Source organism: Mytilus edulis, chromosome 13 (assembly GCF_963676685.1).
Source record: "Mytilus edulis chromosome 13, xbMytEdul2.2, whole genome shotgun sequence".
Taxonomy (NCBI): Eukaryota; Metazoa; Mollusca; class Bivalvia; order Mytilida; family Mytilidae; genus Mytilus; species Mytilus edulis.
Window position 1 is genome coordinate 373,149 of NC_092356.1, and position 72,089 is coordinate 445,237.

General features: G+C 34.1%; 2 protein-coding genes across 3 annotated transcripts; both read left to right on the forward strand.

Moving 5' to 3' along the window:
* Positions 1-12,826: 12,826 nt before the first annotated feature.
* LOC139501471 (uncharacterized) lies at positions 12,827-17,471 on the forward strand. The gene is made up of 3 exons (XM_071290546.1): positions 12,827-13,056; positions 14,433-14,588; positions 17,089-17,471. Exons 1-3 carry the CDS (start codon positions 12,966-12,968, stop codon positions 17,367-17,369), a joined length of 528 nt encoding a protein of 175 aa, XP_071146647.1. The 5' UTR covers positions 12,827-12,965; the 3' UTR covers positions 17,370-17,471.
* A 3,410-nt stretch (positions 17,472-20,881) lies between these two features.
* On the forward strand, positions 20,882-49,608 carry LOC139500668 (E3 ubiquitin-protein ligase MIB2-like). 2 transcript variants are annotated; one of them, XM_071289452.1, is made up of 20 exons: positions 20,882-21,007; positions 23,430-23,647; positions 24,536-24,707; positions 25,631-25,737; positions 29,185-29,382; positions 29,868-29,897; positions 31,859-32,046; positions 32,605-32,709; positions 33,237-33,341; positions 33,840-34,017; positions 35,194-35,363; positions 35,903-36,051; positions 36,947-37,103; positions 37,662-37,816; positions 39,597-39,723; positions 40,473-40,575; positions 42,920-43,005; positions 46,352-46,530; positions 47,233-47,456; positions 49,102-49,608. In XM_071289452.1, the coding sequence occupies exons 2-20, from the start codon at positions 23,446-23,448 to the stop codon at positions 49,143-49,145; spliced, it is 2,679 nt and encodes an 892-aa protein (XP_071145553.1). In that variant the 5' UTR covers positions 20,882-21,007; positions 23,430-23,445; the 3' UTR covers positions 49,146-49,608. The 2 variants fall into 2 exon arrangements, with proteins under 2 accessions (XP_071145553.1, XP_071145554.1); XM_071289453.1 differs by lacking the exon at positions 29,868-29,897 and having other exon boundaries at positions 20,894-21,007.
* Positions 49,609-72,089: the final 22,481 nt, after the last annotated feature.

Consider the following 72,089-nt stretch of genomic DNA (forward strand, 5'->3'; position numbering starts at 1 on the left):
CATTTGTGAAACGGTTATTCCATAACGGTCAACCAACTTGTGATGGCGTCCGTAAAATTTACGAAGGGAATGTTGCTACTTAGAAATGGAAAGTTCACTTCGAAAGCTGAAATCATCTCTTTTGTCGTAATTTTTTGTTTTCAACCGACCCTCATTGTCAATTTCTAGATGTTACAGTTGGGGAAAATCAAGCACATAGTTGGTGAATGGGAAAAAATCTTTAACTATTTTTTATACTGCTAATGTTCCCCATCTGCACCTACAACTCGCATGCATGTTTACTTTTTACTTTTCTACATTGGCTAGAGGTATAGGGGGAGGGTTGAATTCTCACAAACATGTATAACCCCGCCGCATTTTTGCACCTGTCCCAAGTCAGGAGCCTCTGGCCTTTGTTAGTCTTGTATTATTTTAATTTTAGTTTCTTGTGTACAATTTGGAAATTAGTATGGCGTTCATTATCACTCAACTAGTATATATTTGTTTAGGGGCCAGCTGAAGGACGGCTCCGGGTGCGGGAATTTCTCGCTACATTGAAGACCTGTTGGTGACCTTCTGCTGTTGTTTTTTTCTATGGTCGGGTTGTTGTCTCTTTGGCACATTCCCCATTTCCATTCTCAATTTGATGTGTCATCTGTTTGTAGTAGTGAACACACAGAACAGTCACACCCGTATCAGAGGTCCGTATGATTATTCTGTCGCTCTTTCCCATTTCTGTTAACTTCATGTCAAAGTATAAGGCATTAATTATCATACGAGTATTGGCCCTTGTTGAGTGCTAACCAAGTTACGACAGTCATTTACAATAAACATTTATATTGTCTGAAATAACTTCTACAATTTCTGATTTACAAACGTTCCGGCTAAGTAAAACCCACTATAAGGTAGACAGAGATTTGTCATAGTTTTGAAGAAGAAAACCTACCAAAGAAATTACGGAGAGCCTGTTGATTTTCTTTAACAGAAAAAAACTTCTTCCAGTCAGGAATCCTTCTCCCTTCAATAATCTGATACAATTTGGTGGAAGTTGTAGTCTGTGTGCGGCTTTCCTTTTCAGAAGACAACTTTATTGAGTTTTTCATATCGTAGCGATAAAAAAATGTCTGCCACTGTGTGTGCTAGAGAAAAGCATAGGGTCACATTTTTATAATAGTCAGCTGCAAGGTCACCAATTTGTTTACTTTTTTGTTATCATCAATACATTTTTAAAAAGCAATCTGATACCACCTCTCAGACTGGTGTAAGTTGTGAGTGATGGGCCAAAGGGTGGTAGGGAAAGTGAAAAAAGACATCAGAATCGAATTGGTTAACCAAATCATGAATTTCAACAAAAGAACCATACGCTTCAACATATTGCTGGCAGATTCCATCATTAAGTCTTTCAACAGAACTTAAGAAGCAACGTTCACTCTTCACAGTAAAGGAAGTGATTTGGGCATGTGCTTGACAGCTATGGACGTGTAAAACATCTCTAACCACAAATGGGATATTATGCTGGATAACATAAAAGTTAGATGACGAAACTTGTTACATAGCTAACAGTCTGTATATGTAATGTAAAAACTTTGTAATACTTCACAAAATAATTTTATTAGAGAACTTTTTGAAGCGTCTTAAAATCAAAACAATAGCAACAACAATGGCGACCTCCATGACCAGAGAAAGTGAACACAGTTCTGACCATTTGTTAACAAATACACAATCACAATCTAATATTAGTTCACCATCTCTGAATATCAACAAAAGGTCTAATCCTGATAGTCCAGATAATCTCCCTGCAACCCAAAAACAAAATACTCGACAGATTAGGCGTCGCAACTCGCAAGGTGACCTTCGAGATATTGAAAAAAAGACTCCAGCGACACGTAAAAACATTACAGATAAGGTCATTGAAGCACTCACTAGTCCAGATGTACTTAATACTATAATTCCAGTATTGGCTGAAAAAATAAGCGAAACATTAACTCCTCTGATTGAAGAGCAGGTGAAAAAATGTATCGCAGCACACGTTGAACCTATTCAAAAGTCTATAGATGAACATGATTTTTCCATAAGGGATCACACAGTAAAAATATGCAAGCTAAGCATACGAATGGAACAAGTAGATAAACGGTTAAAAGATGATAATAAAATGTTGGACGTTTGGGATTCTGAACTGGATGCACTTCACAAAAAAACAAAGGATATGGAAAGTAGGTTAGAAAGCCAAGAGCAGTATTCTCGTCGGACCAGTCTCCGTTTTCACAACATCCAAGTACCAGTTGATGGACACGGTAAAATTCTTCACCCGGTCAATACAGATGACAAAATCCTTAGTATTTGCAACGGCCAACTTGGCCTCAACTTGTCTATTGATGATATCAGTAGGAGTCACGTCATTGGTAAAGCTAAATATGGCAAGTGTCAAGTCATTGTTAGATTTATGTCATATCGTACTAGAGAAATGGTATATACAAACAAAAAATATTTGAAACACAATGAAGATGGTGTTTTCATCACTGAGAATCTTACCAAATTTCGAACAGACCTGACAAAAAAACTATCCCAGATGAAATATAAAAACCAAATACACGCGTACTGGACCGCAGACGGTCGCATATTTGTAAAAAGGGCTGAAAATAGTCGAAAGGAACAGATCAATAGCTTTGAAGACATCTCTGACATGGAACGAGACATTACTTCACCAACCAACCAACAACAATCAGAAGCTGAGAAATAAAATTAATAACTCACAATAATCTAATAAATGGAGAGTTAACTCTTAGAACAAAATTAATAAATTGTGTTTCTGGTTTTCTTTTCTGGTTCAAGCTGTTGAAATAATTGAAATACAATGCATATTGACAATTTTTTTTTTTAATTATTATATATCACAATCATTTTTTTTTTTTCATAATATCAGAGACATATAATACATATTATATGTATCTGATAATATTATAATAGTAAAAAGATTGTATAATCCAAAGAAAAATGTATGTATGTATGTTGGTTTTGATTTTTTTTCTTTTTAAATTTTTTTCGGTTCTTTTTTTTTTTTCGTATATGTTTCTGTTTAATTTATCTAAATAATTGTATTCACCTACATATTACACCATTTATCTTAAACACTCTTTGTTTTCGCTTGTCAAATTGACTTTCCTTTGTACCTTATTTCGTATATCAAAACATATAAAAAAGCCAGGGCTTAAAAGTTCAAGTATTATGAAAAGCGTATTCCCCTTTTTTAAACTAAACCATACAATGTAACAGTAAATATGTTGACCCTCTAAAATAAAAAAGGATAACGTAATCCATGTTTTAAATGCCTTTTTCACACCTAAATGAAATCAATATGTATGAACCACAAAATAATCCAAAGTTAATGATCAATTGTTCGTAAACTAGTTTGTCCGTGTTGATAAATGTACTAAGACTTCCTTTTCTTGTAAATCTTTAGATGCCTCCAGCTTTAAAGATCTATGTAAACAAATTCTTATATACCACACAAAACATACAGTTTACTAATATATACTTGGGGTTCAGACTTGGGGTCTATTTTTTATGTATGATTATAAAAAATATTATTAACAACTATATAATATTAAACATAATCGAAACATATTGATATTTTTTTTTTTTAAACATAATTATCAAAGTAAGAACTGCGTTAATATAAAATATTAAACAATTAATAACATTGTAATCCCTAACGGCCTCACTTGACTATAATTGACATAAGAATTAAGTTATCGTTAAGTAAATTAGGGTGCGTTCGAATAGAAAGTCCTAAACATTGGCGACTTATTGTAGAATTAGAGAAATTTGAATAAAAAAGAATGTCAAAGAGGTAGTAAGTAAATAATGTATATAATGTATATATAGATGTATTTTCGAATTTAGATATTTCGCTGTTATTATATTTATTCTTATTTTTACACTATAGAATATTTTTTTTTTATTGGCTATTCTAAATGCTTCATAAAATATCTGTGATGTTTTCTGTTGTATTGATGTATGATTGATGTCACCCGTTGTATTTGCTATCCGTTGTGCATTGTTAAATTCTAAAATTCTTTTAAATTTTTAAGTTTGTAAAGTTCTATCATCTTATTAATATACATGCAATAACGTGAGTATAACAAAACAAAATTTATATTTTTTTTTTTATTATTTTTGCTATTCTAAAGTTTCAAGTATTCAAATATTTAATAATTTCCCATTTCAGTAACAAATGATTTCTCTCATATCTCAAACCTTGTTTGTTTTGTTTTATATATTTTTATTTTTTTCGTCTTTTTTGGACTTTTCGTCAGTTAAGTGTGATGATGTGTGTGGTTTTGGTGGTGTATATATCTCGTTTTGCTGCCTGATTTTACGTAGTATGATTTCCATGTTAAAACCCAATGGGTAATTGTATAGAACAGTATAGGGCAGCTATCGGGTTATTTAACTTATGTAGTTGCACATTTGGTCTCGGTAGTTTAAACTCACAAACAATTGATAGCTCTATAATAGAAATATTACTTACCAATTTCAGATGTTCGTTTCTCGTCGTCTCTCTGTCACTACTCCAGAGCTTAAATCCGAATATAAATATTGTTTTCCTGCTATATGTTTTAAATTTCATTCTTATTATTGGAAATATTGAAACTAATCCAGGTCCTAGTTCAGATATTATTAATGAGTCTACCTCAAGTATAAAAGAAACTGCCTCACTATCCATATGTAACATAAACATACGCAGTCTAAGACATAAGCTAAATTTTATCCAAAACTTTGCTGATGAATTTGATATAGTAACTATAACTGAAACTCATTTAGATCCAAGTGTTAACATTGACGATTTGCAACTTTGCTCATTTTCGAAGAATATAATCCGAAAGGATCGTAACAGTGCAGGCGGAGGTATTATAATCTATGTAAAAGATGATATATCCATTGCACGAAAAGGTGAACTCGAAAACCATATTGATGAGACAATATGGGTCGAGATTAAAGGTAAAGGTCAATCATTTCTTCTTTGTTGTACATATAGACCTGAGTGGACGGACAATGACTATTGGACACGACTTAATTATTCACTGGGATTAAGTTACCAGCTAAGCGAGAATATTGTTATAACAGGAGATTTGAACTCTGATTTATTTTCCATTCATAATAATAAATTATATGATACATTGAATCTTTTTAATCTAGAAAATGTTATAAATAAACCAACAAGGGTGACTGCACATAGTAGCACATTACTTGACCCGATTATAATCAGCGATACAATTAAATATTCAATTGCCGACGTTCTTAAATTACCGTCTGAAATAAGTGATCACGATGCTTCTGTAATATTTTTAGAATGTCCGATATTTGCAACCAAATCATACAAAAGAGAAATTTGGTTGTACGATAAAGCAGATCTAAATAAATTTTCTTTAGACCTTGATTCTGTCAGTTGGGATGAACTTTTTTCTGATGTTGAGGATGTTGACGAGATGTGCAATATATTTACTCAAAAACTCCTAGACATAGCCAGGCAAAACATTCCAACTCGACATGTTTATATACGAAACAATGACCGACCATGGTTTGACAATGAATTAAGAAGAGAAATTCGTAGAAGAGACCGTTTTCGTAAAAAAGCCTTAAAAACTCAAAAAGATTGCGATATCAATAAATACAAAAAGCAGAGGAACAAAGTAAATAATATGAAAAAAGCTGCAAAAGAAAAATTTGAAAGAAGTTTGGAAAATCTTATATTAAATAACGTGGCTAACCCTAAAACTTATTGGAAAATAATGAAAATGCTTATAAAATCAAATAAAGGTTCTGGTGATTTACCCCCACTTAATAATATTATTCACGATGAAAGCATGGACGATGTAGTGTACGGAGACGACGAGAAATGTAATCTGCTAAATAAATATTTTAGTCTGATTTCTTCCCTAGAGGAGGAAGGTGTTCCTATACCCGAAATTAAGCCAAGAACAAATATTTTTTTAAAAGACTTGGTAATTGAAATAGATGAAATAGTCGATATAATTAAAACTTTAGATCCTAATAAGGCATCTGGTCCAGATGTCATAAGCCATAAAATGTTGAAAATGTGTCCTGAAAAAATAGCAATTCCCTTAAAAATAATATTTAATAAATCCCTACAACAATGCAAATACCCCACCAGCTGGAAGATTGCTAATGTAATAGCATTTTTTAAAAAGGGGGATAGTTCGTTACCATCTAACTATAGGCCAATATCGCTTATAAGTTGTGTAGGGAAAATAATGGAGCGAGTTGTTTATAAACATGTCTTCAATCACCTACACAGAAATAAGTTAATATATGAATACCAGTCTGGTTTTCTGCCAAAATATTCGACAGTTCATCAACTTTTAGAAATTTATAATTCTATATTAAATTCATTAGAAAATAAAGAAATTAGCTGTTTTGTTTTTTGTGACTTTTCTAGAGCATTCGATAAAGTTTGGCATAAAGGATTGATACATAAAATGAAGTCATACGGTGTTGACGGAAATTTATTAAATTGGTTTCAAAGTTACTTAAACAACAGACAACAGCGAGTTGTTATTAAACAATCTTCCTCTGAACTTTGCAGTATTTCAGCTGGTGTCCCACAGGGTTCTGTTTTGGGACCGCTGTTATTTATTATCTATATTAACGATATTGCTGAACACTTGATTTCTTTATGTAGATTATTTGCAGATGATACATCTCTGGGCTACTCTAGTCGTGACACGACACAAATACAATCAGTGATCAGTCACGACCTGAGTGAGCTCAGCGAATGGTCTAAGAAATGGCTGATGTCCTTTAACCCAGCAAAAACAGAAATAATGTTGTTTTCATACATTGAAACTCCAGAAATGAATTTCACTTTCAATGATAAGAGGATTGAAGTTACAGACTTCCACAAACACTTGGGTGTTACATTTAGTAAAGATGCTAAATGGAACACCCATGTGGATAATATCATAAAAAATGTATCTAAACATTTAAATGTACTTAGAAAATTAAAGTACAGGATAAGTAGGAGCAACTTAGAAAAGCTTTACTTGACTTTTATTAGACCGCTTCTCGAATATGCATGTGAAGTTTGGGATAATATGGGTGTGGGTTATTGTAAAAAATTAGAACAGCTTCAGCTTGAGGCAGCCAGAATTGTAACAGGTCTTCCTATTTTTACAAGTAATAGAATTATTTATGATGAGATTGGTTGGGAAACTCTAGCTGAACGAAGAGAAAGAAGGAAATTACAATTATTCTATAATATTCAGCATAATAATGCACCAGCCTATCTTTGCAATTTAATTCCACCAACAATCCAAAGTACAGCTGTTTATCCATTACGTAATGGGAATGATTTAATATACCCTTTTTGTAGACTTTCATTAACCCAAGAGTCCTTCATACCTTCAACAATACGACTGTGGAATAACCTTAATGTGGTGACACGTAACATTGACTCTTTAGGTAAATTTAAAACCGAACTAAAAAATCTTAAATTAAATTCAAAAGCCCAAGTACCAAAACATTATGACTTTGGCAATCGTAAACTCAATATTATATTGACACAACTTAGGTGCTCAGCTTCTTTTTTGAACTATGATCTTAACAGAGTCAACATTATTTCAGATCCGTCTTGTAGTTGTGGTGCTAAGTTCGAAGATTCACGTCACTTCTTTTTTTATTGTCCTAAATATTCGAATATAAGAACCAAATTATTTAATAATCTAAATTGGTTACCAGACAACTCTCTACTAAATTTGAACACCTTAACCTCCGGCGATAAGTCTTTAACTAATGTTGAAAATGAAAGAATTATAAAGAATGTATATGAATTTATTAAAGAGTCTAAGAGGTTTCTAATTGTGTAATGTAACATATTATAAAGTGCAAATACATGCATACTGTGTATTACCACTCACATCACCACACACCACCTTTTCAGAGTTCAAATAATTTATATATATATACATAATGTATTGTTTGTATGCATGCTTTGTAAATATTCTAATGTTATAAATTGTTATGGGAGAAGACTTTATAAGTTTGATTAACTTGTGTCTCATCCCTTTTGCACATTTACGCAAATAAAATATGTTTAAACTAAGTGATTCAGTACTTCTTCTCTTGCACACGATACACTTTTCAAAATTAAAACACATGTGTTGCCTTTTTTATATGGTCATTTTTATAAATTTCCTGTTACAAAACTTTGAAATATTAAAAAAAATAAGGATTTTCCTATCCCAGGAATAGATTACCTTAGTCGTATTTGGCACAACTTTTTGGAATTTTGGTCCTCAATACTCTTCAACTTTGTACTTGTTTGGCTTTATAACTATTTTGATCTGAGCATCACTGATGATTCTTATGTAGACGAAACGAGCGTCTGGCGTAGTGAATTATAATCCTTTGATAACTATTAACTACTAGGATCTAATCGTACAGGACTTCCTAATTCAAACATTTTCCAGATAACCACATGTCCAAATTCTGACTTGGTTCTTAATTTTTGAAATAAATTAAAAGAAAAAAAAAACCATATCAAATAAACATACGAAAATAAGAAATCTTTTAAAAAATACATAAAAACACGACAACCAACACGAAATGGGACCATGAACTAACAAAAAAGATAGAATTAAACAAATTTTAGACATGAAAAATCTATGTGATACGAAATATCATTTATTATAATAGATTAAAATAATAGTATCGGTCCGGTTCAATATTTTTCGAAAGTCAAATTTCAAGAGGAAAACCTGTATCTTTATTTTGTAGTGTATATTTTGTTTCAATGCAAAAGTCAAAATAATGCTTCTGAGATGAAGGATTTTGAAATTGTTGTTTAATACAGGTTTGAAATATCATATAAATGTTGATTATTTTACATTTTGCGAAAAAAATAAATGATGAAATGAATTGAAACGTACTCTATTAATTAAGTGAAAAATACTCGTAGTGTTCAATATTTACAAAAACTCTTCAATAACGGATTAATTTTGCTAAACTTTGTTTGAAATTGTTAAAATAAGGTGTAACAACAATGTTTATAACAACAAAAAGCATATCACGAATGTACTTTAAGAATGTAGGCTTAAAATCTTTTCAAAGTATTTTTTTCTTTAAAATAAGGGAACGAACTTCAAAGTCCATTTTACAAAAATTGCACCGTACGATTTTTTGACGACAAGTCAAAATGTGAAGTGAAACCTTTGAACTACCAATACTGTGATTTACAGCCGTATAGTTCGAATGACGATTAAACTCCTTAAATAAACGACTTTTCCTTACTTGGTCACCGTACTATATGTACAAACATAGCATTAAAGTTCAAATAAGTGTTATAAAAGCAACATAATATAGCATATCGATTTTTGAAAGCGATCCATTTTAACTATAGATGCGATGAATTATCACTGTTAGTGCAGTCATTTCTGATGTGGAATTTTCGAAGATGCGAGGAATTTTTATTGTAGAATTATGTGATAAATGCACTTGAAACAAATGAAAAAACTTAGTTGATGACTTTAGAATTTATGATAAATGTATTTTCAAATTGAAATACAAACTCCTCATTCATTCTTTATCAAATATATAGCTTTTCAAACTTGTAACAAAAACGCTTCTCAAAATGTCATATTGTATTCTTCAAATTACGTTTTTCCTTAATTTAAAAAAAAAATTAAAAGATATTTCTGTATTTTTTTGAAGTCAAAGATTGATATTGCGGAGTTTAAGTGCAGTTTGTGTAAAATAGAGACGAGTACATTTGAGGACGTTATCATCCACGCAATAAATACACTTGCGAACAGAGAAATATGCATCTTGAAACGCAATGGTGACAGAAAAGCTTATAAAAGATTAACTTTCCCCAGTTGTACCCTCAACTGCTTCAATTTCCATATTCTGAAATAGACAGTTTTGGTAGAACAAATGTTCTTGACTCGATTGTTGCTTGCATGATTTTAACTGTATAAGGTGAAACGGTATGTGACATAAATTATCCGCAGTCATTAAAACATGAAATGTAAGGTGTGGGCGAACTTTGTTTGCATTGGTACGTGAAGTAGAGCACCCTTTGATACAAAAAAAATATCCGTAATGAACAGCTCGATACCAGAGGAGGATTTAGGGGGACAGGGGGTTGCCCCCTTTTTGGGAAAACATTTGGTTACTTTTATATGGAATCACTGGAGCGGGCCCCCTCTTAGGTAGTCATTTGACCCCTACTTATATAAAAATTTCTAGATCCGCGATTGGATACTACCACAGAGGTCAAACAATGCACATTTGGGTAATTGTACACAACATGCATGCTACAATTCATGTTTGATGATCTTAGACCCTTTGGACCTCTATGTGGGCTATTTCGGTAACTTGGTAAAAATCCCCAAACTGGATACAAGGTTAGATTCAGCATGTCAAAGAACCCCAAATATCCATAAGGTCTCTTTTGTCTATAAAAATGCATGCATGGGATACATTTGTTATTGAAGGCATGACTGTAACAATAGGATGAAGATAAAAAAATATCTTATTCTAGGGTCTCATTGGGGGGGGGGGGGGGGTTGATCCCTGATCCCGCTTACTGCTTTATCAAATTCCCGTATCCCGCTTATACTATGCAGTTCTCATTTTTTAAAATTTTCCGTGTCCCGCTATACTTTATTTCTCGTTTTCACGACACAATCATTTGACTTTCACGCGTCACGCTTATACCCCAACGCGACCCACTATTCTACTCTTTTCTGACTCATATTAAGCCCATTATAAATATATTAAAAAAGTGTGGTTTTTTTATCCCTTTTTATCCCGTCTCGTTTCGGGTTGAGCCACAGATAGATAAGATGTCATATGTGACAATGAGACAACTTTCAAAACGAGTCACAATTTATAAAAGTATACCTTTATACGTCAAAATACGGTCTTCAACATGGAGTCTTGGATCACACCGAACAGCAAGTTATAAAGGGCCCCAGTGTAAAACCTTTTAAACGGGAAAACCAACGATTCAATCTTTATCAAGATGTACGTAATTAGTGGTGAAGTGTCATGGAAATGGATAAAAAAAAACCAAGAATATGGAAATGGATAAAAAAAACATGGATAAAGATCCCTATACGATTCATAAGAAATTTTAAAAATGGAATACATTTGAAATAAATGTTATTTCTATTGAATTCCTCCGTAAGTTAAATTTTATCAAATCCGTCTCTTACTTTATCTATTGTTTGAGCAAGTCGGCTAAATTAAGGCTTTACAGCTAATTTCCTACTGCATGTAAAGCAAAACTTTGGTTGACTTGATTGCTTAGTTTGTGTAATTGTTTATACAAACTTTGTAAATAAGATTGACATCTTTAAACAATACGTATCGGCATAGTTTAACCTGTATTTATATAATTATTATATTTGAATTAAATTGGGTGTTATCATAATGATTGTACAAAAAAAAAAAAAAAAAGCAAGCACGCTAACTAAAGTCTTGCTTACATGCTTAAAAAAATACGCTGTAATAGATAAGAAAATAAATATATCATACAGTGAAAATGCGCCGCATATACAATACTAATGAATCGCTCTACAGTGAAAATGAAAGAATAGTATCATTATTCGACAGTAAACATGACTCGCATAAAGAAAGCATCATAGTGGAATTCAGTTCAATATGAAGAAACTGAATGACAAAACCTATTCTACGTTATACAACTTTAATAATTGTGTTGAAATGAATATTTTTTCTGCAACAACATCTTACCTGTTAGTTATAAAACACCTGCACGATCTGTTCGTGAAATGTCCTAAATATTCACCTATTTTGGTATATATTTCACAGCTATTTGGATTTAGGCGCGAAAAAAAAAACCCGTTCGCATCTCTTACTTTGTTTTATTAGTATTATGTGTTTCTTAACATATACTTTTTAACTAATTTTCTTCATTTTCTTCAAAAATAAAAAAAAAGTCGTCTGTTTATTCTACATAAAAAATTTCTGGCATATACAGTGAAAATGATATTTTAGGATCCGCACTTTACATACACTGATAAGGATGTACATAGTTCAGGTTAAGGAAATTTTGTCAGATTTGCGGTTTTTGTCCTATGATACAGGGTACACATTTGCCCCATAACTCCGATGTTTCTGTTCATATAATACTGTGCAATAGCCCATAAAATATTTTTTTACTAAAATTCAAACATATTCAAGATTTCCTTTCTATCGTTATGAGATCTAAATAATACCAATGCAACTATAAGGTAAAAGTCCTTTATGTTCTATATGTTGTTCAATTTAAGTTTTAAAGACTGAACAAACGAAAAACAAAAGGTTTTTTGCGACTTGGAGAAAAGTGCAAACTTGAAATGAGTTATCTTAATAAAAATGCCAATTATTAAATAAAAGGGGATGGTAAAATAGCTTTGCACTGACGTTCTCAGGCGTACTAAACATCACCGCACCTATCGAGTTTAATTCAACGTTAGAATAAAGAAATATTCTCGGGATTTTGTAAACATAATCAAAGCAAATATGGACAATACCGTTATTTTTTCTAAACACATGAAGCTGACATCAACATTTTCAGTAAGGGTCTGCAGTTTGAAGTCGTTAATCATCTGATAGGAATAAAAATAATGCACGCTGTACATATTTCATTGGAGTGCTTTTTAACACAAATGCATGTGCAGCAACTCATCCTATAGATGAATGAAAAACTATTTCAGACGGCCAAACAAAAGACAAAAATACAAACTCCACCTTAATTGTGTTTATTGTCTGAAAATATGATATTTTCTATTTTGAAATGAAAGACTGGTTATAAATTCTATTGTACTGTGTCTAGTATCCTAGTCTTTAGTGACGCCAACGGATTACATAAACCAAAAAAAAATTGAAAACGCTCCATTATATATAATGATGAAGACTAAACATTGTCCACGGGAGACAGTTGAACATAGGAAGAGCTAACCATGGAATGTGTAAAGATGATTCTCACTTTAACTCTACTGGTACTGTTAAAGGAAAGCAAGGGAACACCACGATGGACAGATTTATATCCATGTAAGTAATTTACATATTTTTTGTTTACTTTTTACAAATTGTGACTTGGATGGAATATTATCACTCATGCCGCTTCTTCTATTATCGGACTAATTAATGTTTTATTATTGAAATAAGTAGTTTACAATTGATTTAAATGTGAAATAAGTAGTTTACAATTGATTTAAATGTGAAATAAGTAGTTTACAATTGATTTAAATGTCAAATAAGTAGTTTACAATTGATTTAAATGTGAAATAAGTAGTTTACAATTGATTTAAATGTCAAATATTAAGTAGTTTACAATTGATTTAAATGTGAAATAAGTAGTTTACAATTGATTTAAATGTCAAATAAGTAGTTTACAATTGATTTAAATGTGAAATAAGTAGTTTACAATTGATTTAAATGTGAAATAAGTAGTTTACAATTGATTTAAATGTGAAATACTTAAATTTTCAAATATTTTAATTTCATATATTAGTTCTCTTTCAATTTGGGTTCTCAATGCTCTTCGATTTCGTACATAATTCGTCTTTTGGTTCTCAATGCTCTTCGATTTCGTACCTAATTCGTCTGTTGGTTCTCAATGCTCTTCGATTTCGTACATAATTCGTCTTTTGGTTCTCAATGCTCTTCGATTTCGTACATAATTCGTCTTTTGGTTCTCAATGCTCTTCGATTTCGTACATAATTCGTCTTTTTTAATTTTTTTTTTAATTTGGAGATCAGACGTGTATCTGGCGTACAATTCAACCTTTACAATGAGTTATTTTATACTACTATTTGTATGCAAGGATTTGTAAGATATTGATGAATCATGATTTGTGGGTTTGTAATAATGTTGATGTTGATGTACTATTCCTGTTAACTTTTCATTCATAAGAATTAACGTTCTATCTCCTTTATCTAATGACGTTTGTGTGTCTCAGTTGATAAGATTATGTCCCACGTATAAGCAACAAACAATACATCAGTAGGTTTGTGTTGGTGATTACACCAGTTTTTGTATCAAGTTGTTTCTGGACATTTGTTGGTTGTTGGTTAATATTTTTGTCGGATGTTGGATCTTGATGATTTCCAGTTTGTTTGTTTGCATTACTCTATACTGGATCTAGCATGTGATTCCTGGTAACAAAAAAAAAACCACAAAATCAAAAAAATCCGTATGTCAATTGATAACTTACAATAGAATATTAAGATTGATCTAAAAGAGGGACGAAATATACCACAGGGACAGTCAAACTCATAAATCGAAATAAACTGACAACGCCATGGCTAGAAATGAAAAAGACAAACAGACAAACAATAGTACACTTGATACAACATAGAAAAGTAAAGAATACGCAACACGAACCCACAAATCTAATTGTGCAACACGAATCTAATTGTTTTAGCTTGGAATTGGCAACATATAAAAAGAAGTGAAACAGTACAGGGCATTAGAGAGGACAGTTACCAAGGACAGCATACCTTCTCACTGTGTTTAATTAAGTTGGCCATTGAGCTACACCAAATCGGGGAAGCCCAAAGACTTCTTGTTGTAGATCAAAGTAAGTACTACATTCTTACATAATTTACAAATTTAACGAGGCTAGCGTCGCTTTACATCGAGGCAACAGTAGTTCGACCAATCGGGAGTAAGTACTACATTCTTATATAATTTACAAGTTTAACGAGGCTAGCGTCGCTTAACATCGAGACAACAGTAGTTCGACCAATCGGGGAATGTTTATTTGGGGTATGCGACCTTATTTAACTGCAGGTTTTATAATATTTTAATCGATATTGAAGAAAAATGGAATGTTGTTAGCACATATAAAACAGAAAAAGGTGAATACTTTTATTAAAGATAAATTGGATCGGGGTTCTGTGTATTCACATCATTTTGTACAACTCTCTTTATTTATGCCATTTTTGGATTTTCTGTGACCTAAATGGTTCGCGAAAATTAATACTTTATTATATAGTATAGTAATTAATCAATTCTTTAGATAGAAAAAACAACCAATAGCAAAGCATATGCACGTATTTCATAAAATCTAACAAACAAACAAAAACGAATCAGAATTGCAAAGGGCTTTTATGTGAACGGCCGTCTTGTCCACATATGATTTGTTTGTTGCGATTGAATAAATGAAGTTGAAATTAAAACAAAATTATTCAGGAAGGTTGAGACAATGAAAACAAACACCGAAATCTAGTTTCAAATATGGCTGATCAGTCTGTACCTACGTGTAGGAAAGGACATATAGTTTAATCGAACAGAAATTGTATAATTTTTATTTTAGAAAATGATAACGGATCTTAACATCCAATTTCAAGTTTAGGCAAATAAATTCAAACCCTAATTAATACCGTACAAAGATTTAAAATCTTGGTTTTTGAGATTTTGGTTGACAAATCAATAAATGAAATTGATAATTTGCTTGTTTGTCTTTACTGATCATAACATCTCTGTAAACATTAAACCGATATTTATATTTGATTAAGCTTGTATGAAATAAAATACAGAAATATTGTTTGAAAATTTCTTGAGAATTCATATAAGCATGATAAGGCAAAGATTGTCCTGATAAAGAACATGGTAGTTGTTTTTCTTCATTTACATTTGTCATTTCGGGGCTTTTTAAAGCTGGCTATGCGATATTGGTTTTGGTCATTGTGAAGGCTGTACGGTGACCTATAGTTGTTCATTCCGGTGTCATTTGGTCTTTTGTAGACATTTCATAAGCATTTATTTCACACCCTCTTCAATGCGGCCATTTTATTTGCCTTCTTACGTGTGAAAAATTAAAAAGAATTCTTATACGGCAATGGTTGTCCTAAATAAATAAAAAAAAAATAATTAATATCAGTTCATTATTTTTCTGGTATAGATACATGTATTAGTTTTCAAATGAAAGATGTTAGTAAAAAAAGTATAACAAAAAACAAATTCATGCAAACTGACAATAAAAGGCTGTCAATTGGTTTAATTTAAGATTTAAATTATTTAATTAGCAAAACAGTGAAATTTATATTTTACACCTCAGTAATCACACTGGTTCAAACTAGATTTTCATTAGTATAAACTCTTGCATTAAATTTACTCACTATATTATTTCGCTCTTTTTATTGGATATAAACTTTTCCTTTGTTGTTAATTGTTTATTTATACTATTGCAAAGTGTTTTCTTTACATTTTTGAATTTGATATAACGTTGAAATTATCCACCCTCCCTCCCTTGTTAATTTTTTTTTTTTTTTCCTTTTATAAATTCATAGTGGCGGATGTTTGCCAAAAAAATTGGTTATATATCTATGTTTATGTATTTTCATTTGTGTATTTAATTGTTTAGGATATATTGTATTTTGTAATATATTGAAAAAATATTTATATCAGGCAATACAAATTATACCTATTGACTTCCTTTTATTTCACCCACTTGATAATTATCGAAACAAGTTAAAACCACTGCCATGTAACTGACTTGGTACGGACAATTTCAGAAGAAAACGGTATATCCGGTTTATTGATCATTTGTCTAATATACTTCATATGCATCCTCAATTCTAAACTGTTGTTAAGGTAATGATCGTCTTTTGGGTGCTTTTCTATGACCCCGCCCGGGCGTTAAGGGTTACTCTTGACCATGTGTCCGTCTGTTTTTCCGTCCAATTTTTGTATCTGAACTTGGATTTGCGTCATAAAAATTTAAAAACAAATCATACCCAATGACAAAACCCATCACAAGAAGACAGAGATATCATTTGTGAGTCATTTACCGTTCTAGAAATATGCTCCTTTATTATAGCTTGGACACATCAAAGCTTGCTCCAGAAGGGTATTTAGTCGTATCCTCAAAATTCTTCGTCTTGTTTTCAGATTTATTTTTAAATCAAGGCATGTATCCTTTGATATTCATTCGTTTGAACAGTTATATAAATATTGCTAGAGTATTTTGGGACTACAGATATATATATATTCAATGCCAATATCCCAAGAAATAAATGATTAAAAATAGAAGTAAAATAATCTTAAATAACTGAAGTATTATTTCCTTTTTTCAGACGGCATTTTGAATAAAGAATCTGAGACTACAGGAAACCCAATTACTGTAGTGGTTTCCGGAATAGATCATAGTACTCCTGTAACAATCACAGGACTGGGTGCCTTTTCTACATCTCGACTCACAAAACAAGTTGTGATGATACCAGGTAGTGAAACGTGTGCCAAAGCCACCATTACGTCACCCGAACTGTTGCTGCTTGGTTTTAATATAACTAAACAGATCAAAGTAACAGTACCGACACCCTACGAGCAGATTGATATGGCTCAAGCGGTGATGTAACTGGTGAACCATAAAAGGAGAAACATTCAGATAAAGACTAAAAGAAAGATAAGACAACTGGAAGTTAGCCTATTTCAACAATATAATTAATAAAAAATAAAGTTCAGCAAATAAAATTATATCTTGTTGGTTTATTTGTGTTAAAATATTCAAAGTTGAACAAAAAGCGATACTTGTCTATCATGAGGCTTTGAATGTGGGGTTATTCAATAAGAGTAATCTTAAATTTTTAATGCCATTTTTCTCTATTCTTAATGAATTCCGCCTATTTTTCTCTATTCTTTACTTGTTTTGACCCTTAATTCTGCACATTATTCTGTATTATGTAAACTCCATCCAGACCCTCAATTATTCAGTTCGATTGTCATATCTATGCACATTGATGTGCAATGCTACAGTGGTCCATCAAAACTAACATTGAAAAACAAATTTCATACAACAACATTACACATACATAATTGTAGACAGACATGAATGATATATACCTTAACAAAGACGACTCAGTATTTATTAAAATGAAACCAACCAAAACCATATTAAAATCAGAACCATCAGCAGTAAAGATTTCGGTTCCAATTCTCTAAATTAGAGGGCATACTAATTTATATATCCTTCCGTAACACAACAGCACAACTCATGTAATGTAATGTGTTCTAGAATGGATTCGTCTACATCAGTAACGGCTCTCTGTCGTTCGTAACATAACGTAGGTGCTGTAGATCGGTCAACATCAGAAATGGCTCTGTTCCATTGTTTATAAGAAGAGGCTATAATTACTAATTTTTAGCTGTCCGTCTGTCTGTTACATAACTCAAGTGCTCTAGAAGGGTAGGCAGTAATTGTTTCTATTTTACGGATCTAAAGTATAGGGCATACTTGTTTTTAGTTGTCCGTCCGTCCGTCCACAATATAAATTAGGTGAGGTAGAACGGTAGGTAGTAACTGTTTCTGTTCCCCTTCTCTAAATAAGAGGGCATACTCATTTTCAACTGTCTGTTCGTCGTTCCGTACACCCCTCATGTGCTCTACAAAGATCGGCAGAAGCTGATTCTATTCCAGGGTTTTCTAAAGTAGAGGTCACACTAATTTACATATATAGATATAGGAAGATGTGGTATGAGTGTCAATGAGACAACTCTCCATCCAAGTCACAATTATAAAAGTAAACCATTATAGGTTAAAGTACGGTTTTCAAAACGGAGCCTAAGCTCACACCGAACAGCAAGCTATAAAGGGGCCCCAAAAATTACTAGCGTAAAACCATTCAAACGGGGAAACCAAAGGTATAATCTATATAAAAACGAGAAACTAGAAACATGCACGTACGCCCGTCTGTAAAAATAATCAGGTGTTGTATAAAAAGGAAGCAGCAATTGTTTCTGTTCCATGGTTCTGAGGTAGAGTGGTATAAATATTTTTATCTGTCTGTCTGTCCGTCCGTTCGTAATAAAACTCAGGCGCTTTAGAAAGGTAAGCAGTAATTGTTTCTGTTCCATGATTCTGAGGTAGAGTGGTATACATATTTTTATCTGTCTGTCCATCCGTTCGTCATAAAACTCAGGCGCTTTAGAAAGGAAAGCAGTAAAAATAATCAGGTGTTGTATAAAAAGGAAGCAGCAATTGTTTCTGTTCCATGGTTCTGAGGTAGAGTGGTATAAATGTTTTTATCTGCCTGTCTGTCCGTCCGTTCGTAATAAAACTTAGGCGCTTTAGAAAGGTAAGCAGTAATTGTTTCTGTTCCATGATTCTGAGGTAGAGTGGTATACATATTTTTATCTGTCTGTCCATCCGTTCGTCATAAAACTCAGGCGCTTTAGAAAGGAAAGCAGTAACTGTTCCTGTTTCTTTCTTATAAAGTAAAGGGCATACTACTTTTGATCTTGCCGTTCATTCACATACAATTTCTAATTTATTTAATCGGCAAAAAAATAAAATTGCAACAGACCAATGTTGACCGCTCATAGAGTTATTGCAATATCCATAAACGTTCAGAGAACCTGGCAATCTCTTAACATCGGAGTTAACGTCCCAGTTCTAATTGGCCGCGGCTGCTTGCACATTCGAAGTAGACAAACGGACGCACAACGTTGGCAGGGTTGATCAGACGGAGAACACACATTTCTATTCCACAGGTTCCCTTAATCAATTTGGGTAGGTTGGTGGCGGTAATGGTGCTTTTGTGGTATCATCTACAAAATCGGTTAATATATTTCGTCAGGTTTGAAATTAATACATATAAAAGCGCTATTCCCAATCAACAAAACCTTACATACGTCCGTCTGCTTGACAGTAAAACTAATAAAGTGTCTACGTATTCAAACACCCCTGTATTTCAATTGACGTGGTTTGAGCGTACACAATGAGGTAAAAGAAAAGCACTTCTGGCTAATGAAATTGTTACAGTCACTGTGTTATTTTTCATGTACATTTTCTTCATATTTACAGCAAAATAATAAAAGAAAACAAAAAATTCCAGCTTTCAAGAGAGGTGAAAAACATTCAATAGCATTAGTAGAAAATAAACTGACAGCGTCAAGATGACTAGTGATTGCCGCCGACTGGGTTTCAAACACTTAGAACAATTCATTGCTTAACGTTCAGTGGCATATATTAAACAAAAATACGGTGGTATAATTTTCAATTAGACAATACACTCCAAAGTTCAATTAATATTGATATAAGCAATTAAAGACAACCGTAGGGCTTCAACAATGAGAGAAGCTCATACCTCAGGCTCATACCGTATAGTTGGTTATACAAGGTCCCGAAATGACAAATCAAACGAGAAAGGTTTATTTTTAACGGATTAATTTACAAATTAATGAACGAAAAGCAAATATGATACACAGCAACAACGAAAACCATTGAATTACAGGCTCCTGACATGGAACAGGCACATACAGAATATGGTGGGGTTAAACATGTCAGTGGGCGTCCAACTCTCCCCTAACATGGAACAGTGGTGTAACTGTACAACATAAAGCAAACTATAAAAATCAGTTGAAATAGGCTTCACTCAACAGATTGATACACATAGAATACATATAATAAAAACACAGAGCGGACGTGGCCGGGTACTTGTACATCCCAACAACAAAAAGACAGATCTGACGGTATTTGCAGTTGAATTATACCTGTTTGAAAGCGCTGAACATGCAATAAGGTAAAATTAATGTTGATACAGGATGAAGTGTGTCAAAGAGAACAGCAGAAATTCATGTGCACAAATAGCGCATATAGCCATCGATATCAACTTATCAAAATTTTAACAAGTTTTGCGCGATGTGATGTCAAACATTTGGTTATTGTGTCAATAGGTTGTTTATATCATTAACATTTAACTCGATATTTTCATACTAAATTACAAAAAAAAATATAGTTAATATTCAAAAAGTGTGACAATTAAAAAAATTACAAGTGCTACAATTGTATCAACATAAACAATTTATCTTGTCATTTAAAGGCGTACAAATAACAAAGCGATAATTTCCGGGTCAAGGGTAACACTGGGTAATAAATAGATAAACTGGATACTTGCCAATTAACTTCCTCAATCATTTTTGGTTTTCCGATTTTTGCTTTCGTTTTTAAATGTTATATAAAGCTGGATTAAGTTTATTCAAACTTCTCGAAGAAAGGTAAATAATAAAACTAAAAATAATATTAGATATATTAAATTTTATAAATTTGGATGCCGTCAATAAGCGAATTTTACATAAAAATAAAAAAAAAATTATCCTACATGTTTGTACCTTTTATTAACAAAGGATTGTTACCTGTAAAGGCTCCAAACTTACATAAAATATATGGTGTAAGAAGTAACAGGAGTAATGCAACCAGTGGCGGATTCAAAAGGGGGGGGCCGGGGGTAGGAACCCCCCTTTTTGGGACGATCAATGCATTCGAATGGGAGCATATACTTGGAACCCCCCTTTACTCTGGGTTTGGAACCCCCCTTTTTAAAATGGCTGGATCCGCCCCTGCTGCAACACAAACCATCTGTACATTTTCTTTAACAATTATGTCTTTTTCAGTTTCGCTTTTGATTTGCTTTTTATTTAGACCTCAGATTTAGACCTCAAATAAACCAGATTTTAACCCTGATTGCTATAATTATTCTGAATTGTTTTAGGATATATCTTGTACGATTGTTGTTTTAATTGTTTCAAACAAGGCTTGGCACCGTCAAAGTAGAAGAAATTGCATTGGTGGAAAGCCGAAAGTTTCTTATTTTCTAAAACTGTTAACAAAGTAAATGTTTGTTATATGACGTGAACTTATTTGACTGGGTTAATGTCGGTAAAATATAAATTTAAATTATTCTGTTTCATCATTTTTATAATAGGTAATGCAGTCCTTGTGTTTATTTGATTTAGTCGCTAAAATATATATATATCCTTAAGATTTATTTATTATTGTGGCAATTTAAGTAGAAATCTATATGCAGGAGTTGTGTAATTTTAGAATACAATTTAAAAGTTAATAAACTGAATCTTTATTAGATTATATTCCGTAAAACATTTTTCAACCAGCCATGACGTTTTCATCGATCATTAAATTACATCTTATAAGAATTTTAAACAACAAGAACGTAATCGATATTGTAACATAACATGATGTTACGTGTAAATGAAAAAGTTGACACTAAGAAAAATACTATATTTTTTATTTATAAATATAGACTTATATTGTGTAAATACATGAATTTATATTAAGATTACAAGTCGTATATTGGTTTTAACCGGACTTTGTCTTTTGCGTCTGTCACTTATCTTGTAATTCCTTTTTTGTCACCAACCAGCAGACTCAAACTGAAATAAATATTTATTTTGCAAGCTTTGTTCAAGTTTTTTAAATGTTTATGTTTGGTACATGTACTAACCAAGGACATGTGGCGTTCCTTTAAACGTACCACGATCTTATTGATTATATATAGGCTCTACAGACGTCTTATATTACTGATATTATTACTATCACAATACAGTATGTCGTATCTAAATTATTGATACCATATAAGAATTATAAATATTTCAAATCAAAAGATAGATTTGTCAATGATTAACTTCTAAATATTTTTAAAATATTTCGACTTCGAGGTCAATGAACAGAATTATTTAAATGTCAAAAAGGTCCTCTGGTTCAGTAAAGTTGGCACCGTTAATGTAAATCTTCACGAGTCCGTTAAAATGTAACTATATATCTTATTTCAGATTTAAATTAATTTTTGGGGCAAATTAGTTTCCTTTGATCTAATTTTTTGTTCATTAAAATAACATTTGTATTTGCACTACAGTAACTGTTTATAACTTGGCTACAACAGTAATGTTCAGCATTGAATCACATTTTGATTTAATTAATGCTTATTTATGAAAAAACTGGAAACTTGCTTTTTAATATTCCCCTATTTCTTGCAATTTTCCTAATTTTGATAACCCTACATACTTCAAATTCTAGAGAACTTAAAGCTCATTGAATAACGTATCTGTTATAATTTTTCTTCTTCACATTCACAAAACACCAGTTAGCAAAACATGTGCGTAAATATTATGTCGCCAACAAATACGAAAGTCAATACTTATATTACATGTTAGTCTTCTGAGGTTTTTAACATGTGCAATACTTGGAGAACACAGATTAATTATTACTTTAATTAAACATGTTAAAATTGTCGAACCGTTTAATCTCATTATTTTTCTTTTGCTTTTTTTTTGTGTTTTAACGCACCGTGTTTTGGCCATTTCGTTTTTATTGGTCGAGGAAGCTGGAGTGTCCGAAGAAAACAATCTACCTTCGATAGGAAAACTGACAATCCTAGTCAATTATTAAGCTTGGTGTCGAGAGCAAATGCATGACCGGGGTTCGAACTCACAACCTCAGTTTTGACCGAGTAGTGATTACAGTAGTAACTACTTGGACCACTCAGCCACCCTAACATCATTATAAGTAATATGATAGAGAATGTAAACGGTCTTACCAAATATCAGAAAACAGCCCATTAAAACACCTACAAAAAAAGGTTCTACAATTAGATTTTGTAATCGACAATTCTGTAATTAACAGGTTATCTATGTGAGTCATGTCGGTCGGCATTAGAGTTGTCCGTGGTCCAGACTGGAATTATGGCGACAAAGATGGAGGAGAAGGTCACGTGGGATCAATCATTGCTGTCAGTCAAGATAATACATGTGACGTAGTATGGGACAATGGTCGTGAAATGAAGTGTAACATCGGCAAAGGAGGAAAACGTGATCTGAGAGTCGTTGACAATGCACCAGCAGGTAGATGTATTGAAGAAGAGGGAATATAGGATAACTCACCAATGACAAAAACAAGCAACTAAGTCTATGATTGGCATTAAAGCCTCATTCTTTACGCTTTTGTTTTTGTCTGGTACAGGATAGACATGCACATGAACACACACTACATTTAAGGGTTTTATCAGAACTATTGAAGAGCAAACAAGTGTGATAAAATGTATGAAATGGTTTTAGGTTTTGATAACAACTCTAAAAGACTTTTTTTTAAATTCGACGCGATTCAAATGGTTTTGAACTAAACAAATGGGGTTGAAAATAGTCACACAATCGCAAGTGCAAAATTGAATTGAATGTTTTATTAAATTAAAGTTTTTGTGACACCTTTTGTCCGTCCATATGCCGAATAAGCGTTATACATTTGTAAGGATGTACATTAACAAATGTAATGACGGTCAATAGATATAGTAAGATGTGGTATGAGTGCCAATGAGACAACTCTCAATCCAAATAACAATTTCTAAAAGTAAATTTAACCATTATAGGTCAATGTTCAAGTATGATAAAGGAGTTTGCAGGATGTTGGCTATTATTGTGAAACTTTACTGTCTTTTCACTGCATACTGCTAGTTAGGTGATATATGTAATGGTGTGTTTCTTCTGGAGACTAGGAGAGTACCGAATAAGGCGTATAATTGAAAATTTCAGAAACTGTGAAATATTCCTGCCACAATTTAACTCCAGATTCTTGAAGCCCTGAAAGAAACGTACATTTCCCGCCATTACGCTGTCAAATAATTTTCTTCATCACAAAATGTATTATAGATCGCAAAATATTTGTTTTAATTTTTACGCTATGCTCAGCCTGGTAATTGATGGTTGAATTATAAGACATTGTATGTAACGTTTCAGGTGTGAAGCACTTAGGTGTACAATGTGACGAATGTAAACAGAGGACTGTGATAGGAACACGTTGGAAGTGTTCTGTATGTGACGACTACGATTTGTGTACTATTTGTTACTATGGTGACAAACACAATCTGAGTCATCAGTTTTTTAGAATTAACAAGCAGTCGAGTAAACCGTAAGCATTACACATACTTATATTTAGTTGCGAAGCAAATGTAAAGTTATGAATAGGATTTTCTATCATTAAACATAATAATATAATGTTGTGTAGAACAGATTTCATTAGCCATTGTCTAGACAGAGTTGGTAAACAAGAGAATGTACGATAGTAGAATGATTGACTTGACAACCTTTTTGTAACGTGAAAATTCAAAAGCATTTTATCTTAGGGAGCTACCATTTGATTTTTATGGGGGGGGGGGGGGGGGGGGGGGGGGGGGGGGGCTAGGATGAAATTTGAAAAAAATAGGCAGGACAGGAGTTTTGAGTAAAAAAAAAAAGGCAGGATGAGACACTTTGCAAAAAAAAAAGGCAGGATGACAATTTAGGTAAAAAAAAGTCAGGATAAACTAATAAAAAAAAAGGCAGGACCGAATAGAGTGAAAAATATAAAGGCAGGACAGAGATTACAACAAAAAAAAAAAAAATGCAGGACAAAATTTTTCATCCTAGCCCCCCCATAAAAATCAAATGGTAGCTCCCTTAGAGTTTTTGATTGTTTTTTTTATATAATTCACAAGACATGATTTGAGACATCTGTATTAATATAGATTATTTCTATCCAACATATTTGATTTATGCTTTTATGAAGTCTGTACTTTGAGCTATAATTATTGTTTTATGTCCCATTGTCATTCATCATGTTCATACCACACCTTCGTATCCTTTTATCTAAGCAAGAAAATACTATGCAATGCATTATCTAAACGAAAATAACATTATAAACAAATAACAGTTTTTCTGTTTTCAATTGAAAATCCTTTCGGAGGGTCATGTGACTTTTCGTCAACAACGAGGTATCAACACAACACTCTGGAAAAAACACTTGAATATATCTTACGCTTTCAACAGATTCTATTAATTTATTTTGGTATTTAGAATAAAGCTTCCTAAAAGAGCCACGTCACAGAGAATGAGAGCCTTGGGGATATTTCCAGGAGCTGTGGTTTTACGGGGTAAAGACTGGTCCTACGGAACACAGGATGGTAAGTATGACAGGGGCAGATCCAGCCATTTTAGAAAGGGGGGTTCCCAACCCTGAGTAAAACGGGGGGGGGGGGGGGGGGTTCAACTATATGCTCCCATTCAGATGCATTGATCGTCCAAAAAAAGGGGGGGTTCCAACCCCCGGAACCCCCCTTTCCCCTGGATCCGCCAATGTAATATCTACACTTTTAAGTTTGTGATGTAGAAATGAGATGTGATGAGATTGCCAGTGAGACAATTCTGCATCGGTGACCGAATGTCATAGAAGGTTATCAGATGTATGTCCCCGTTCTTGTATATTAACATCTTTTTGAATTATTATACACATATGTAGGACTACGCCAAAGTGCGATGGTTTTGCAATTACGTTTGGACAATGTGACGTTTTGAAATATATCTTTTTCAAATTAAATTGCTCCGTGTTGAAGACCTTATTTTGACCTACAATGGTTTACTTTTACAAATTGTGACTTGGATGGAGAGTTGTCTCATTGGCATTCATACCACATCTGATATCTACATAGGCAGGAGATTTTGTAGATGAGGCTTAAGGTTTCATACGTACAAAGGAAAGGAAACAGAATGAATTGAAGGATTCAAATCCCGAACAGTTTTGAGCATTAGAGGTGGGGGTTACAAAAATATGTAAACTAAGTCGGAAAACAAACCATTTCTGAAGGCGACAAAAGATGATCTTTGTCTGCAGATGTGCTTACAGTGTTTGCAGAAGCATGTATAATTCATGCCGAAAACGTTTTGCAAGACAATAAAATGTATTGATCTTACTATTAATTTACTCTTCTCTTTAAGTATACATCACATACTTTTGTGTTAAAACTTAATAATGAACTAAGATTAATTGTTAGAAATGTTTTCCTGGTATCAAGTAGCTATATTTTTGTTTAATTCTTGAGATGAAACCTGCTTTGTAAGAAAAAATGCACGTATACAGTTATCATCTCCTCAATTTGTTAGGTCAAAATAAACCCTAATGGTCCAAACTTGGTGTACTTTGTGATTCTCAGCAGAGAAACAGCTAATCGTTAAGCTTTTTGTTTTTTTACAGAAAAGGCGTCACGTCTCACTATATATATGAGTCAAGCATGAGTGTACTGTTAGGATATCAGATAAATAAGTAGGCGTCACAATGTCAACATCTCACTTCAGCGTGTTAACCAACGCACTTCAGCGTGGACCATCGTACTTCAGCGTGACCATCGTACTTCAGCGTGACCATCGTACTTCAGCGTGACCATCGCGGTTCCGAGTCCTACATATATATATTGCCTATATGTCAGATGAACTCTTTAGAATATCCCAAATTAAACACGTTCGGCTAACAATACACTGAGACCACAGTACTCAGCAGACTACAAATTAAACACGTTCGGCTAACAATACACGGAGACCACAGTACTCAGCAGACTACAAATTAAACACGTTCGGCTAACAATACACGGAGACCACAGTACTCAGCAGACTACAAATTAAACACGTTCGGCTAACAATACACTGAGACCACAGTACTCAGCAGACTACAAATTAAACACGTTCGGCTAACAATACACGGAGACCACAGTACTCAGCAGACTACAAATTAAACACGTTCGGCTAACAATACACGGAGACCACAGTACTCAGCAGACTACAAATTAAACACGTTCGGCTAACAATACACGGAGACCACAGTACTCAGCAGACTACAAATTAAACACGTTCGGCTAACAATACACTGAGACCACAGTACTCAGCAGACTACAAATTAAACACGTTCGGCTAACAATACACGGAGACCACAGTACTCAGCAGACTACAAATTAAACACGTTCGGCTAACAATACACGAAGACCACAGTACTCAGCAGACTACAAATTAAACACGTTCGGCTAACAATACACGGAGACCACAGTACTCAGCAGACTACAAATTAAACACGTTCGGTTAACAATACACGGAGACCACAGTACTCAGCAGACTACAAATTAAACACGTTCGGCTAACAATACACTGAGACCACAGTACTCAGCAGACTACAAATTAAACACGTTCGGCTAACAATACACGGAGACCACAGTATTCAGCAGACTACAAATTAAACACGTTCGGCTAACAATACACTGAGACCACAGTACTTAGCAGACTACAAATTAAAAACGTTCGGTTAACAATACACTGAGACCACAGTACTCAGCAGACTACAAATTAAACACGTTCGGTTAACAATACACTGAGACCACAGTACTCAGCAGACTACAAATTAAACACGTTCGGCTAACAATACACTGAGACCACAGTACTCAGCAGACTACAAATTAAACACGTTCGGTTAACAATACACTGAGACCACAGTACTCAGCAGACTACAAATTAAACACGTTCGGTTAACAATACACTGAGACCACAGTACTCAGCAGACTACAAATTAAACACGTTCGGCTAACAATACACTGAGACCACAGTACTCAGCAGACTACAAATTAAACACGTTCGGTTAACAATACACTGAGACCACAGTACTCAGCAGACTACAAATTAAACACGTTCGGTTAACAATACACGGAGACCACAGTACTCAGCAGACTACAAATTAAACACGTTCGGTTAACAATACACGGAGACCACAGTACTCAGCAGACTACAAATTAAACACGTTCGGCTAACAATACACTGAGACCACAGTACTCAGCAGACTACAAATTAAACACGTTCGGTTAACAATACACTGAGACCACAGTACTCAGCAGACTACAAATTAAACACGTTCGGCTAACAATACACTGAGACCACAGTACTCAGCAGACTACAAATTAAACACGTTCGGTTAACAATACACTGAGACCACAGTACTCAGCAGACTACAAATTAAACACGTTCGGTTAACAATACACGGAGACCACAGTACTCAGCAGACTACAAAAGTTCCTTGCTATATATAGAGACATTGATTTGTACTTAAAGGGATCATGAGTCATTACATATGGAATCTGTGAAGTTGTAACAACACTTGTACTTGTGTTTATTTGCTGTGTGTAGACAATATTGATCTGTGGCTTTATCTGAAAAGGTGAATTCCAACAAAATATGATTTAAAGGAAATAAAGGAAACGAAAATAGACCCTTAATGCCAGAGCATAACGACATAAAAACCAGAACGTCTGAAACGTGTGAATAATAACTCAATATGTCAAATTCTTAATCGCCCGAGGGTGATAACGTTTTGTACGTAGTGTCGTTTCCCTTTAATATCTCTTCACCTAATTGAAGATTTTCAAAGAATTTCCTTATCACAGCGTTCTCCTCACTGTGTATTGGAGATGAAGAACCCAAAGATATGTTCCTAATAAACTTTTTGGTTTTTTTTGGCTGTGCATGTAGTGATTTTTCTGTTTTGAATGAACAAATCATACTCTTATTTTTATATCATAACATGTATATTTTCACCTTAGGCGGTCTAGGATCGGAAGGTAAGGTCACGGAAATAAGAAATTATGGTGGCGACACTGGTGCAAGGAATGCTGTCAAGGTCACATGGAAAAATGGAGAAGTTAATGTTTATAAATTAGGAGCTGGTGGAAAGGTGGATCTAAAGTTTATGGAACCAGGAGTGGGAACAGATTATTACAGGGATCATTTGGAAATACCTGGTAAGTACGTCATGAACATTATCACGTTTTGTTTTTTGTGAGGTCCCTCATGAGGGTGTCCAAGTTTTTACATAAACACTTTTTTTTTTGCAAATATTATCACATAATCGTTTATAATACTCTATGTACTTATAAATATGTTATTATTATTTTGAGGACTCTCAGGAAGATTAGTTTTAACTAATGGGATCATCCTCTTGAAACAAAGATTATTTATTTATTTTATTTATTTATATTCTTTAACCAAATGTTGTCTGGTAATCAATTCATCACTATTTTAAACGACCAAGTATTCAAATAATCAGATATCCCATGAGAAGGCTCTTTTGAAAATTTTACCATTGATTTTGATTCTTGTTTAAATATATTTAACGTCTAACAATATTTCAAGTTTTGAAAACAGATAATAGAGATTCAAGTTTTACAGTGTGTTGTTAATAAAAATCTCATTTGATATATTATATATCAGTCTTACAAAAATATAGATTCAGTGGACGTACCTTCTAAACAAACAGGTAAATATAAAATTTTGCTCAAACGGGTTTATACAAATTCTAGTGGTTTGTGTTTTTTCTTTATTGGTTCGGATGGTTCAATAAACTGTTTCTGCTCTTAAAAGTCTAATTAGGGTTTGAAATGTGACAATTCCACATGATTTGGTGAAATTATCTTTACAACTCATTCATAGTTTCTCAGACGTACAAAATGAAGTCAAATTGAATACAACTGTTTCTGACACATTATACTAGTAGCATGTTATGTATGAAGGTACATATAAATACTGCTATTTTATATATCAGATATTTATTGTCTACTCTTTGGTCAAACTGTATTCACATTTACATCAGATTTCAGTTGATATCTTACACGATTTTTGAACCACTTCCCTGCATACACTATAGCTCTTAAGATTTTAAGCCTGCCTCACTGCATGTTAGACTGGTTCTTTCCTCAGCACGCTGCATCACGTAATTGGCGAAGTCGTTACAAAGTTGTTAAACTTGTGTCTGATCCGTTTGTCATTTCGAACAATACAGTATATTTAAACTAGTCGATCGTGTGATTATATTTTTTTCAAGTTTTATAAAAAGTTTCCAATGTATGGGTTAAATCGTCCTGAAACTGAATTAGCAATTAGTTTGAGGCCCCTGTTAGTAATGAAATTATGTAGGAAGTTGACATCAGAATTTGGTAATGACCGCTGTGAAACTCTGCAAAATGCAAAATTCTCCAAACCAACTAAACTAATAATTCATTTACAGCTAAGTTGCGTGCAGCTCATGAACCAGGGTCACGTCTGCTAAAGCTTGCACTTACAATTCTACTTGACGGTTATTCTCTTTATATGCCAATAGATATCGGAAGATGTGGTATGAGTGCCAATGAGACAACTCTCCATCCATATAACAATTTATAAAGTAAACCATTATAGATCAAGGTACAACTTTCAACACGGAGACTTGGCTCAAACCGAACCACAAGCTATAAAGGGCCCCAAAAAATACAAGTGTAAAACCATTCAAACGGGAAAACCAACGGTCTAATCTATTTATGATTAACTCCGAATGACTTTGTTGCTGCATCAATGACATACGCCCCACATCATGAACTTTAAAAAAATGATTGAACATACATGTTTATATTATTTTAATTTAAATTTGATAGAAAGAAAATATGACACAGTAACCAAACAACACATCTAACCAAACGTGGCCTATTAAATAATATTTGCTGTATTTTGAAAAACAGTTTCAATTTTAGGTCCTCATTGCTTAATTTTGTCTTTATATTTTTTTGATTCGAGCGTTACTGTTGAGTAATTTGTAGATGAAACGCGCGTCTTGTGAGGAAAAAATGCCACTAATAGTTTCTGATTTTCTACGTGTAACAAATTGAAGAATCTCAATACTGTTTTGATAACACTACATCAAAGCCCCCCCCCTTTTTTTTTCATATCTGCAACCAACGGCAAGGCGTTTTGTATTTTATTATTCTTAAAGAAAGATACGATGTTTGCCTTATATTGTTAAATTTATGTAAAACTAAGTGCTTTCTAGGCAATCTTTAAGGAATGACTGCAATATTTTTTCTGTCTATGAAGAAATAATATAAAAAAATCTGAAAAAAAACCCACTGTTATTTTAAAGTGTGCACCACATTTTTTTTTATGTTATTTTGAAAAGGCCGAAAAAATATCACAGTCATTTCTTACAATCTAATTCTTAATTCCATATTAAACCGGGGTACAAACATGAAAAAAGTTGATGACCGAATTATGTCTATGAGCTGATAAACAAAACAACATCAGCCAACGAATCTCTAGTAGAAATTTAATTCAGATTTAATACTTCACATTTGTTTAGAACTGCGCATTGAAACGTTTTGGTACATCTGTCAATTAGAAATTTATTTAATAGTCAATGCTACATATTGTTCGATCTCTTCATTGAATAAGTATAAACTAAGTAAATTACAGATTCGTCCGCCAGAATAACAAGGGAAACAAGTACGTTTGACGGGAACGAAAGTAGCACTGAAGAAGCTGAGACATCATCTGTAGACACAGTGTTACACGTAGGAGATCGGGTGTGTGTTTTCATTCCTGCTGAAGACTTAAAACAAGTGCAGCGTGGACGTGGTGGATGGAGCATGCGCATGACTGAGGTAGGTTAATCGTTACCAAACAAAACGATAAAAAAACTTATTACAAATACTGTATATTTAGAAATTATTGCGAGGTTTTTATGAATGCGAATAATGCGACTGGGTGGGCATCAAGCCAATAATTCTCAATAAAGACTTTTACATTAACAATACAACCAGGTTTAACAGACCATTGAAAAATTCCTGTTTGAAGTCGGGAATATAACAGTTGTTTTTCTCACTCGTAACGTTGATTGATAAGCATTGATATCCGTTTTGTTTTAAATTTATGGACTTTCATTTTTTGAATTCATCTTGGAGTTTAGTATTTTGATATACTTATTTGTATAAATGAGCTGATGTTAATTTTTATGTTATTTTGGTCTCTTATGCAGATTTGTCTAATTGACAATCATACCACATCTTATAATTTTTTATAAAAAAAACCTAGGATTTCGTTAATTACGGATCACCGTAAAAAAAGTAAATGGTATCAACTTTATCATAAAGTAATAAAGTAAGTTGAGCTTCGTGTGGACAATACAATTGCAAAGTGTCAATCTAATCGTTTTATTGCAGTGTATCGGCCGGATAGGAAAAATAAAGAACATAGAGTCAGATGAAATCATTGAAGTTGAATATGATGGCAACACATGGCAATTCTACCAAGGAGCACTTAGAAAAGTGAGTATACTGGCAACACATAGAAACTCAATTACGGAGCTCTTATAAAACTTCGTTAGATGGCAATACACGGCAATTGTACCAACACACACTTAGAATAGATAGTATTAATAAAGAAGCAACACATTGCAATTCTACCAATGGACACTTAGAAAAGTTTTTATTTGAGCAACACATTACAATTCTAGAAAGGAGTACTTAGAAAAGTGAGTAAAAGGGCAACACATATCAATTCTAGTAAGGAGCACGTAGAAAAGTGAGTATAGGGGCAACACATTGCAATTCTACCATCAAATTTATATATAGCTTGCTCAAAAGATTACATCCACTCTTAAAGGAAAACTTATGTTTCTGCATTGCAATCTAAACATTCGTGGTGTATCTTCTCTCATGGATATTCAGATAACTATTTGCCTGATATATAATTGCCCTACATTGTCGATTGGTTGAAAGAATAATGCTTTGTCTGACAAAAACGTGATAAGATACTATTATATAATATCCTGTCGAATATATACTATTTGTAGGTCTATGAAATTAAACCAGGCGATACAGTGAAGATCCTTAGTGAACCAAAGACTGTAGAATTGTTACAGAAAGGCCACGGTGGATGGGAGGACGCCATGGTGAAGGTACAATATCTATTTCGGTTTTAACAGTGGTAGACGCAATTATGTTTCGTAGCAATATTGTGTTTAATAAATATACCTTTACCATGTGTTTACCATGTTAACTCGGAAACAGAATTTGAATTTTTGGGGTAATTTAATCCCAGCATTTAAAGCGCCTCACATTGTAGATATACCTCAATTCAGGAGAGTTTCAAGGTTTCAGATTTTTTGTAATTATTCTGTCAGGGATCTTACAGTGAAGTGCTGTTATGACAGTTATCTCTACCAACAATCCCGTCTTTTTCTGTCCGATCAACGTTCCATTTAGATTATACGATAAAGAGAAACAGTTTACTTTGTTATTTATGAACTCTTTGAAAATGAAGGTTCAATAAACAAATATCTGCATACAATCAGTTGATTTCATATCTTTCAAAGATCCCTAATTTCTTACCTAGACAAAATGGAGTTGTAAATGTTTAGGGTAACAAATTATGTTAATTAACTATATCATACCAGGCATGTGGGAAGGTTGGAAAGGTTGAGAAGATAGACAGTGATGGTGATGTTGTTGTACAGTTTGGTCAGCAAGTCTGGGTCTATAGCCCTGCTACTATGATACCAGCACCAGGAAAGAAAGTTGATACACTTGAAGGCAAACAAGAAACATCGTTCGCAACTTCAAGACGTGGTGCTGGTATGACGTAACTTATAATATGGAGTAAACATGTAGATAACATACCATCACTTTTCACCAGACTATATTGTTTTAAACATAATTCCATTTACCGAAAAAAATAGAGTATCGGGGAAAATGGCAAAGTAGAAATCGTGTTTCGTTTTATAAAAAAAATATTGTCTGTTTTAATAAAAAAAAAAACATAACATACATAATGCACAAAAAATTTAATTGATAACATAAATTTATCGGTCGTCCCACTGTCTATATCACTCTGTTCAGCTCTTAATATTATTTCGTATCATGTCTTTGTGACATCAAACACGTTGACCCGGACATATCAGCGACGTCATAATGTTTGAACCGACGTAAATAACTTTGACCCGAACTTATCAAGTCATCTTTTGTGTGCTGGTGAAACAAAGAAAACACTTCTGAAACACGCAAATATAGCCCGATAAATCGATTATCAGATTATCTGCATATTGATATTGTAAAATATCAGCTGCTTGACATTATATGAAGGCTTTTTGATCTCGTTCGCTACGCTCACTCGACAAAAAGCTTCATATTAAGTCTCGCAGCTGATATTTTACGATATCAAGATGCAGATAACCTGATAATCGGTACATAATAAGCTTTAAAATCAGTTTTAGGATTGACTAGGAAACACATATTTAAAGGACAAATTACAAAGTAACATGGTTAATTTCAAATCATTGTGAGGCCTTCAATTCGCATAATTGTTAAATTTATCAAAAGCGAAGGGGTTTAAAACGATCAGAGAATATTTCATTAATCAATTGCATCAATATTTCATACTTATTCATAATTAGTCAATTTAAATGTGTGTGTTATTAAATTATTGCTGGGTCCAACCTATGGTGCATCACTTATATAAACAAACCAAAAATATCCCACAGACTTTTTGATGAAGAGGTGTTTAATAATCTACAATAGATTATAAAAAAGAAGATGTGGTATGATTGCCAATGAGACAACACTCCACAAGAGACAAAATGACATAGAAATTAACAACTATAGGTCACTGTACGGACAATACCGCATAGTCAGCTATAAAACTATCGTGGTCTTTTACTGTTAAAGTGACCTTGAAAAACAAACAATCCTTAAAAAACAATTGTAAGTAAAGAAACATCAACTAACGCTTTCATAAATTCTTTGTTCTTTAAGAGAATGTTCAAGATGACCTTGCAGATAGCCTTGCTCGGTTGGTAGCAAACCTGGTAGTTTTAGGTCATCAACAAAGACTCCAAACCATTGGCCCAGAGCAAATGATACAGGCGTGTGCTAAAGGCGACGTTGCATCAGTGCAACAACTTATAAAAATGAAAAAAGATTTGGTAAACACTTAAATGTGTATATACATAAAAGCCCGTAAAGGTGTTATAAAGAATATATTTACTATACTTAGCAAGCACCAATAGGTAACACATGTCCTTCATACATTTATATGCGTATCTTGTGTGGAAAGATTGGTACCGTTAATGTAATAAGAATACACCAAAAATGATTGTGAACAGAGTATAAGGAAATGGTCCAATCTAAAATCAAACTAGACTGGTTGCTTCTCTAGCTATCAAGGCAGTAACTGCTATAGGATATTATATTTTGGGATATCATATGTATACATTTGTAATTGGTAAAATTAGCAAGTGTATCAGAAAACGGGAATTAATTTTCAATTTCACACGATAAATAAACAAAAATATAATACTGGCATCACTTCCCCATGCCAACTATATTCATACAGCAACATCGATTAAAAAAGACGAAGAGAACCTACATACAATTTACAGTGATACTTTAGTGTCATACAAAAGCTAATTGTTTTCGTTGTTATGAATGTCATCTGTATTTTTATGTATATTTTCGATCAAAGGTCAATTGTAAGTTTAAAGATCTGACACCATTAATGATAGCAAGTCATGAAGGGCATATGGATATTGCTAAATTATTATTAGCCAGTGGTGCTACCATCAACACAAAGACTAGCGAAAATAATACAGCACTACTTACAGCTGCAGCAGGGTGAGTATCTCTTATCAAGTATTAACATGTCGATTTCGCCACATCAGGGCTACGATGGACATATCCAAAGTAAAAAGTAAAAGGAAAACGACTGCAATAAAAATTCTAAACAGAAAGTCCCTTATCAATGGGAGAATTAAAAGCTGACTTGATACAGACGTGTCTTTATGTAGAAAATGTTGGATTAAACCTGGTTTTATAGGTAGCTAAACCTATCACTTGTACGACAGTCACATAAAAAAACTCCTTTCTATTGATAACAATGTGTGAACAAAACTAACAAACATAATAGGTAGAATGTCTAACATAGGGGTACAGCAGTCAACATTGCTGAAATTGTCATACAAGTGAGAGGTTAGGCTAGATACAAAACCTGGTTTAATCCACAATTTTCTACATAAGAAAAGTCCTGTACCAAGTGAAGCATATGACAGCTGTTTTCCATTCGTGTGATGTGTTTGAGCTTTTGATTTTGACATTTGATATGGGACTTTCCGATTAGAATTGTCGTTGGAGTTCGGTATTTTTGTTATTTTACTTTTTCCATATGCAGGTAAAGTTCGTATATTGCTACTAAGGTGAGGGAAATTGATAATTTCAAAATTAAAAATCTCCACAGATTCTGGTATTGGGATCTCCGCTCATGTCAAGTTGAAATTTAATCGGTCAATGTTTCGCAACAATCTCAACGTAAAATATCGTGTAATATCTATTTAACTAGAAACAGCTACACAATACAACATGCCGTTAACAAAAAAAAAAGCATTTGTGTACAAAAAACATATATGTGTTGTATTTAAAAAATATATTAGAATCGATGCTTTCAGTTTGTGAAATTTCTCTATCGATTAATGAATTTCGAACAGCAGTATACTACTGTTGACTTTATTTGCAGAAAGAAAGAAATGCTGGCATTGTATTTGGTTTCCCAAGGAGCAACTGTTACAGAAATTGCTAAAAACGGAAGAAGTCTTGCTCATCACGCCAGTTATTGTGGAATGTTTGCTCTTTTGAAAGCTGTTTTAGAAAAAGGGTGTGATCCCAACGTGCAGGTAAGTTAACAATCTGATTGATTAATTTGTCAGGGCTGTTTGTTTTGTTATAATGTAACATGAATTTAGTAAAGCAGTTTGTCTTAAAAAAGTTATTATCAGAATAGAAAACGCAGCAGTTCCAGATCCTGGAACATGCAAAATGATCTGTATTTAAATCAGATTTGATATACAAAATATCTTTGTTTTAACGGGTTTTTATTTGCAAGATTTCATGTGAGACCTAATTTAAAGCTAAAAAGATAGGACCGTAGAAAAAATAAAACGACGAATATTTATAAAAGAGCGACAGTAGGGCTAGCCAAAATCATAACTTGAAACAATAAGTGAAACAAAACAGTCTACGAAAAAACAACACAGAAGCTGAAGACTAAGCAAATCGAACCCACAAAACACCTGTCCTATGGGTTTAAACTCGGTGATAAGTCTAATTTGTTATGTTGCATGCGACGAAAAGTGGACGAGAACGAGAATGGGTTTTGACAATTGGAATATATCAATCATTAAAAGTTTATTATGAATGTGTGTGGTGAGGTTAATAGTATATTAATATTTCAGGATATTGAGGGTGATACTGCTCTTCACGACGCCATTGCTAAAGGACACGATAGAGCAGTCAACATTCTACTGAGTCATCCGAATATCAACATGACCCTTGTAAACAAGAAAGATTGTCATCCACTTATGTTTGCTGCTTTCAAAGAAAATGAATTGTGAGTTGATTTACCATAGCAAAGTACAACAAAGAATAACACAAACATGACAAATACTCGACTCTAAGGCAAAATACTAAAAGATGAAGTTCATTGAAACTGACAAAAAAGACATCGTTATCAACGAAACAATTGACAACAGGGCCGTAACTAGGGTTTGAATTCAGGGGAGGCAGGGGTTTGGAGGCCGCCGATTGAGGCCCTCAAGATTAGGGGTTCGGGGGCGCAGCCCCCGCCGATTTTTTTCTCTCGGTAAAATGGCTAAAAATGACCCTTTTTCCTTCGATTTCCTTACTTTAGGAAACATCAGTATTGTTGAAACTTGAAGCAATTTTTATGTAAAAACAAGCTGAGGTTGCTGTTCGGAGTGAGCGAAGGCTTCGTCCTGAAGGTCGTACTTTGGCCTATAAATATTAAAATTAAATACATCGTGACCGCAGATTTTTTGGTTTTCTCTCGATAAAATCAGTGGCTTAAAATGACCCGTTTTCCTTCGATTTCCATCAGTATTGTTGGATCCTGGAAGCAATTTTTATGCAAACAATTATTATCTGTATTTAAAGATTATTTTGTTAGAAATCAAACTGGTAAGTTAAAAAACATATAAAGCAAGATCATAGAACACAAGATATTCTTTTTATCGAGGACCTTGAATATCAATTTTGTTGAAAGCTGAACAGACATGTATATAACTACAACCAGATAATATTTATATACGTCTAGTATATACTTAGTATTAAAAGTCCCTGCTACAACGAATGGGAGTGTTAAACTACTAAGGCATTGACCATAATGACATTGTTGTTCTCGTTTCTCGTACGATCGGGAGACGTTAAAAAATTATTCCAACAGTTGATTCAGCCGGTAACGAATTTCCGATATCATAAAAGATTCACAATACAAAGGGAACTTACTTCCTCTGCTTAATTGACGGCTCCTAAATAAATGTGAACAGTTAAGTTTTAATCAAAATTGTCGAAAGCAAAGTTTCATATGTGTTCTCATACGAATAACGAATAACATGACGGACGGCCACACAAAAAAAATATTAATACTGAAACGTTTCACTATGATCGATCAAAAGTCCGGCAAATGACATATATCACATATCATGATAACACTGTGAACACTATGGTAAAACTGTAAACTTGTGTTGTTTATAATATAAATTCAAGTTCTTCGTATACATATTGTCAATATATCATTTTATTACTTCAAACAAAAAAAATTGGTGTAGAAAATTCAGGGGAGGCAACTGCCTCCCCTGCCTCATAGATAGTTACGGCCCTGGACAAATAACTGCTGCAGTATTAAAAAGTTGGCATTTTGAACAGTCATATTGAAAGATTTTAATAGAATAACTCATCAAACATGTTTTCAAAAATGTAAATTGATCCCTATTTGTAATTTGTTCACTTCGGCATCAAAAGCTGACCAACAGTACCAATATGTTGTGCGTTCTCTTCCAACTCCAAGTTCATTACAGCCTTCAGTACACATTTGATTCTGAGTGCGATGCTTTGCCTGCTGTTTTAGTAGTTGCAATTCAAAGCTAGTTATAGGACGCCTTTGTTGAGCTTGACGATTTTATCGCTGTAACCTGAATTCGTGTCTCATAGTAGGAACACGTAAGGAGGAAGATAGGCTCCAATCATTGGTTTATACTTCATCGAAACTATTTTCATATAAACTTTTGATAATAACTTACAGTAACTTTTACAGTAGAGTTATAGCTTTAAAAATAAATTTGATGATAAATTACTATCACATCTATCGACAGTGCTGTAGAAAAACTTCTTGACAAATCTCAAAGTTTAATGAAGATGACAAAGTCAGACGGGAAATCAGCACTGCATATTGCTGCATTCAATGATCATCGACAGGTTGCGTCTATTCTTATATTAAAGGTTTGTATATAACAACTGTAGAGATTAATAAAAGATGCATTTAAAACATAACATGCACACGTATAAAAATTGCGGTTTTTATCCAACGCAATCATAGGTTTGAACGTAGTTTTCAATTTAGACTCCTTTATGGCTTTCTAATATATACATGATATACGACTAAGTAACAGTGTTTTGATTCCGCCTGTGTACTTTATCCGGAGGAAACAAATCCCCCGTGATTTTTATCCACCAACAGAAATTCATTCATTTTTTTTCCCTCTTGGTCCATTGTAAAACATCCACCAGTCGTCATAAGGTTATAAAAAGTTTTTTTTGAAGAGGAAACATATATAAAATGTCGCTTTATAGTTTTTAGCGTATTTGAAAATTGCATTAATGATTTATGTAAAAAATTTACACCATTTTACCTTATTTTTACATGATGTTAAAACGAGATAAATTATTTTCCAGACTTTTCTGTTCCTCAATAATTTGATCTTCTCCTGCGTACTCTAACAATCTAACAATTGTTTAAGATTTATCTCAGCGGTATCAAACACGTAACAGGTAACACACATATTTAGTTTGTGTGCTCATTGAGATGGTCCCCTCATCATATTGTATTCATCTTCAATCCAACTCGTCCGCCAGCAGTGTGTCGAATTTTCTAACACTTCTATTAGAAGCGTTTCATTCCGAAACGCTTTAACCGTTAAATAGATATACTTGAAAACAGGAATGTGTCAAATCAATATATGAACTTTCAGGGTAAAGCTAATGTGAACTTTAAGGATAAACAAGGATTGACACCTCTGCATTTAGCTTGCCATGAAGCTTACTTTGATATGGTCAAGTTGTTAATGCAGAACGGTAAGTCATTGAATTTTAAGAGGATTTTATTTAGATCATTGAAATGTCATTTCTTACTGATTACTTGATATTGTACAAAATACAAAGGTGAATATGTCTGATAAAAAAAATGAAATAGATAATTAAATCTGAGCCAACAATATGATCATGTATGATTTTTCTTTTTTTTTGGCCTGAAAAAAAACTGAAAATAAATAACTGCAAATGACAGGATAAAACTGGTTATCCTGCAACACAAAACACCAGAATCAAATGTATGCTAAAGTGTAAAATAAAATGCGTAGCATCAGATGAAAAAAATTAATTCGTGAAAACTCCTCCTGTCCCCTGCCCCCTCCCAAACCTCCACCCGCCAAAGTATCAAATGGTAGTTCCTCAGGTCAATGAAAAATGAGATTGTTTTAGTAGTAGTCTCTACATATACAAACTATTACACTATATTACGTACAATATGCATTTTCTAAAAGTTATCCTATGCTGCCTACATGTAGCTAGACAAACAGTTATTGTTGGTTTACTCGATTTGTATTATATATTTTATTATATACTTAGTAGTAAATACAGATAAATTGCATGTGTAATACGGTCAACGGCAATCGTGTTGTACCAGACATCAGTGATAATGTCGATATCAGTCTCGGTTGCATATGCTTTATAAGAACTTCCCTCAGTATGACGTCACGACATCGATATCAGTGTTAAGTGTTCTTTTATTTGTGCTTTCACTGTTTGGTCTGTTTTTGGTGATATACATTTGTACTTATGCATCCCGTCATTGTGTTGTTTGTATTATTTTTCATTTTTACTTGTGTGCTTTGTCTGTGTGACTTTGGTTTTTTTTGATACGTATGACGTGTCTCTGTACTTTAAACATCCCGCCATGGTGTTATTGTTCTATTATAACTTTTGCATACTTTGAACTACAAAATTATTTTATATATCTACTTGTGTGACGTTAACATTCTGACGTCAAATACATGCCAGACTAAATGTCAATGTTTAAATTCCGATTCGGTGCCAGTGCTTAAATTCCCTCGATCCTTTATTGGTTGATTTGGCAAACATAAATAAAATACAAAAATAAGTAAGCAATGAACGAGGTTGTTAAATGTGATATATGTTTTGTTGTGCTTCTTTGTTAAATATTTGTTTGTTTTTGTTGTGATTAAGATTGTGACACGGTGTTGACTGCTGTACCCCTATTTTGACAATTTTACCTAATATGTCTGTTTGTTTTATTCACGCATCGATGTCAATATAATGGAATTTGATGCGAATCTCATACAAGTGAGAGGTTCAGCGCTATAAAACCAGGTTCAATCCACCATTTTCTACATAAGAAAATGCCTGTCTCAAGTCAGGATTATGACAGTTTTTGTCCATTCGTTTGATGTGTTTGTGCTTTTGATTTTGCCATTTGATTAGGGACTTTCCGTTTTGAATTTTTCTTGGAGTTCAGTATTTTTGTGATTTACCTTTTGACTGTTGCAAAGGCTTTATCAAACCCCTTATCTGTATATAACGTCATGTCACATACAAAATATCTATATGTTGATTTATATAATAAAGCGTATATAATATGGATTTTTCAATATTACACAACGCTCAACCAATATAATCTCTCGAGCAGAGCTCTTGGGATTATATTGGTGTCTCGGGTTGATACGGGTATGATATTGAAAAAGTCATATGATATTCTCTATTTATTTAATTATACTTCTTTGACCGATTATTTGTAGATTCGAAAAAGAGTATAAAACCAACGAATCGCAACAGTTCTAAAACGAACCAAATAAATGTAATGTTAACGAAAAAAAAAATATAATAACTTAACACTTAACTCGATTTATGACTTTTAAACAGCGGTATAGTATTGTAGCCTAAGTATACATCTGTTCAATAGTAAAAATTTGATTAAGCAAAATCAAATCAAATCTGGGTAACAAACTGAAAATCGAGGGAAACACATCAAGGAAAAGAAAATAAACCGGAACAACATAAACACTGCACTACAACAAAAGCAACCGCCAACATACATAGAAACGGACTGTAGATAACAACTGCCATATATCTGACTTGGTACAGGACATTTTAAGAAAATAATAGTTTGTTTGAACCTGGTTTTATGGCTAGCAAAGGCTCCCGATTATATGGCAATGTAAAAAAAATACCGCTAATATGACAACACTTCGTGACATGAATACAGTCAAACAAACGCTAGAACACTCAACACAGAGAAATACATAAACAAATACTATGATAGTAAACCACAGAATAACAACGGACACCTCCAATGAATTTACGAAAGATATATTAAAGAAAGGAAATATCAAATATCTTACAGGAGCTGATGTAAATATAAAAGACAATGATGGTGATACACCTTTACATCTTATTCTTGGTATTCAACAGAGACCACCGGTGACGGGGGTATGTTAAACATACACAAATATATATAAAGGTTTAAAAATGAATACATATATATATCCTTTACTATAGATAATTTAGCTGATCTGTAACAATAACATCTTCATGCCTTATATTTAATGTACTGTAGTACGCCGCTAGATTAAAACTAACGAGGAAAGGTAACACACGGCCAGCGAAAGCTCTTTTATTGAGAGCCCAGGTGGTCGTGTGGTCTAGCGGGACGGCTGCAGTGCAGGCGATTTGGTGTCACGATATCACAGTAGCATGGGTTCGAATCCCGGCGAGGGAAGAACCAAAAATTTGCGAAAGCAAATTTATAGATCTAACATTGTTGGGTTGATGTTTAGACGAGTTGTATATACATTATGTACACAGCCATGTATCACCATCATTGATGGCGATCCGATGGATACATCTGTTGTAGAGTTGTCACTGACTCAGACGTACTTATAAATATAATTATTTTCTGTGACTGTATATTACATTAATTTGTAGGATCCTTTACTATAGATAATTTAGCTGATCTGTAACAATAACATCTTCATGCCTTATATATCATGTACTGTAGTACGCCGCTAGATTAAAACTAACGAGGAAAGGTAACACACGGCCAGCGAAAGCTCTTTTATTGAGAGCCCAGGTGGTCGTGTGGTCTAGCGGGACGGCTGCAGTGCAGGCGATTTGGTGTCACGATATCACAGTAGCATGGGTTCGAATCCCGGCGAGGGAAGAACCAAAAATTTGCGAAAGCAAATTTATAGATCTAACATTGTTGGGTTGATGTTTAGACGAGTTGTATATACATTATGTACACAGCCATGTATCACCATCATTGATGGCGATCCGATGGATACATCTGTTGTAGAGTTGTCACTGACTCAGACGTACTTATAAATATAATTATTTTCTGTGACTGTATATTACATTAATTTGTAGGATCCTTTACTATAGATAATTTAGCTGATCTGTAACAATAACATCTTCATGCCTTATATATCATGTACTGTAGTACGCCGCTAGATTAAAACTAACGAGGAAAGGTAACACACGGCCAGCGAAAGCTCTTTTATTGAGAGCCCAGGTGGTCGTGTGGTCTAGCGGGACGGCTGCAGTGCAGGCGATTTGGTGTCACGATATCACAGTAGCATGGGTACGAATCCCGGCGAGGGAAGAACCAAAAATTTGCGAAAGCAAATTTACAGATCTAACATTGTTGGGTTGATGTTTAGACGAGTTGTATATATATATATATATATATATATAAGTGTCTAAGAATGTAACTTTAACACACTAATGAGTGTTATAAAATTAGTTGTTATATTTTATATATTATTCACGCAATATTTCGCTAAACAAATTAGCTTCATCGGGCGTGTGCATCTATCTAGGTGAAATCGGATGCATGACAAAAATATCTTTGTAGCTTGACGTTTTTGTGTAAAAGTTTAATATTTTGATTGATGGGGTATATAAACAAAATATTTTTGCCGTTTATTGTACATAACAATTTTTAAATCTAAACAAATAGTTGTTTTAGTTAAATAGAATGAAATTCATGATTTATTCCTTTGGTTTTGGGTAGAACTGTTTTTCATCCCTCTCATTAAGTCCATCAGGTTCAAGAGTACGTAGCTGATGCATCCAGAACCTTTCTCTCTGTTTTCTCCTTTCGGAGTCCCAATTTTGATTTACCTCAATTATTTGAAAGGTGATATTATCAAAAGTATGTCCTGTTCTTAAGAGGTGTCTCGTAATTGGACAGTTTCTTCCTTTTGTATAGAACGACCGGTGATTGTTAAGTCTGATGTTGAATGTAGTTTCTGTTTCACCAACATACTGCAGCTTGCAAGTTCCACAAGTAAGAATATAAATACTATTTTCCGTTTTGCAATTAGATGTAACATAGATGTTGTATCGCTGCTTTGTTACTGTGCTGCTGAAAGAGTGGTCAGTGTTGGCGGCTTTACAGCACTTACAATTGCTTCTACCGCATTGTTTGTAACACCCAAATTTTAAAGTTTCTTGTTTCTTTACTTTTGATGTCACAAGTATGTCTTTGAGATTTTTGGGTCTGCGATAGGCAATAACAGGAGGTGATGGGAAAATTTCTTTTAAGGAAGAGTCATTTTCGATAAGACGCCAGTGCTTTCGGATAGTAGATGAAATATTTGTCAAATCGGGATGGAAGGTTACAACAAACGGAATTCTATCTGCACGGGTCGTCTTATCTTTGTATTTCTAATTGCAAAACGGAAAATAGTATTTATATTCTTACTTGTGGAACTTGCAAGCTGCAGTATGTTGGTGAAACAGAAACTACATTCAACATCAGACTTAACAATCACCGGTCGTTCTATACAAAAGGAAGAAACTGTCCAATTACGAGACACCTCTTAAGAACAGGACATACTTTTGATAATATCACCTTCCAAATAATTGAGGTAAATCAAAATTGGGACTCCGAAAGGAGAAAACAGAGAGAAAGGTTCTGGATGCATCAGCTACGTACTCTTGAACCTGATGGACTTAATGAGAGGGATGAAAAACAGTTCTACCCAAAACCAAAGGAATAAATCATGAATTTCATTCTATTTAACTAAAACAACTATTTGTTTAGATTTAAAAATTGTTATGTACAATAAACGGCAAAAATATTTTGTTTATATACCCCATCAATCAAAATATTAAACTTTTACACAAAAACGTCAAGCTACAAAGATATTTTTGTCATGCATCCGATTTCACCTAGATAGATGCACACGCCCGATGAAGCTAATTTGTTTAGCGAAATATTGCGTGAATAATATATAAAATATAACAACTAATTTTATAACACTCATTAGTGTGTTAAAGTTACATTCTTAGACACTTATATAATTTAATTTAGTAACTGCATCAGTTTATTTACAAACTGATCCACACCTAGATAGATTGAATGTTGATTGTTGCTATTTTTAGACACTATATATATATATATATATATATATAAGTCTGAAAATTACTCCAAACAGTGTTAGAGTTAGATTTTCTACTGACAATTTTTTGTTCGTCCCTCAGCGGGATTCGAACTCACACCTTTGATACACTACAGCACCAATCGCTTAGCCTCATGTCCAGCGCTCTAGATATATATCTATAGTTTGTTTTTGTTAACTATCATATATTTCTTAACAAAAAGGTCGTATCTAATAAACTAGAGGAGTATACTGCTGTTTTGAAGTTTGCATGCTTATTTAAAGAATCCATATAAGTTATTTTCCAAATTGGCTATTTGTTCATGATGTATAAAACTGGATGACTATGATTCCTTAGAAAGGAAATAACACTTTTATATATATATTTACAGCTTCTTGGCTTAATGCTGATGGCTCAGCCAAATGATGACAATGATCGTTTCAAAATAGCCTGTTTATTGATGGAAAATAAAGCAAATATTCAAACGACCAACAACAACGGTAAAACACCTCTTCAGGTTTGTCGAAGTCAGAGAGTAAAGAATGCAGTTGAAAACTACATACGACAAAAGTAATTATTTTGAACTATAACTCTGATATTTGTCAACCTTAATGGGAAATGCAAGAACTATTACTTTCGTGAATCCAAAGATCTCTTCTGGATTTACATTATCCGTAATACTCAGATAAGTCTTAGTTTCATAATTATTTCAAACATCAATAAACTAACAACCCGATGTACTCATGGGGTAAACATCAATAAACAAACAGCCCGATTAACTCGTGGGGTAAACATCAATTAACCAACAACCCGATTAACTCGTGGGGTAAACATCAATAAACAAACAAACCGATGTACTCGTAGGGTAAACATCAATAAACCAACAACCCGATTAACTCGTGGGGTAAAAATCAATAAACCTACAAACCGATGTCCTCGTTTGATAAATATCAATAAACCAACAAACCGATTAACTCGTCGGGTAAACATAAATAAACCAACAAACCGATGTACCCGTCGGGTGAACATCAATATACCAACAAACCGATTTACTCGTCGAGTAAACATCACCATAAAAGCAACAGGAAAAAACAGGTAATAAGAATATTGCTCAAAATTAAATCATAAAATGACCAGGTATTGGACGCTAATAATTGACAAAATTGTAAACTTTCAGATTTAAACATGTTAAAGTCAAATTTTATGACTCGTCATATGTTTACTGATATTTTACCTTATTTCAACTAACCAAAGCTTTTTTGTCATTTCAAGGCAACCGCAACAACAGAAACCAGCGACTGCACGGAGAGCAACGGGAGATCCATTTGTAGACTTATTGGCGGCTTTGTTAGTTAAGCCGTGTGCAAATTGTAGAGAGAATGTTGCTAATGCAAAGTTTGTGCCATGCGGGCACAAACTAGTATGCGAAGAGTGCAGTTTGCGATTTAATGTGTGTCCACAGTGTAGGTTACCAGTTCAAGCAAGGCTTGATAATCGTAAGTTTCGCCTTAAATTGATGTTTTAAGATGCACCTATAGTTGTTCATGTTTGATATGACTAGAAGGCTTTTGCAATAAAGTTAATACATTGTCAGGTAAAGTTGACCTTAGATAAATTTGTCTATTGTTAAATTCTTTTTTTTTTGTCAAATAGCTCGTCAACTGTTTAGGGCATTCTATATTTCCTTGACTTTTCATGACTCGGCTTTGAACATTCCTTATAAAGGTTAATCCATAAAAGCGCTTCGAATGCAAGAAATTCATAACGTGTTGTTATAAATTTTTTTAGATTATCATGAGGTAAATCATTCATTTGAATTTTACATTGAGATTTGTTTATCATCATAATTACCATTGTTCAAAAGTCCATTTGCCAATTCCCGTACTTGACCCTGTAACTAGAGATCCCTCTTTTAGTTTTCTCCCTTATGAGGGACATTAATTTTTATTTACAACGGAGAGCTAGCAGAAAGAGCGAATTTACTTGTTCGTAATGTGAGTATTTTCTAAAAGTTTAAATTTTTTTTAATTACATTAATTTGTTGTTAAGCTATATACTTTTGACATCAGAAATTATTTTTCACGAAAAATTAGTTAAACGGCCGATACATCACTTTCAATCATCATGCTTTGCGTTGGCAATATCCAATTCTGTCCGGTATGGAACCAGTCTACGATTGATAAATGGAAGTAATTTATTTAAAAAATGTGTAATAACAGAATCAAATCGGTAATTGTCAAATGGACTATTCGAAATTCTAATCTGAGACCACTGATTCGAAATTGGTATTCAAATTGAGCAGAATGATTTTAAAATTCCCTTATCTTTTTAAGAAGGTTTATAGTTTATATACACTTCAATTAAAACAACTGTTGTAACTATTGAATTATTTTCCGAATAATTCAGATAAAGAAAGACAAAACTATATTCAAGTAACATGCACAATAAAAAACACCAGATATCTGAATTTAGTGATTTTCGTAATTGTTTGTAAAAAATGAAAAGGAGTTAAATAATTGCAAATAAAATAACAGTCCTAAAGAGCCCATACGGCGTAGAAGTTTACAAATATAGGTAACCGCAAAGGCTTCATCTATGAAAAAAACTGATCTTACATATTAACCCTTGTCTATGAGTGTTCTGAAGAGAAGGGTTTTTGTGATAAACATTGTCTGACGTAATATAAAAAAGAAGATGTGGTATGATTGCCAATGAGACAACTGTCCACAAGAGACCAAAATGACACAGACATTAACAACTATAGGTCACCGTATGGCGTTCAACAATGAGCAAAGCCCATACCACATAGTCAGCTATAAAAGGCCCCGATAAGACAATGTAAAACAATTCAAACGAGAAAACTAACCACTGAATTACATGCTCCTGACTTGGGACAGGCACATACATTAATAATGTGGCGGGGTTAAACATGTTAGCGGGATCCCAACCCTCCCCTCAACCTGGGACAGTGGTATAACAGTACAAGATAAGAACGAACTATAAAAATCAGTTGAAAAAGGCTTAACTCATCAGATGGACAAAAATACAAGTTGACTACTTTCCTATCATCTTTGTAACATATAATAGTGAGCAATAAACTAAAAAAGTATTTTAATGAATTGTTTTGGATTATTTTAACAGAAGGAAGACGGATTGTTCTTGAAGATCCTTGTCAAGTTCAATGAGTAAACAGAACTGTGAAAAGTTAAAATGACAATTTTTTTGTTGCATAACATGTTATCTAGATTTTATTAATCGATATTTGATTATTAACAAAAATATATTACTGATAATCATTATATATTTCTTAGTTTATTACTTGTTTAGTGTCTAAAATATGAAACGTAACGTATATTTCAGAAGAGTTTAGTTATTGAATATTGACATATTTCTTTTACATTGAATGTCATGTATATGATATATTTGCACATCTTCCTCAACAACATGAATTATGTCGGATTCATGTCCATTGAATGATTAAATTGCTTTTTGCTGTCTTCTTATTACTCATGGAATTATGTTTTCATATATAAATTGGCTTCTGTTCATTTTATATTTAGTTATTAGATTGATATTGCATAAGGCACATTAAAAGTAAAAAGCTATATTTACTTATAAAGTGGAAATGAATAAACTTATGAAAGATGACTTGCTTGTCTATTTTATGCCAGAGGGACTTTTTGTTCTTTTCTCTCAATTGAAAATAAAAATGTCATTAACAATAAGAAACGAAAGGGCATCTAGAACCTTACTTTTGAAAGACTTTTGCCATAAAGAGCGAGGGTAATTTATACGTAGGGTAGAAACTCTCTAGTATTAGGCAAATATGAAAGTTTCAAAAATTAGTATGCCCATGATAAATCATGTCACACAAAAGTGCTCAACGCATAAATGTTGGCTGGTGATAACATCCGGGAGGAAATTTTACTAAACAAAAGAGTGAATAACTTAACTTCAAGATCAGCGTGTATATCATTTAGCTGTACTGGAAAAAAGAGTGTGTAGAAATTTGGACTAGAAAACAGTGTATATTTGGACTATATGAACCGAATTCAAAATTTGACCACCGTGAACAGTTATAATCGACAAAACTATATTTAGTTGTACATTGTACATGTAACGTATTGCTTACATTAGATAAACCCATAAGAGGAGTTTTATTCTCGCTATATTTACGACCTTTTGGTGACCGTGTGCTGTTTTCTGCTATGTGGTCGGGTTATTGTCTCTTTGACACATTCCCTATTTCAAGTTTAATTTTGAATATCAAACTTTTAGTTGTGCTTTAAGATACGCATTTAATCTTTCGAAAATATAAAACTTTTAAAAACTGATTGATTTTCATTATAGTAGATACACCATAATTACTGGAACTAAAGTTTTTACTACAAATGAGAGCATTTAAAAGAAAGTAAAATCACAAAAATACTGAACTTAGAGGAAAATCAATTCGGAAAGTCCATTATCACATGGCAAAATCAATTAACAAAACGTATCAAAAACGAATGGACAAGAACTTTCATATTCCTGACTTGGTACAGGCATTTTCAAATGTATAAATGGTGGATTAATTCTGGTTCTATAGCGCTAACCCTCTCACTTTAATGACAGTCTCATCAAATTCCGTTATATTTACATTGATGCGTTAAATAAACAGACACAATAAATAAAATTGTCAAAATATGGGTACATCAGTCATCATCGTTTAACAATTTTAAAAGGAACAATTTAACAGAACACAAAAACATCTACTATCTACGAACACATTCATTGATTCGAGCAAAACCACAGGTACTAAAATGTATTTCCCTTTTAATTTTGATTTGATTTCCTACCGAAGAAAAAAGAGAGACACATAATTCAATTTCCTACCGATTTAAGTATCAAACAGAGATACTCTTAATTGCTATCTTATAGGAATTTTTGCTTTGAAATTGCGATTCTTTTTATACCTTTTTGGGCTGGGGGATCTAAAGAAGATAGAGAGTTAAAAAAAAAAACCAGCAGTGTTGTATCTAAAGTTTACAACAGTAGCAATAGATTTACAGTTAAAAATAACATTTTTGCTTTTTAAGTGTAAGATCGAATACTAGAAAGCAATTCGGTATGATTAATTACGGGAAACAAGATCCGATACTTTAAAATCATTTAATTAAATCAATCCTCAGTTAAGAGACATTATATGTGATCTCTCATTCAAAATTCCTAAATTGTACTCTAAATATATAGTTACTACGAGTATATAATTCAGATCGAAAACATTACACATTACACTATGATCAATCCATATCATTTTTAGAGAATCGTGTTTTAAACTTTCATTTATACATCGCAAATTGTCCATCATCTAGAAATGTAAAAACTTTCGATATATCAGGTGCTTTGATCAATCTAAAATCAATGAGCATATCCATTACAAATTGAGAGTTTATATCAATAAATTGAGAAGTTATGAAAGTGTTTCTGTATTGGACAGGTACATTTTTGTTCTAAGAATGACTGTGAGGTCATGTGTCGAATGAAACAATTATCTAACCAATGCACGAAATGCCAATTGTTGTATGAATAAACTCATCATAGATACCAGGACTAAATTTAGTATATGCTCCAGACGCGCGTTTCGTCTACAAAACACTCATCAGTGACGCTCGAATCCAAAAAAGTTAAAAAGCCAACATAAAGTACGAAGTTGAAGAGCATTGAGGACCATTCTCTCACCGATGAACGAAAAGCGAATTGTCGTATGAAACCATTCTCGAACCAATTAATGAAATACCAATTGTCGTATAAAACAATTCTCTAACAAATGAACTAAATGTCAATTGCCGTATAAATCAATTATCTAACCAATGAACGAAATGCCAATGGTTGTATGAAACCATTCTCTAACCAATGAACGAAATGCCAATGGTCGTATGAAACCATTCTCTGACTAATGAACGAAATCCCAATTGTCGTATTAAACCATTCTCTAACCAATAAACGAAATTACCAATTGTCATTTGAGTCCATTCTCTAACAAATGAACGAAATGGCAATTGTCGTATGAAACCATTCTCTAACCAATAAACGAAATGCCAATTGTCGTATGAAACCATTCTCTAACCAATGAACGAAATGCCCATTGTCGTATAAATCAATTATTAAACCAATGAACGAAATGCCAATCGTCGTATGAAACCATTCTCTAACCAATGAACGAAATACCAATTGTCGTATAAAACAATTCTCTAACCAATGAACTAAATGTCAATTGCCGTATAAATCAATTATCTAACCAATGAACGAAATCCCAAGGGTCGTATGGAATCATTCTCTAACCAATTAACGAAATGCCAATGGTTGTATGAAACCATTCTCTGACCAATGAACGAAATCCCAATTTTCGTATGAATCGATTCTCTAACCAATGAACGAAATGCCAATTGTCGTATGAATTCATTCTCTAACCAATAAACAAAATCCCAATTGCCGTATGAATCCATTCTCTAACCAATGAACAAAATGCCAATTGTCGTATGGATCCATTCTCTAACCAATGAACGAAATGCCTATTGCCGTGTAAAACCATTCTCTTACCAATGAACGAAATGCCATGGGTCGTATGAAACCATACTCTAACCAATCAACGAAATGCCCATTGTCGTATAAATCAATTATCTAACCAATGAACGAAATGCCAATGGTTGTATGAAACCAATCTCTAACCAATGAACGAAATGCCAATGGTCATATGAAACCATTCTCTGACCAATGAACGAAATCCCAATTGTCGTATGAAACCATTCTCTAACCAATAAACGAAATGCCAATTGTCATATGAATCCATTATCTAACAAATGAACGAAATGGCAATTGTCGTATGAAACCATTTTCTAACCAATAAACGAAATGCCAATTGTCGTATGAAACCATACTCTAACCAATCAACGAAATGCCCAGTGTCGTATAAATCAATTATCTAACCAATGAACGAAATGGCAATTTTCGTATGATTCCATTCTCTAACCAATAAACGAAATGCCAAGTGTCGTATGAGACCATTCTTTAACAAATGAACGAAATACCAATTGTCGTATAAAACAATTCTCTAACCAATGAACTAAATGTCAATTGCCGTATGAAAACATTCTCTAACCAATGAACGAAATGCCAATGGTCGTATGAAATCATTCTCTAAACAATTAACGAAATGCCAATGGTTGTATGAAACCATTCTCTGACCAATGAACGAAATTCGAATTGTCGTATGAAACCATTCTCTAACCAATGAACGAAATGCCAATTGTCGTATAAAAACATTCTCTAACCAATGAACGAAATGCCAATTGCCGTATGAAACCATTCTCTAACTAGTGAACGAAATCCCAATTGCCGTATGAATCCATTCTCTAACCAGTGAACGAAATGCCAATGGTCGTATGAAACCGTTCTCTAACCAATGAACGAAATGCCAATGGTCGTATGAAACCATTCTCTAACCAATGAACGAAATCCCAATTGCCGTATGAAACCATTTTCTAACCAATGAACGAAAAGCCAATGGTCGTATGAAACCATTCTCTAACCAATGAACGAAATCCCAATTGCCGTATGAAACCATTTTCTAACCAATGAACGAAATGCCAATGGTCGTATGAAACCATTCTCTAACCAATGAACGAAATGCCAATGGTCGTATGAAACCATTCTCTAACCAATGAACGAAATGCCAATTGCCGTATGAAACCATTCTCTAACCAATGAACGAAATGCCAATAGTCGTATGAAACCATTATCTAACCAATGAACGAAATGCCTATTGCCGTATGAAACCATTCTCTAAACAATGAACGAAATGCCAATTGCCGTATGAAACCATTCTCTAACCAATGAACGAAATGCCAATGGTCGTATGAAACCATTCTCTAACCAATGAACGAAATGCCAATTGCCGTATGAAATCATTCTCTAACCAATGAACGAAATACCAATTGTCGTATGAAACCATTCTCTAACCAATGAACGAAATCCCAATTGCCGTACGAAACCATTCTCTAACCAATGAGAGAAATGCAAATGGTCGGATGAAACCATTTTCTAACCAATGAACGAAATCCCAATTGCCGTATGAAGCCATTCTCTAACCAGTGAACGAAATGCCAATGGTCGTATGAAACCATTCTCTAACCAATGAACGAAATGCCAATTGTCGTATAAAACCATTCTCTAACCAATGAACGAAATGCCAATTGTCGTATAAAACCATTCTCTAACCAATGAACGAAATGCAAATGGTCGTATGAAACCATTCTCTAACCAATGAACGAAATGCCAATGGTCGTATGAAACCATTCTCTAACCAATGAACGAAATGCCAATGGTCGTATGAAACCATTCTCTAACCAATGAACGAAATGCCAATGGTCGTATAAAACAATTCTCTAACCAATGAACGAAATGCCAATTGTCGTATAAATCAATTCTCTAACCAATGAACGAAATGCCAATGGTTGTATGAAAAACTCATCATAGATACCAGGACTAAATTTTATATATACGGCAGACGCGCGTTTCGTCTACAAAAGACTCATCAGTGAAGCTCGAATCCAAAAAAGTTAAAAAGGCCAAATAAAGTACGAAGTTGAAGAGCATTGAGATCCAAAATTCCTTAAAGTTTTGCCAAACCCAGCTAAAATAATCTATGCCTGAGGTAGAAAAACCTTAGAATTTCAAAAATTCTAAATTTTGTAAACAGTTAATTTATAAATATAACCATATCAATGACAATTCATGTCACCACAAAAAGTGCTGACTTCTGGGCTGGTTATACCCTCGGGGAAATATATTCCCGCCAGCAGTGGCATCGACCCAGTGGTTGTAAATAAACTCATCATAGATACCAGGACTAAATTTTATATATACGCCAGACGTGCCTTTGAAACCATTCTCTAACCAATGAACGAAATGCCAATGGTCGTATGAAACCATTCTCTAACCAATGAACGAAATGCCAATTGCCGTATGAAATCATTCTCTAACCAATGAACGAAATACCAATTGTCGTATGAAACCATTCTCTAACCAATGAACGAAATCCCAATTGCCGTACGAAACCATTCTCTAACCAATGAGAGAAATGCAAATGGTCGGATGAAACCATTTTCTAACCAATGAACGAAATCCCAATTGCCGTATGAAGCCATTCTCTAACCAGTGAACGAAATGCCAATGGTCGTATGAAACCATTCTCTAACCAATGAACGAAATGCCAATTGTCGTATAAAACCATTCTCTAACCAATGAACGAAATGCCAATTGTCGTATAAAACCATTCTCTAACCAATGAACGAAATGCAAATGGTCGTATGAAACCATTCTCTAACCAATGAACGAAATGCCAATGGTCGTATGAAACCATTCTCTAACCAATGAACGAAATGCCAATGGTCGTATGAAACCATTCTCTAACCAATGAACGAAATGCCAATGGTCGTATAAAACAATTCTCTAACCAATGAACGAAATGCCAATTGTCGTATAAATCAATTCTCTAACCAATGAACGAAATGCCAATGGTTGTATGAAAAACTCATCATAGATACCAGGACTAAATTTTATATATACGGCAGACGCGCGTTTCGTCTACAAAAGACTCATCAGTGAAGCTCGAATCCAAAAAAGTTAAAAAGGCCAAATAAAGTACGAAGTTGAAGAGCATTGAGATCCAAAATTCCTTAAAGTTTTGCCAAACCCAGCTAAAATAATCTATGCCTGAGGTAGAAAAACCTTAGAATTTCAAAAATTCTAAATTTTGTAAACAGTTAATTTATAAATATAACCATATCAATGACAATTCATGTCACCACAAAAAGTGCTGACTTCTGGGCTGGTTATACCCTCGGGGAAATATATTCCCGCCAGCAGTGGCATCGACCCAGTGGTTGTAAATAAACTCATCATAGATACCAGGACTAAATTTTATATATACGCCAGACGTGCCTTTGAAACCATTCTCTAAACAATGAACGAAATGCCAATTGTCGTATGAAACCATTCTCTGACCAATGAACGAAATCCCAATTGTCGTATGAAACCATTCTCTAACCAATGAACGAAATGCCAATTGCCGTATAAAAACATTCTCTAACCAGTGAACGAAATGCCAATGGTCGTATGAAACCGTTCTCTAACCAATGAACGAAATGCCAATGGTCGTATGAAACCATTCTCTAACCAATGAACGAAATCCCAATTGCCGTATGAAACCATTTTCTAACCAATGAACGAAATGCCAATGGTCGTATGAAACCATTCTCTAACCAATGAACGAAATCCCAATTGCCGAATGAAACCATTTTCTAATCAATGAACGAAATGCCAATGGTCGTATGAAACCATTCTCTAACCAATGAACGAAATCCCAATTGCCGTATGAAACCATTCTCTAACCAATGAACGAAATGCCAATGGTCGTATGAAACCATTCTCTAACCAATGAACGAAATGCCAATTGCCGTATGAAACCATTCTCTAACCAATGAACGAAATGCCAATAGTCGTATGAAACCATTATCTAACCAATGAACGAAATGCCTATTGCCGTATGAAACCATTCTCTAAACAATGAACGAAATGCCAATTGCCGTATGAAACCATTCTCTAACCAGTGAACGAAATGCCAATGGTCGTATGAAACCGTTCTCTAACCAATGAACGAAATGCCAATGGTCGTATGAAACCATTCTCTAACCAATGAACGAAATCCCAATTGCCGTATGAAACCATTTTCTAACCAATGAACGAAATGCCAATGGTCGTATGAAACCATTCTCTAACCAATGAACGAAATCCCAATTGCCGTATGAAACCATTTTCTAACCAATGAACGAAATGCCAATGGTCGTATGAAACCATTCTCTAACCAATGAACGAAATCCCAATTGCCGTATGAAACCATTCTCTAACCAATGAACGAAATGCCAATGGTCGTATGAAACCATTCTCTAACCAATGAACGAAATGCCAATTGTCGTATGAAACCATTCTCTGACCAATGAACGAAATCCCAATTGTCGTATGAAACAATTCTCTAACCAATGAACGAAATGCCAATTGCCGTATTAAAACATTCTCTAACCAGTGAACGAAATGCCAATGGTCGTATGAAACCGTTCTCTAACCAATGAACGAAATGCCAATGGTTGTATGAAACCATTCTCTAACCAATGAAAGAAATCCCAATTGCCGTATGAAACCATTTTCTAACCAATGAACGAAATGCCAATGGTCGTATGAAACCATTCTCTAACCAATGAACAAAATCCCAATTGCCGTATGAAACCATTTTCTAACCAATGAACGAAATGCCAATGGTCGTATGAAACCATTCTCTAACCAATGAACGAAATCCCAATTGCCGTATGAAACCATTCTCTAACCAATGAACGAAATGCCAATGGTCGTATGAAACCATTCTCTAACCAATGAACGAAATGCCAATTGCCGTATGAAACCATTCTCTAACCAATGAACGAAATGCCAATAGTCGTATGAAACCATTATCTAACCAATGAACGAAATGCCTATTGCCGTATGAAACCATTCTCTAAACAATGAACGAAATGCCAATTGCCGTATGAAACTATTCTCTAACCAATGAACGAAATGCCAATGGTCGTATGAAACCATTCTCTAACCAATGAACGAAATGCCAATTGCCGTATGAAATCATTCTCTAACCAATGAACGAAATACCAATTGTCGTATGAAACCATTCTCTAACCAATGAACGAAATCCCAATTGCCGTACGAAACCATTCTCTAACCAATGAGAGAAATGCAAATGGTCGGATGAAACCATTTTCTAACCAATGAACGAAATCCCAATTGCCGTATGAAGCCATTCTCTAACCAGTGAACGAAATGCCAATGGTCGTATGAAACCATTCTCTAACCAATGAACGAAATGCCAATTGTCGTATAAAACCATTCTCTAACCAATGAACGAAATGCCAATTGTCGTATAAAACCATTCTCTAACCAATGAACGAAATGCAAATGGTCGTATGAAACCATTCTCTAACCAATGAACGAAATGCCAATGGTCGTATGAAACCATTCTCTAACCAATGAACGAAATGCCAATGGTCGTATGAAACCATTCTCTAACCAATGAACGAAATGCCAATGGTCGTATAAAACAATTCTCTAACCAATGAACGAAATGCCAATTGTCGTATAAATCAATTCTCTAACCAATGAACGAAATGCCAATGGTTGTATGAAAAACTCATCATAGATACCAGGACTAAATTTTATATATACGCCAGACGCGCGTTTCGTCTACAAAAGACTCATCAGTGAAGCTCGAATCCAAAAAAGTTAAAAAGGCCAAATAAAGTACGAAGTTGAAGAGCATTGAGATCCAAAATTCCTTAAAGTTTTGCCAAACCCAGCTAAAATAATCTATGCCTGAGGTAGAAAAACCTTAGAATTTCAAAAATTCTAAATTTTGTAAACAGTTAATTTATAAATATAACCATATCAATGACAATTCATGTCACCACAAAAAGTGCTGACTACTGGGCTGGTTATACCCTCGGGGAAATATATTCCCGCCAGCAGTGGCATCGACACATTGGTTGTAAATAAACTCATCATAGATACCAGGACTAAATTTTATATATACGCCAGACGTGCCTTTGAAACCATTCTCTAAACAATGAACGAAATGCCAATTGTCGTATGAAACCATTCTCTGACCAATGAACGAAATCCCAATTGTCGTATGAAACCATTCTCTAACCAATGAACGAAATGCCAATTGCCGTATAAAAACATTCTCTAACCAATGAACGAAATGCCAATGGTTGTATGAAACCATTCTCTAACCAATGAACGAAATCCCAATTGCCGTATGAATCGATTCTCTAACCAATGAACGAAATGCCAATTGTCGTATGAAACCATTCTCTAACCAATAAACGAAATCCCAATTGCCGTATGAATCCATTCTCTAAGCAATGAACGAAATGCCAATTGTCGTATGGATCCATTCTCCAACCAATGAACGAAATGCCTATTGCCGTATAAAACCATTCTCCAACCAATGAACGAAATCCCAATTGACGTATGAATCGATTCTTTAACCAATGAACGAAATGCCAATTGTCGTATGAAACCATTCTCTAACCAATAAACGAAATCCCAATTGCCGTATGAATCCATTCTCTAACCAATGAACGAAATGCCAATTGTCGTATGGATCCATTCTCCAACCAATGAAAGAAATGCCAATGGTCGTATAAAACCATTCTCTAACCAATGAACGAAATGCCAATTGTCGTATAAAACCATTCTCTAACCAATGAACGAAATGCCAATTGTCGTATGAAAGCATTCTCTAACCAATGAACGAAATGCCAATTGTCGTATGAAACCATTCTCTAACCAATGAACGAAATGCCAATTGTCGTATGCAGCCATTCTCTAACCAATGAACGAAATGCCAATTGTCGTATGCAGCCATTCTCTAACCAATGAACGAAATGCCAATTGTCGTATGCAGCCATTCTCTAACCAATGAACGAGATGCCAATTTTCGTATGAATCCATTCTCTAACCAATAAACGAAATGCCAAGTGTCGTATGAGACCATTCTTTAACAAATGAACGAAATACCAATTGTCGTATAAAACAATTCTCTAACCAATAAACTAAATGTCAATTGCCGTATAAATCAATTATCTAACCAATGAACGAAATGCCAATGGTTGTATGAAAACATTCTCTAACCAATGAACGAAATGCCAATGGTCGTATGAAATCATTCTCTAAACAATTAACGAAATGCCAATGGTTGTATGAAACCATTCTCTGACCAATGAACGAAATTCCAATTGTCGTATGAAACCATTCTCTAACCAATGAACGAAATGCCAATTGTCGTATAAAAACATTCTCTAACCAATGAACGAAATGCCAATTGCCGTATGAAACCATTCTCTAACTAGTGAACGAAATCCCAATTGCCGTATGAATCCATTCTCTAACCAGTGAACGAAATGCCAATGGTCGTATGAAACCGTTCTCTAACCAATGAACGAAATGCCAATGGTCGTATGAAACCATTCTCTAACCAATGAACGAAATCCCAATTGCCGTATGAAACCATTTTCTAACCAATGAACGAAATGCCAATGGTCGTATAAAACCATTCTCTAACCAATGAACGAAATCCCAATTGCCGTATGAAACCATTCTCTAACCAATGAACGAAATACCAATGGTCGTATGAAACCATTCTCTAACCAATGAACGAAATGCCAATTGCCGTATGAAACCATTCTCTAACCAATGAACGAAATGCCAATGGTCGTATGAAACCATTATCTAACCAATGAACGAAATGCCTATTGCCGTATGAAACCATTCTCTAAACAATGAACGGAATGCCAATTGCCGTATGAAACCATTCTCTAACCAATGAACGAAATGCCAATGGTCGTATGAAACCATTCTCTAACCAATGAACGAAATGCCAATTGCCGTATGAAATCATTCTCTAACCAATGAACGAAATACCAATGGTCGTATGAAACCATTCTCTAACCAATGAACGAAATCCCAATTGCCGTACTAAACCATTCTCTAACCAATGAACGAAATGCAAATGGTCGGATGAAACCATTCTCTAACCAATGAAGGAAATGCCAATGGTCGTATGAAACCATTCTCTAACCAATGAACGAAATGCCAATGGTCGTATGAAACCATTCTCTTACCAATGAACGAAATGCCAATGGTCGTATAAAACAATTCTCTAACCAATGAACGAAATGCCAATTGTCGTATAAATCAATTCTCTAACCAATGAACGAAATGCCAATGGTTGTATGAAAAACTCATCATAGATACCAGGACTAAATTTTATATATACGCCAGACGCGCGTTTCGTCTACAAAAGACTCATCAGTGAAGCTCGAATCCAAAAAAGTTAAAAAGGCCAAATAAAGTACGAAGTTGAAGAGCATTGAGATCCAAAATTCCTTAAAGTTTTGCCAAACCCAGCTAAAATAATCTATGCCTGAGGTAGAAAAACCTTAGAATTTCAAAAATTCTAAATTTTGTAAACAGTTAATTTATAAATATAACCATATCAATGACAATTCATGTCACCACAAAAAGTGCTGACTACTGGGCTGGTTATACCCTCGGGGAAATAAATTCCCGCAGCAGTTGCATCGACCCAGTGGTTGTAAATAAACTCATCATAGATACCAGGACTAAATTTTATATATACGCCAGACGTGCCTTTGAAACCATTCTCTAAACAATGAACGAAATGCCAATTGTCGTATGAAACCATTCTCTGACCAATGAACGAAATCCCAATTGTCGTATGAAACCATTCTCTAACCAATGAACGAAATGCCAATTGCCGTATAAAAACATTCTCTAACCAATTAAAGAAGAAATGCCAATGGTCGTATGAAACCATTCTCTAACCAATGAACGAAATCCCAATTGCCGTATGAATCGATTCTCTAACCAATGAACGAAATGCCAATTGTCGTATGAAACCATTCTCTAACCAATAAACGAAATCCCAATTGCCGTATGAATCCATTCTCTAACCAATGAACGAAATGCCAATTGTCGTATGGATCCATTCTCCAACCAATGAACGAAATGCCTATTGCCGTATGAAACCATTCTCCAACCAATGAACGAAATCCCAATTGACGTATGAATCGATTCTTTAACCAATGAACGAAATGCCAATTGTCGTATGAAACCATTCTCTAACCAATAAACGAAATCCCAATTGCCGTATGAATCCATTCTCTAACCAATGAACGAAATGCCAATTGTCGTATGGATCCATTCTCCAACCAATGAACGAAATGCCAATTGTCGTATAAAACCATTCTTTAACCAATGACCGAAATGCCAATTGTCGTATGTAAGCATTCTCTAACCAATGAACGAAATGCCAATTGTCGTATGAAACCATTCTCTAACCAATGAACGAAATGCCAATTGTCGTATGAAACCATTCTCTAACCAATGAACGAAATGCCAATTGTCGTATGCAGCCATTCTCTAACCAATGAACGAAATGCCAATTGTCGTATGCAGCCATTCTCTAACCAATAAACGAAATGCCAATTGTCGTATGCAGCCATTCTCTAACCAATGAACGAGATGCCAATTGTCGTATGCAGCCATTCTCTAACCAACGAACGAAATGCCAATTGTCGTATGAAAGCATTCTCTAACCAATGAACGAAATGCCAATTGTCGTATGAAACCATTCTCTAACCAATAACGAAATGCCAAATTACGAATGAAACCATTCTCTAACCAATGAACGAAATGGTATAAAACCATTCTCTAACAATGAACGAAATGCCAATTGTCGTATGAAAGCATTCTTTTACCAATGAACGAAATGCCAATTGTCGTATGCAGCCATTCTCTAACCAATGAACGAAATGCCAATTGTCGTATGCAGCCATTCTCTAACCAATGAACGAAATGCCAATTGTCGTATGCAGCCATTCTCTAACCAATGAACGAAATGCCAATTGTCGTATTCAGCCATTCTCTAACCAATGAACGAAATGCCAATTGTCGTATGCAGCCATTCTGTAACCAATGAACGAAATGCCAATTGTCGTATGCAGCCATTCTCTAACCAATGAACGAAATGCCAGTTGTCGTATGAAAGCATTCTCTAACCAATGAACGAAATCCCAATTGTCGTATGAAACCATTCTCTAACCAATGAACGAAATGCCAAATGTCGAATGAAACCATTCTCTAACCAATGAACGAAATGCCAATTGTCGTATGAAAGCATTCTCTAACCAATGAACGAAATGCCAATTGTCGTATAAAACCATTCTCTAACCAATGAACGAAATGCCAATTGTCGTATGAAAGCATTCTTTTACCAATGAACGAAATGCCAATTGTCGTATGCAGCCATTCTCTAACCAATGAACGAAATGCCAATTGTCGTATGCAGCCATTCTCTAACCAATGAACGAAATGCCAATTGTCGTATGCAGCCATTCTCTAACCAATGAACGAAATGCCAATTGTCGTATTCAGCCATTCTCTAACCAATGAACGAAATGCCAATTGTCGTATGCAGCCATTCTGTAACCAATGAACGAAATGCCAATTGTCGTATGCAGCCATTCTCTAACCAATGAACGAAATGCCAGTTGTCGTATGAAAGCATTCTCTAACCAATGAACGAAATCCCAATTGTCGTATGAAACCATTCTCTAACCAATGAACGAAATGCCAATTGTCGTATGAAAGCATTATCTAACCAATGAACGAAATGCCAATTGTCGTATGAAACCATTCTCTAACCAATGAACGAAATGCCAATTGTCGTATGACACTATTTTTTTTAACGGAAGAACACGATGCAGACTATCGTCTTGTGAAAAGATGAGCGAAAGATACCAAACGGACATTCAAACTAATAAGTCGAAAATAAACTGACAACGACACATATTTGTTTTTCGTTCATTTTTTTTGTACATAAATAAGGCTGAAATAATAGATTCTTAGCTTTCGCGTTTTAATTGTTTTACATATGTTCTTTTGGAGCCTTGGATGGCTACATATGCGGTATAGGCTTTGCTTATTGTTGAAGGCCGTACGGTGATCTATAGTTGTTAATTTCTATTCAATTTGTCTATTGTGGAGAATTGTCTGATTGGCAATCAAACCATATATTCTTTTTTTATATTTAACGTTTGAAATGACGAATGAGTGTGATGTAAAATACCACATGAAACCATTCTATAAAAGAATGATAGTGATGCCTATTGTCGTATGAAACCATTTCGCATCCAGTTGGCAATACAACGTTATTGCAACTGTTATTATGATACTATTTCGTAGCGAATGAACGTAATGTCGGTTGTCGTATACATCCATCCTCTTACCAACAAATATGATGCCAATTGTAGTATAAAATTCTTCCTTATGAATGAACTTGGTGCCAATTGTCGTATTGTTAAAAGATGATCGGAAGGTCATTTATAACATAATATGTCATTATGTTATGTTTCTATTATAAATTAAAAATTAACGTTGAACCACAAACGTCAAAATTATTTAATCACGTAGTGGAATGAACCATTTGTGGATTCTTATAAATTCTATAGAACTTTTGGACTGTTTTGAATCTCGGTCTATTTCTGAAATTATTTCTTACATATTTTTTATTTTTTAGCCCTATAAACTAACAATGCCCATGTGAAATTTTAAAATTGTTTGTAAAAACATTGAACGACAAAAAAAATATGTGACGTATAAATTTTCTGACGTCAGACACGCAACGCAATGCATGTGTCTTTCATTTAATAGATGCTTCTGTGTTCTATTAAATTGTTGTTTTTAAAATTGTAACACGGTGATGACTGCTGTACAAATATTTTGACTATTTTATTTATTATAAAATTGAGAATGGAAATGGGAAATGTGTCAAAGAGACAACAACCCGACCATAGAAAAGATAACAGCAGAAGGTCACCAACAGGTCTTCAATGTAGCGAGAAATTCCCGCACCCGGAGGCGTCCTTCAGCTGGCCCCTAAACAAATATTTACTAGTTCAGTGATAATGAACACCTTACTAAAATTGTACACAAGAAACTAAAATTGAAAATAATACAAGACTAACAAAGGCCAGAGGCTCCTGACTTGGAACAGGCGCAAAAATGCCGCGGGGTTAAACATGTGTATGAGATATCAACCCTCCCCTATACCTCTAGCCAATGTAGAAAAGTAAACGCATAACAATACGCACATAAAAATTCAGTTCAAGAAAAGTCCAAGTCTGATGTCAGAAGATGTAACCAAAGAAAATAACCAAATGACACTAATACATAAATAACAACAGACTACTAGCAGTTAACTGACATGTCAGCTCCAGACTTCAGTTAAACTGATTGAAAGATTAAGATTTCATCATGTGAATGTCAGGCACAATCTTTCCCGTTAGGGGTTTAGTATCATACCATCATAACATGTATGAGAAGAACATAACCCGTGTCATGCCAACAATCCTTAATGACTTGACAACAGTATCGTAACTATATCCCTTCTTAATAAGTCTATTTAAAGGTTTTGTTAGTTTCTGAGGTGAATACTGAATTATTTAAAGTAAGTTCAAAAGGATAAATGTCTTTAGTATACATACTGAAGTCGTCATTATTGAGAGCAAAAATATCATCCAAATATCTAAAAGTATAATAAACTTGTTTAACAGATGTTGTTTCGATGAGTCTTTGCTGATTTTTGTCATAAATTGTAACTCATAGCAATACAAAAACAGGTCCGCAATCAGTGGTGCACAGTTAGTCCCCATTGGAATTCCGATAACCTGACGATATACGGGATCTCCAAAGCGAACAAATATGTTATCTAGTAAAAATTCAAGGGCAGATATAGTATCAAAGCATGTCCCAATGACATAGTTTTTTTGCTCATTGCCACTAAAAAATGACCTAAAAGAGTTTGAACATATATATTCACATTCTGACTTCTTAAATGCCCATTTAATAAGGTGTGTGATTTTTTTCTTAATGAGAATGTGAGGCAATGTGATATATAGGGTACAAAAATCAAAACTTTGAACAGATTCAAAATCACCAATATAAGCATGCAATTTATCAAGTACTACCAACATGTTCCAAAGAGTTCTTGACACTCCAAAAGTAATTAATTCCACTATTTTCGAAGGCCTTATTTGAACAATTTATTATCAGGTTTTTGATTGTACCAAGTGTACTGGTAAGAAGAATAGACAATTTAGTGGAACAATGGCTTGAAGACGAAATAAATCTATATTTGTAGGTTCTGCTTGTAAAGCGGGAGCTAAAAGTTAATGTTTGTTACAGATGTCGCTTTCTGAAAATGGAGTCAGTTGGAAAGTTGGTGAATTGGTGATTTCTTTTTTCGAACCTCAATGTAAAATTTACGTCAAACAATGATAATATTATTTGCAGCTTTATCGGCCGGGACAAAAACAAATTCCTTGGCTAGTTCTTTTAGTTTATGTTTGATACTAGAAATAGGTTTATTGTGGTTATTGTTAACAGTAAAATGATCTTTAAAATGTTGAATACGTATATCAACTATGTTTATTACTGAATCGAAAAAAGAGTCCAAAGATTTTTTGCAGCTTTTTCCCGTTTTATCCATTTCAAACAGTAAGTACGGAGTGAGTCATGGATGATATTACGACACTCATTGCAATTAATAATTGATGGGGGACGATATTTAGGTCCTTTAAATTCTCCCTCGGCCTGCTCGTCCGAAATTTAGAGTATTTAATCTCTAAAATCAGTAGGCTATAAACAAGACAAACACAGATATAGGATTTGTTGCTCGCAGTAACATCTTATTTTCTCTTGCGATACAATATTTTATTTTACTTTATTGTACATATTTCTTCGATTGAAACAAGATATAAATACATGACATATAACATTGTTCCTGTTCCGCATCGTTTCTTTTTCCTCGGCTAATACCTCCAACGCCTGTACGTACAATAAACATAGCAGCAACTGCATATATACCTATGTGACCAACTTCAATTCGAAGTAACTGCGAGCACCTTCTATACTAATACATTTAAATACCAAACTTTATATAGTACCATTAAACCCCACCCGTAAAAACCGCTAAAACTTTCCTCGTGCCTTATGCACCTAACATCAAATTTATAAATTATAGTACATTCTGTTACAAAACCAGTATCCGAACTAGGTATACTAGTTCCCATCTATAAATAATTACTACAAATAGCAAACGGGAAAAACCATATTTCAAACGAAATAAAATACATTTATATTACTGTACTGAGGAATGATTTTAACTCTCGGTCTTGAACGATGTTAAGATCTCCTGTTATAACATGGAAAATGGGTCCATACATGTATTCGGAATTACTACAATTACATGAAGTAGGTGTATTTTCACTGATATTAACATCTTTACACAATTGGCTATAATTACACACAAATTTCCGGGTAGATTTCTAGTAAATATAACAAATAAGAGGAAGCTCAGTATTATCAAAATATCCAGGAATTTGTTCTTTAACAGAATGGTCGTTAAAAATACCGGCAATATTTACAAAATTAAAACCTTTATTGACATACTTTATTTTAACAAAATGTTTTTTATGATCTTCAGGGCGATCAATTTTGGGAAACAGTTTAGAATAACAATATGCCATAACATTTTGAACAATTTCATACTTAAGACTGCTATATGAAATTGTGTTGCAATCCTCCAAAATTTTGTTTAACTTATTACCCGGTAATCATGGTAATCAACAGAGCTTTGTTATATATTATGTCTGTTTAGTTCACGCATCATTGCAAATATAACGGAATTTGATGAGACTGTCGTACAAATTGAGAGATTTAGCGCTGTCAAACCAGGTTTAATCCACCATTTTCTACATTTGAAAATGCCTGTACCAAGTCAGGAATATGACAGTTGTTGTCCATTCGTTTTTGATGTGTTTTGTCATTCGATTTTGCCATGATTAGGGACTTTTCGATTTGACTTTCCTCTGAGTTCAGTATTTTTGTGATTTTACTTTTTAAACTCATTTGTCGAAAATTAACTGACGGCGAATGGCTAAAAAAGAGGTACACAAAACACAACAAATAGAACTGAAGACTAACCATTACAATTTCCACCATAAACTTGTAGTGATCTCAGATGCTCATAAATGGGAAGCAAATACTGTGTTATTCGTCGTGTTGATTTTGTTAGTACCCACCCGGTTATAAGTATATTCACCCTTAAAACAGAGTTTTATTATTTTTCCTAAGACAAGATACTTGTATTTATATTTGCCATTCGTTTTTTGAATCAAAGCAGTATAAACACAAACTACAGGAACTATCTCATGTATTTATGGTTTACCTGATCATGTCCAGAATAAAATAAACATGAAATGTTTGCTACTGGGCGTCAAACAACCAACCATCTAAACATTTAACAAGCATTTGTTTTTATCATTTTCAGTGCGTCCGTAACAAAATTGTTCCTAGGCATATATCACCTTATTCGTATTTGGAACAACTTTTTGAAATTTTGGGTTATAAATGCTCTTCACCTTTGTATTTGTTTGCCTTTCAAACTATTTTGACCAGAGCATGACTGATGAGTCGCATGTAGACGAAACGCGCGTCTTGCTTATCAAATTATCAGCAGGCTGGTATCTTTCGTAACTATATATTCTCTACAAAGAGAGACAATTAACAAAAAATGTGTATCTATTCTTTCCATTTTTGTAAAACAAAAAGGCTAGAGAGTTGCATTCACCAGGATGGAAAGTACTTTGATAAATGACTAATTGTTGTCAACTTATACAAATTGAGAAAGAGGAAAATGCGTGTAAAAGATGTCTAATATGTAATGATGTGCATTGAATACAAATTATACTGAAAAAGGCTGATTTAATCATTTTTAGACATAACTTTAAATGACCACATGCATTGACAATCATAACGAAAAATGTATGATGTTTTAATAGCAATAGTCATTTATCGGATATCAGTTTTGAATGAACAAAAGAGTTACAATTATCTTATTATCTTAATTAACACTTAATTAAGAAATAAGATATGTTTATCAAATGTTCTTTGTTAATTGAATCTTTTTACCTATAACCCACCTCAGTTGTTGCTATTGGTATTATTAGTACACGTATGTGGTGGCAGTAGTCATGTTCTTGTTGGCATAGACTCACCATGTAACAGTTATAATTTTCCACCTTAAAATGTTTGGTTAATAGCAAGTGCCTTACAAAAAACAATATACAATGTTACCTGAAGTTACCATTGTGAAATAGCTGTGTTCAATTCCCAAGGACAAATTGAAAGACAAAGTAGAAAAGAACATGTGAGTAGTCATTAACACTATGTTTTTGAACGTCAGTATTATATTTGTATCTAATACAGTTGAATGAATGAACGATGAGTCATATATATGACAGGTATTACATTTTGTGAACCACTCGATTCTTCTTCCACATAGGTTAATATTGTTGATAATAATTTTTTGTTTAAATGATTTCAAATTTTCAATTAATCTTTTCAGTATAATGTGTTATTGCATGTTTATTCATGATAATTTAACGCTTCACCAGAAGATTTATTACTACTGAGATTTTGAAATGGGTCAATTGGTATCGTATCATTTGGCATGCGTTGATCCTAGTTTGAATTCGTTCGTTTGTGTCATTATATACTAGCCAAACAAAGAAACGATACCCAACATTTGTTCATAATAAATTTTATTAACAAAATATTATTTATTGCGACTAGTTATATGTTCGAAAAGAGTCATAAATCTGTGGGTTACTGCACTTTTGTTTTTGTTTTACCGGAAAATAACGTCATTTTAGCGTATTTTTTAATTTCGAGCGGAACCACATTTATGCCGTCTGAACACGAGTTAGGTGGCATAACGTCATTTCTAGTGATGAGTCAAGATTTCGCTTACGTAGAAGTGAGGGTAGAATGAGAGTGTACCGACGTCAAAATGAACGTTATGCAGCGTATGTGCATGAGTGTGATCGCTTTGGTGGTGGTGGTGTGATGGTTTGGGCAGAAATCTCGCATTGTGGACGAACTGACTTGACGTTCATTAACGGAAGCCTTACTGGAGTTCGTTATCGTGAGGAAATTCTCTCTCCTATTGTACAACCATTCATTGCAAGGCATACTTTCCAACAGGACAATGCTAGGTGCCACGTGGCAGGTGTATGCACACAATATCTTGGACAAAATAACATTGACATTCTTCCATGGCCAGCTTTATCGCAGATCTATCACCCATTGAACATTTATGGGATGAACTTGACAAACGTGTTCGCAGACGTCATCAACCACCAAAGTCAGTCAACCAGCTACGAGCCGCCTTAGTGGAAGAGTGCAATAACATTCCACAAGCATTTATGCAGCGACTAATTGGATCAATGCGTCTGCGATTGACTGCTGTTATCAACGCAAGAGGTGGCTATACGCGATATTAACTCTTCAACTTTTAGTTTTGACAACAACATCTTCAAACCGTCCGTGCAATAAGGAAAATTAATTGTGATTTGTTATCTTTGTTAAGTTTGTATGCTTTTATGTTATTGTTTCATAAAATACAAAACTAAAATAATATTGTGGAAAAACAAAGTAGATATTTTTGATGAAATCTGGGTACCGTTTCTTTTGATGGCTAGTATATAAATTTACATTTCAATTGAAGAAATAAGATGCAAACAGAAACGTTTTTCAAGATTCATCTTCGTTTTGTCTTTGTATAACAACACGCTGTCAAGTAGAGTCTGTGTATTGATGTTTATGTCCTTGTACAGATCCATCGAGACTGTGTTTTGATGTTAATGTCCTTGTACAGACCCATCGAGACTGTGTAATGATGTTTATGTCCCTGTACAGACCCATCGAGACTGTGTAATGATGTTAATGTCCCTGTACAGATCCATCGAGACTGTGAAATGATGTGTATGTCCCTCTACAGACCCATCGAGACTGTGTCATGATTTTTATGGCCCTGTACAGACCCATCGAGACTGTGTAATGATGTTTATGTCCCTGTACAGACCAATCAAGACTGTGAAATGATGTTTGTGTCCCTGTACAGACCAATCAAAACTGTGTAATGATATTTATGTCCTTGTACAGATCAATCGAGACTTTGTATTGATGTTTATGTCCCTGTAGAGACCCATCAAGACTGTGTAATGATGTGTATGTCCTTGTACAGATCCATCAGGACTGTGTAATGATGTTAAAGTCCATGTACAGACCCATAAAGACTGTGTAATGATATTTATGTCCTTGTACAGACCAATCGAGACTGTGTTATGATGTTTATGTTCCTGTACAGACCAATCGAGACTGTGTTATGATAAATATGTCCTTGTACAGACCCATCAAGACTGTAATGATGTGTATATCCCTGTACAGATCCATCGAGACTGTGTTATGATATTTATGTCCTTGTACAGACCCACTGAGACTGTGTAATGATGTTTATGTCCTTGTACAGACCCATCAAGACTGTGTAATGATGTTTATGTCCCTGTACAGACCCATCAAGATTGTAATGATATTTATGTCCTTGTACAGACCCATTGAGACTGTGTTATGATGTTTATGTCCCTGTACAGACCAATCGAGACTCTGTTATGATATTTATGTCCTTGTCCAGACCCATCAAGATTGTAATGATATTTATGTCCTTGTACAGACCCATCGAGACTGTGTTATGATGTTTATGTCCCTGTACAGACCCATCGAGACTGTGTAATGATATTTATGTCCTTGTACAGACCCATCGAGACTGTGTTATGATGTTTATGTCCCTGTACAGACCCATCGAGACTGTGTAATGATGTTTATGTCCCTGTACAGACCCATCAAGACTGTGTAATGATGTTTATGTCCCTGTACAGACCCATCGAGACTGTGTATTGATGTTTATGTCCTTGTACAGACCCATCAAGACTGTGTTATGATGTGTACATCCCTGTACAGATCCATCGAGACTGTGAAATGATGTTGATGTCCCTGTACAAACCCATCAAGACTGTGTAATGATGTGTATATCCCTGTACAGATCCATCGAGACTGTGTTATGATGTTTATGTCCTTGTACAGACCCATCAAGACTGTGTAATGATGTTTATGTCCCTGTACAGAACCATCAATACTGTGTAATGATGTTTATGTCCTTGTACAGACCCATCCAGACTGTGTAATGATGTTTATGTCCCTGTACAGACCCATCAAGACTGTGTAATGATGTGTATATCCCTGTACAGATCCATCGAGACTGTGTTATGATGTTTATGTTCCTGTACAGACTCATCGAGACTGTGTAATAATGTTTATGTCCTTGAACAGACCCGTCGAGACTGTGTAATGATGTTTATGTCCCTGTACAGACCAATCGAGACTGTGTAATGATACGGATATCCCTCTACCGATCCATCGAGACTGTGTAATGATATTTATGTCCCTGTACAGACCCATCGAGACTATGTATTGATGGTAAGGTCCGTGTACTGACTCATCAT

What these genes read in the sequence shown, in the direction of transcription:
- LOC139501471 (XM_071290546.1), top strand. Translation starts at nt 12,966, where the DNA reads ATGGAATGTGTAAAGATGATTCTCACTTTAACTCTACTGGTACTGTTA. An exon ending in ATGGACAGATTTATATCCAT is followed by an intron (nt 13,057 to 14,432) that starts GTAAGTAATTTA and finishes TAATTGTTTTAG; the next exon opens with CTTGGAATTGGCAACATATA. An exon ending in ACTTCTTGTTGTAGATCAAA is followed by an intron (nt 14,589 to 17,088) that starts GTAAGTACTACA and finishes TCCTTTTTTCAG; the next exon opens with ACGGCATTTTGAATAAAGAA.
- LOC139500668 (XM_071289452.1), top strand. Translation starts at nt 23,446, where the DNA reads ATGTCGGTCGGCATTAGAGTTGTCCGTGGTCCAGACTGGAATTATGGC. An exon ending in GTCCTACGGAACACAGGATG is followed by an intron (nt 25,738 to 29,184) that starts GTAAGTATGACA and finishes TTTTCACCTTAG; the next exon opens with GCGGTCTAGGATCGGAAGGT. An exon ending in TCAAGCAAGGCTTGATAATC is followed by an intron (nt 47,457 to 49,101) that starts GTAAGTTTCGCC and finishes TTATTTTAACAG; the next exon opens with AAGGAAGACGGATTGTTCTT.